At 37.5% G+C, this 72089-nt stretch overlaps 3 protein-coding genes across 11 annotated transcripts; 1 reads left to right on the top strand and 2 right to left on the bottom strand.

Annotated features, from left to right (window-relative positions):
• Window positions 1–130: 130 nt before the first annotated feature.
• On the bottom strand, window positions 131–15548 carry CYBRD1 (cytochrome b reductase 1). The gene is given in 7 exon segments (XM_075710667.1): window positions 131–4274; window positions 4475–4629; window positions 7271–7479; window positions 14775–15251; window positions 15283–15357; window positions 15360–15494; window positions 15497–15548. Coding segments are annotated over 7 exon segments (1404 nt in total). The 3' UTR covers window positions 131–3973.
• Window positions 15549–23301: 7753 nt separating this feature from the next.
• DCAF17 (DDB1 and CUL4 associated factor 17) lies at window positions 23302–40607 on the bottom strand. 3 transcript variants are annotated; one of them, XM_009489304.2, is made up of 14 exons: window positions 40443–40607; window positions 39107–39210; window positions 37662–37752; window positions 36590–36729; window positions 35736–35814; window positions 35468–35557; window positions 33186–33293; window positions 32550–32655; window positions 28857–28999; window positions 28555–28664; window positions 28045–28132; window positions 26372–26455; window positions 24767–24922; window positions 23302–23994 (listed from the first exon to the last, which is right to left on the bottom strand). In XM_009489304.2, exons 1-14 carry the CDS (start codon window positions 40605–40607, stop codon window positions 23806–23808), a joined length of 1653 nt encoding a protein of 550 aa, XP_009487579.2. In that variant the 3' UTR covers window positions 23302–23805. The 3 variants fall into 3 exon arrangements, with proteins under 3 accessions (XP_009487579.2, XP_075566321.1, XP_075566322.1); XM_075710206.1 differs by having other exon boundaries at window positions 35468–35553; window positions 35732–35814; window positions 40443–40484; XM_075710207.1 differs by lacking the exon at window positions 33186–33293 and having other exon boundaries at window positions 35468–35553; window positions 35732–35814; window positions 40443–40484.
• A 346-nt stretch (window positions 40608–40953) lies between these two features.
• Window positions 40954–71431, top strand: METTL8 (methyltransferase 8, tRNA N3-cytidine). Of its 7 annotated transcripts, XM_075710291.1 has the most exons (12): window positions 40954–40974; window positions 41651–41740; window positions 48617–48772; window positions 53129–53220; window positions 57949–58340; window positions 58933–58982; window positions 61609–61672; window positions 62004–62143; window positions 64969–65075; window positions 65177–65242; window positions 66413–66639; window positions 69645–69723. In XM_075710291.1, exons 2-11 carry the CDS (start codon window positions 41736–41738, stop codon window positions 66601–66603), a joined length of 1263 nt encoding a protein of 420 aa, XP_075566406.1. In that variant the 5' UTR covers window positions 40954–40974; window positions 41651–41735; the 3' UTR covers window positions 66604–66639; window positions 69645–69723. The 7 variants fall into 7 exon arrangements, with proteins under 7 accessions (XP_075566406.1, XP_075566407.1, XP_009485004.2 ...); XM_075710292.1 differs by lacking the exons at window positions 40954–40974; window positions 66413–66639; window positions 69645–69723 and adding an exon at window positions 71313–71431 and having other exon boundaries at window positions 41574–41740; XM_009486729.2 differs by lacking the exons at window positions 40954–40974; window positions 69645–69723 and having other exon boundaries at window positions 41574–41740; window positions 66413–66640.
• Window positions 71432–72089: the final 658 nt, after the last annotated feature.

Raw genomic sequence — 72089 nt, 5'->3', positions numbered from 1 at the left:
AATCATAAGAACAATTTGATCTTTTGCCAAATTTAGAAAGTTGCATTTTAGTACCATAATATAAATTTGTACTCAGTGGTATCATAAGCTTGAAAAATCATTTTTATTAACATACAAAAAAGAAGGAAAATAGACATTGTAATTAAACATTTGCTTTCATCTACAAGTAAGTACCGCGAGTAACAAAACAATAAAATAAATCTTTAAGTTCTTGTGAACAGTTAGAGGAAGGAATTTTCTGAAATAGAAGCAAAAGGAAGAGTCTTCTGAAATAGAAAATATTTGGCAATATCTTTTAGTCTCTCAATAAAATATCCGTGTAAACAAGTAATCCATATTTACAATATCATATGCAATCTTTTGGTTACATGTAGTAAGAAGTGTACATGTAATTACTGTACATTCAATTTTAAAATCTAATTTGCATTTCTCAGTTTCATTAGTATTGGAAAAAACACTGTTCTGCTTCTGTGCGCAGTACTGCATGACAGCATGTAAATACATTAAAAAAATACTTTTTTTCAGGCATCTTAAAAAAATAGCACTTTTAATGTTAGGTTTTGTAACTTCCTATGTTTTTATAGGAATCCAAATTTGGAATGTAAGCTCTACAATCATGTCCCTATGAAAACAACAATGTAGATTATTTCCAAAAATTCTGATAAAAAAGCTACAGTTCTACCTTCCATTTCTATCTTTGAAAATATACCTTTTTATTTCCCGTGTTGCAGCTATTACACATAAATACAGGTAAGAAAAGTTGCATGAAAGGAAAGTTAATAAAAGGCCACTTTGAGAAGCAGCTTTAGGAATATGTTTTGTTCCAGAGAAAATTACTGTCCAAAGTCCTATGTATTTTTATTTAGCACTTGAACTAACCTCATACGTTGCAAGGACCTTTTTAATCAGTTTAGAACAGAAGCCAAATGTCTGTATCATGTTGAGTCTGTTTTAAATTGCACACACCAAGGTTAAGCAAGGTTTAGGAGCTCACAGCTACTGCATCTCACAGGGACCTTCCAAAGACCAAAGCAGCCAGAAGCCCACAATTCATACCCATGAGATATCACTGATTATGAAAATTTCCCAGAATGGAATCTTCCAGCTCCCACTGAGTTTATACTATCACATTTAACCTCAAAGTTGAAAACCAAAAACATAGTCTGGCAGACTACCCTCAAAACATTGCTAATCCTTGATTTTCAATTAGTTTTATATCATCAGAATAGAGAAGTAGAGAAATGCCACCATTCTTTTTCAAGTATCATTACTCTTGAACAGTACATGGAATAAAATGGAAAACAGAAGGTGTACTAGTTACTATAGCTTAACTTTAACAGCATATAGAACCATTCACCTAAAAGCTGTTGATTTCCATACATCCAAGTCAGTGTTGTAACAAAAGAAATAACAGATTTTGTGGGTTTTTTTCCAAATATACTGTACAGTTAGAGTTTCTTCCAGAACAATCCTTAGACAAGCGACTACCTTCCACACAAAGACACGCTTTTATTAGATGACTTAGTACTATGCAAGGATTGAATGAGCTGATTTTCACAGGTGGATGAGACACTGTAACAGGCCAATACCTACCAACTTGAAATGCTGTTGCCTGTGTGAGTGCAGTAGAGAAAGCTAGCATAGTAAATTACTAGAACAGTTGAGTTCATTTATTCACTTCACCTGTTATACTTCAAAAGTGTTAATAGAGCATCTCTCACAAAGACTAAACATGCATCCACCAGTACATCCACCTGTACATCCACCATACATCCACCTGTAAGATGCTTACGGATTCCACCAAAAAAGCAGACTTGTTGAGCAGAATGTAACAAGATCTGAAGACAGCACAGTTTAGTGTTCTCCAGAAGCTACTAAGAATTCCTCTTCCTACTTCATGTTCAATATATAAATTTGTAATACGATGCATAACATAATCACGTCATGTCAGTTGAACACTAATGTAAAACAAGTGCTCGTTTTTCTCGCAGAAAGCTGTTATCGGTACCATTGGGATTTTATACTGAAGCTGTGCGGAACAATTTTAAAGAAGACAGATAATTCTGTGGAACTCGAAAACGAGGGAAAAAGCTGCCCAATCCATTGCACACACTGCTACTAGAGGAGTGCTCACACAATAGGATAGTATTCCTTCTGTCATACCTGAATTCTACACTAAGGCATTTAAAAGCAGGTATTTTCTCAAATTAAACAATACAGCAATGCTAGGTGGGCCTCAGTCATCCACAAACCTATGTAAGTGAAAACATAGAACTCTGGGATGCAGTCCTTGAATACCAAATGGTACAGCAGAAAAGTTTTCCAAATAATTTATTATGCTAGCTTTCTATACTGCATTCACCAAATAATTAAATGTTATTACAAATCAAATAATAGGAACTGAGGTGCTTCTTGTCAGAGAAGATCCAAAATAACTCGTGACCAAAATTGTACTAACACAACACCGAACTACAAAAATTGCATATTTGCTGAAGTTTAATGTGTTTAAACATCTTAAAAAGCTGAAGTAGATAAAAATGTATGTAGTCTTTAAAAAAACAGGAAATTATATGCTGTCTGAAACTAGCTATATGGCAACACAAACAGTGGTAAATTTGGACTTGTAGTGGGCTCTGCAGCTTTTACAAGAGTTTATAATAGAAAGGCTCATAATGTTGGACATGTGTAATCAAAATAATCTTCTATAATTACTCTTCTATAGTAGTAAAAAATGTATGTATTGTTTATATCTGTGAAAATAATGAATGAGCATAATACATTAATACTCCGATTACTAGAAAGAGCTATAAAAGTGCCAGTAGAGACTCAAACTGCATTATTTAACACTTTAATTTCAAATTAAAAAGTCATAGAGTTTATATAGTGCGTTTATAGGCTAAAGTATGTCTTCATGCCCATGACAATAATGATTCTGACACCAGTGTGGAGATACCAAAAATGGCTTTCAGTGAACGGGTAGTGTTTTAATGAAATCAGCAAAGCTCAGCTGTTTCTTGGAGGAAGCATTTCTCACTTCAAGCTCCTTTCTTCTGTGAGACTGCTAGCAGTCTTCTCTGGTTTCTAACCTCCTAATTTCTAGTCTAGTGCCATAAATCAATAGAACCGTGCAATCAAATACAGATAGTAAAATGCTGCCTTCTGGGATAAAAGGAAGACTTGGTTTAAGTGATGCGTATTCTTCTAAGTGTGTATCCATAGCTTTCCAAATAAGACGACAAATTCTGTTGGATATCTTACAGTATCCTTAGATTTCAGTAATGACCGCACATAATCCAAAGCCAAATGTTGTCTACATACAATATATTTGGTAGACTTGGTTAAAAAATCAACAGATACGTTCTGATTAAAAAAAAAAAAGTTTTTAAAGGAAACATAACATTTAATGAAGATTTTAGGCAAACTTTCATTTCTTTTTTTGAATTCAAAATTTTAGTCTGAACATGTTTATGGTGCAACTCTGCAAAGTGCTGAATGACCTCAAATCCCATAGATCTTAGCAGCTGGTGAGGGGGTTAATCAGGCCTTTAAAAAAGTGAACATCCAGAAAAATTATGTGTGACCAACTAAATTCTGCTCTCTGGTAAACTTCATGACTCTGATTCATAACCTGCAAAATCACTCAGAGCAAAATTTAGTCTGAATGTTGTTAACTTTTCATGTCTATAAGAGATATAAGCATTAAATTAAGAAGTGATAACATTTTCCAATTATGTGATTTTCCCATTATGTGATGTCATTCGCACTCTCATTTCTTAAATGAGGACTGAGCATGAACCAATATAATATGTTTGGGACTTACTGGAATTTAAATTCATATGCAGAAAACTTGAGTATCTTTGAGCAAGCCATACTGAAAATAAAACCCCAGCCTATTTATATATCAATATAACTACATTGGAAGGAACTGGGGTGGGTTGGCAGTATAATAGTACTTTTATTCTGTGTATTTTCTTTACATAGTTGATCGTTGGCCTGCTTCATCAAGTTTGAGGTTTTGTTTTCTGGCTGCTTCACTATTGATCCTCAGATCAGATTTATCTGCATTACTGCCATCTGTCATTGTGGATTCCGCTTCTGTGCCTTCAGGAGTCCCTCCAATGGGCCGCAGAACTTTAGCATTCTCTTCTGGGGGGCGCTTCCAATGGGCCCTGCTTGCCATCCACAAAATAAGTGCACCAAATATGACAAGCAAAAGACCAAGACAGTTGACAAAAGTTGCCTCTGGCGGGGATGCACTATATGCAGGATTTTTCCTTTGGAAGGGGAAAAAAAAAAAGTCAGTTGTTTTAAAGACAATCCAGGTCTGAAAACAGCAGTGTCCTTCTAGGTAGGAGGTCTTTTTAAAACAAAACAAAACAAAACTGTCCCAATACTAGATGGTTATTATTCTGTGCAAATGGAAGTACAGTTTGCAATAAATAACCTTAATAAACAAGTGAAAAAAAATACTTACAATGAAAATATAAGCTTTTCTGTGATTCCCATGAGAGCTGTTGCAATCACTGTTGCAAAGATGGTAAGACCCGAATAAACATGTATTGGCATGAGAGCTGCTCGGAGAGGAACTGGAGCAAAAGGGAGCAGAAAGACAGCGAAACCCAAGAAAAGCTAAACACAAAACAGATTCATAGTTAAAGCTGTATGGGAAACAAGCTGCACTTCTCAAGCAGAATAAAAATCATCATAAAAATTCAATTTTGAGATGTCTTCAGGTACAAATTTGAAAACAGTTGTCATTTTTATTTGGGAATGTGTTTATCTTCAAAACCAAAGCAATTATTCTGGATTAGCACCTGGGAAGCAGACATGAAATATTTTATAAACAAGCCCACCTAACATCAGTGCCCAAACTTACTGGTAATGCTAAAACTGCAACCAAATTAAGTACTGGAAACACAAGTTTTCAGTGTCACTAATTCAGTAATATATTAAAGGTGTGAGTAGCTACATTTTTACAGTCTCTTCAAGTACTCTACTTCTGTTTACACATAGATGAAGATCAGAAGGCAGTCTAACCTTCTGACTTGAGTGGACTAGATAATTTTACCTTGTTAGAGTTTTGGTTAAATTAAAGCACATGTCTTTAGAAGGGCAATGGTCTATATCTCAATATATCAATCAGTTGGCATTTACAGAGTGAAGATGTGTGTGGGTGGCGTGAAGTTATTCAGGGGACATAAGTCCTCCCAGTAGCACTAATTTTGTGATGGACGATAACCCATCATATCACATGGTTTCAGTCACAGCTTTGCCCAGTCATACTGAGGTTGCATCTCTTCTTTAGTTTGTTCTACCGTTACTCACTCCTGCTGCTAAATCAGAAATAGTGCATGAATTTGTATTTCATCTTGCTTTAACTTCCAGTCTTAGTCCTTGTTTCGTCTTTCCATGCTGTATTAAAAAGCCTGGTATTTTCTCCCTGGGAAGCTTTTTAATACACCGTAATCAAGTCATCTCTTAATCTTCTTTAGATCTGCTAAACAGTTGGAGCTTTTTAAATCTTTCACTGGAAGATAGTTTTTCCAGCTCTCAAATTACTTTTCCAGATTCTTTTTTTTTTTTTTACATTTAAAAAAATTTATTCCATAATATTTCATATTAGTTTCACCAATGCCATATATGGAGGTTAAGATAATCTCCTATTAGAGAATTTACTTTTCCTGTTGTCACAGCATTGTGAGACCTGATTTTGAGCTTCATGTCGTCTTTCAGCATTTCTTTCCAGAATCATTGCTTTCCAAGAGACAGCCTCCATTTTGCATTTCTGCCCTATTCTTAAATTTATGTCCTTGTCCTATATTGTATTAACACACATTTGCCTTAAGTACAATATACTTACACTATTGTTCCTGTAGGTTTAGTATTATGTGAGCATCTCCCCTCAATAACTTTTCAATTCTGAGATTAACATACCATTTCTGGCAAATGCCAAGTGTCTTCTCTATTAACAGAGATACTACTTTATGACTATTTTTTAACAATAGTGCTCAATCACTTAACAAACATGTCTCTCTGACTGGACACTTATATCCCAGTTTGGAGGAACTAACACCACAGTTCTATTGATGAGACAGGCAAGGCATTAAGTGCCATTGATCATGTTTATAGTAGCAAAATGAAAAGTAGAATTAGGATGTTATTCACAATTCTTTATCTTAACCATTAGAAAAACTGCTGATACTTGGTATAGGGGCAACACAGATTTCCCTGAAATAACTGCATTATTAAGACAAGGAAAATCTTAACACTGTTCTTTCTTATTCATTAGCTGTTGTTCAACTATAAAGAATACACCCAACAATGCTGCAATACACTTTCCTTTTTCTAAGTGTTAAAAACACTGTTTCAACTCTATTTCCTGTACCTCCTAGCCTGAGCAGTGAAGGATAAAAGTCCAGAACCCAAATCCCTCATCTGGGGATTTTCTGTGCTTAATCACCAGATAATTAAGTCTTATTGCTTTCTTTTTAGCGTTTTGGCAAAAAAAAAATTAAGAATCACAATTTGAAGGAACAAAATAAATTTCCATAGTGTAATAACACAATATAGGGAATTCAGAATGTATATGCAGAAACCACATCTGTATGTGTACACTACGTGTCAGGTATCCCTGCTCTTCTATGCCAAATGCAAAACATACTAAGTTAGCTCATTTTAGATTATGGTAGCTCTAATTCTCTGCCAATAGGAGCAGTTAAAAGCATGCACATGAATATTTATCAAAGTTTTGCTGATTCAGGAAAACTAGTTAGCCAGTAGTAGCTTGTTCAGACGTCAGATCCTTTAGATCTGCACTGCTCCCTGCTGCACTTGTTCTGCTGATAAACAAAAGCCTTGAGGCCAAGAAGTGACTACTTAAAATTATGATAGCTGGAAAAAAAGAAAAACAATTACTTCATTTGAGACTTCCTTAATAAAAGCTTTAGCTGTATTTAAATATGCTGCCAACAAACCAAGTCAGTTGCTTTAACTTTAGTAGTTCATAGAGCTTAGAAACACCCTACTGTATAACTTAATAGTAAACAAACTGCCATTATCCCAGCAAATAAATAAAATATGCTTTAAAATACATTTTTCTTTGAAGTCACAAGTCCGGTATTTGCACGTTTACATGCCAATTTGCCAAATCACAGAATGTAAAACGGGTATCCCAGTAGTTAGAGTGTATTAGTGAGAGCATATTGTGCCTGAATTACTCAACACATTCTTCAAATTTACAGCCTGTTTATAAATACAGTTAGATTCTGACCTGGAGAGAATAAAATATAACAGCAGCCAGCCCAATCCAGCTGTGCAGACTGTACATGTTAGGAATGTTCCTGGCATTGTGGTATTCAAACACGGCTACCATAGAAACAATTGCAAGAATCATAGCTATGGTATTTAATCCAGCATGTATGAACTTCATTAGGAGTTTGCTGCACTTCCAGGTCCAGGGCAACCTGTACACAATAATAGCTGAAGAAAGAACAGAAACAAGATTTTATGCTTTATAGGATAACTTCTCTCAGATTCTAATAATCATGCATAATTCACATAGTTCCATTATATATTACAGGAAAATCCAATCTTTAATCCCCTAAAAAAGGCTATTAAAAGGCTTTTTCTCCTACGCATAGCATAGCATATTCCAAATATACAGCTGAGGCTTAAAGGTAGCTGTTAGGGAGATTTCTTCCTAATTTTAAAACAACTTCAGCGTGTTTCAAAAACAGAACAGTAAACAACCTGGTGCCATCTTTTCCTCGTTCCTTAAATTGATCTAACAGGGATTTTGATTTTTCTGCTACTAGTCAGATTGGAGGAATAGGGCCCAATTCTTATACCCAGAAGACCACCTATTGCAAAAGCGTGTAAGATTATTTTTTAGTATTTATTCTCTTTGCCAACTTTGGCTAATGCTATTCGCTAATTGTGTAGATATTTATATGACTATCTATTGCATTGATATTAATAGGACTACTTGAAATGGGAGAATGCTACTCATCATAAGGGAATCACAACCTGACTCTTAAGAGACAGAAGGATTTGGCAACTACAACTCTTCCAACACTGTTAGATGAATGTAAGGGGGTTTTGCCTATATTTGCATTAATAACTCTAGCAGACAGTATTTTGCTCAGTGTGAACATAACAACGATTTCTAGTGATCTAACTCCAGATGGTCCATAAGAATAACTTAGCCTAGAGCTGGTTCTTGCCACGGTCTTTCCTCAAGGTCCCCACTGCTCCTTCCCTGCCACAACTGTCCCCTGCCTGTTCTATGACCCAGGTGCTTTCCACAAGGGACACACAGAGGCCAGATTAGATCACTGACGCCCCAGTACATCTGATTACAAACTAGGTAGTAATTCTGGATGTGTGACAGCACATAAAAGTATATTCAGATAACAGGGGACAAATACTATGAGGACACCTGATCACTTGACCAATAAAGGCTAATGCCCACATCCATAATGTCTTGCCTGAATAAAAAGACTGAGCTCCATTCACCTGATTCATCACATCCTCACTTAAGATTTCTGCTTATGAAATTACATTCAAATCTTTATATATAATTAGCTATACTAAAACAAAAGAGTAAGAATATATGCAGGTTTTTAAAAAAGTTCCTGTTCCAAACATTAAGAAATAGATGTGCACCAGGGGGAAAAAAAAGATAAGTATTACCTGATAAATGCAAAGATTAAGAACTTACTTAAGTAATTCTCATGTGCCTTACTCATTACTCCTCCATTACCCTAGCTTTTTATGCAAAAAGCATAGGTTATGAAAAATAAATAGGATATTCATTCTGTATGTTGTGATGAATAATAATAAATGACAAATTAATTTCAAAGTTCTGTTTACACATTTTTTGTTTACTTGGATGCATGCCAGGAAATACAGTACTGTACTAAATAATTCACAAAGAAAACACTGTTCACAAGTGAAATTTCCAGACTACGATCAAATTTTAAATCAATGTATGCTTTTACCTATTCTGTGAAAATATAATACTGGAATGAAAGTGTCCATTAGGATATTTAAAGATACACAGCACTTAGATAGTTCTCAACTTTCTACTTTTAAAAGGTAACACTAGTAAATCCTACAAAATCAGGAAGATAGAAGCCTTGTTTTTAAGACAGTTTGACAGTAATCAATCTATATGACATAGGTATGATTCAGCACACCAAGCTTATGATCATCCTCCAGCAGTTCCCCAAAAGTTATATGATAGTCTATCTCATTAATGTTGACATAATTGCCTGCATCAGACTATTATTAATTAACTTAGTACAAATGATTATGATTTCTAATTTTGTAAAGCAGGTATGCCAAAAGGCCCCAAACAAGCCTCAACATCCCATAAGGATATTCCCAGTAAATTCTCCTTGCTCCATCTTACAATATGGCCCACACTATTGTCAGTTATTTATTCCACGTGCAGCAGGGTACTGGACTCTATATGTCTTGAAGTAAACTTGATGTGCATAGGTCCTGGTCTCAGTTGTCAGTCTTTGATCTCAGAGGGTCAAGTCCAGGCTAAAATTTTTGTATAACATTTTCCTTTGGTGCATGAGATGCTGTCATCTAGTTGATTTAACTTCCCAAATCACTGTCAAACTCCCTAGTCACTTGTCCACATAGTCTCAGATCTCCATCTGGGCCATGAATTTTCTGGGCTGTTTCCCATAAACAGTATCATGGAAAAGCAGGGAGTGCAGACTAATGGCTTGGACACTTTTTAACAATACCATGCATTAGATGTTACATGCCACAGCCCAGGACATATGCATGATAGTACTATTTGGTTTAATCCTCTTTCCGTGAGGGCTGTGTGTGAAGTTATACATTGCAACTTGAGCAGATCTGACCATTTATCACTGTGAAAAGACACAGTCCCATTTCCCCATCACCACTTTTGTTCCACTTCTGTGTGCTTCCTCCTGCCTTTGTCTTAATTGGTGCTTTTCTGACCAGCAGGAGGAAGCAAGACAATCTGGTGAACAAAGCGGAGAGGAGGAGGAGGAAGATTCTGCTTTCAGTGGTGTAAGCTCTTAAAAACTGACTCAGACATGATGTGCAATTTCATCTCAAAATTAAAATAGCCTGGGTTAAAAGCACACACACAATTGCAGCATTTTTAGCGATGACATGCTAAAGCAGTCCCGTGAACAACTTTCTCTAGGTACAGCATCTCCACTACTTTTAAGAGATTGCACAGTCTAGGCATCCTTAGACACAGCTTCTTCACTCAGATCTCACTCCTGTTTTGAGCTCTGATTTTAAAGCACGTCACATAGGGCAGAGCGATCCTGCAATATCTTGTATGTGGCATGGGACACCTGTTCTTTGCCTAACGTACAAAGCACAATTCTAGAGTTAAGCCCCCTAGTATTTCTGACTGGCACGTGCTGCACATGCTGTAGGGAGGTGTCATGGATTGCTCATGAGATGCCTTGCACCTTAGAAGGCACACAGCGTGGTTCTGTGAGTGCACTGGGGGTGCACTGCACAGCACCTCACAGCTGCCAGAAAGGAATGTTCCTCTTCACTCCTGTTTCCTCTTCTGCTCCTTCTTGGCTGATCCTGTTGCTTACCTTCAACAAGTTCTGAATGCCCACCAGATTCTTTGGGAACCACTTTAACACAGAATGGACAGGTTCCCATCTATGATTTCAAAGGGACTCAAACTAAGCTCATCAAGAGAGCTGCCTCTTCACAAGTTGCCTGTGATGAGATCCTTACAGCTCAGCAGTCATTTGCCCTTCCAATTCTTGAGAATTCTGCAGCCCATTGGATGTTAGAAACTCCAGCAATTAGCTATTTTTCCTTTGAACAGATGTTTTGTTATGTTTGAGGCAGAGGTAATCATGTTTGTCAGGTAACTTGGAGCAAGCCTTATCTTTAGATGTGATTTCAAGATGAAAGACTATGCTTACATTAAAATAGATTTGCACTCCTTCTCCTTGCTCTTGCACATTGTCCACCATCTCCCTTCTCCCATCTATGGCACTTCTGAGACCCTTTGTGCAGACAATTCAACTTTCTGTTCTGGAAAAAACTGTACTTGTGGTGGGCATTAGTTTTCTGCTAGCTGAGTTAATTCGGTTTAAGGGTCTGACAAGGGCCAGAGCTGGTACAAACAAACCAGTAGGAAGATGAAGTCTGAGTCAAGGAGAAAGCTGAAAGGGAGAAGTGGAGGAAAAAAGTAGGACTATTTCAGCCACAGTGAGCTGTTAAATTGCCTCACCCACCTAGGTAATGCATCCATACAGACTAAATTTAATTAACTCTGTAACGCCACATGGTAATGCGGCAGACCAGGATTTTTCCTTCTCTTTTCTCTGTAAGAACCCTTAAGTAACATTCCTGTTGTATTCCTTTATTAATATACTGCTGATGTTAGGCTTCATCCTCATGTTTTCAGCCTGTTCGAAATACAAGTTATATGATATTTATAAATCATATATGATGAGGAATATTAATTGTGCAAGCATCTTCCAAGCTTTATAGTGTCAACCTACAACTTTATTGTATAGAGTTTACATGTGACTCATAAGCAGCAGAAGACTGATCTGAGGATGGGAGACAAAGACTACCCCACCCTCCTTGTTCTGACTCACTCTTTATTCAATCTTCCACAAACCCAAAAACCACCATGCTGCTCCTCAGTCTGCAACAGAGATTGTCACATCTCTCTAGAAAAAAAATATTCTTTCATTAGGTGAGTAATGGGAAATCCTCAAAAATCATTTATTCTACATAGTATTTTGATGTGTTTCTTAATTAGCCCTTTGGGGGAGAACCAAACATTATCATTTGCAGGCCAAACACAAACTAGCATGCAAATACTCCTCTGGAGCATGCCCTGTGTCTACAGTCATTGTTCAAAATTTCCACATGTAAAATACGACAGAATTCCTTCCTTACTTATTTAACCCATTCTATCACACTATGTATCTATTCCTTCAAGCCCTTCTTAAAACGCACTTTTTCCTCATACTTTTTTCCTACCTTATTCTTTTAAAAAATGTTGCTGTACTAGTATGCACACAGACTTTCATTGCCTCTGTTTTTCCCACTTTAAGTCTAGAAAATCATCTGGACAATTACTGCGCACTGACAGTGTTTTGTCAGGTATCATTTACCTATAGGTGCGGATCCACAAATAGTAAGTATTAACACATCTACAGCTTTGTCATTTGATTGACAAGATACATACAACACTTTCATCAAGGTACATCTACTTCCCAACATGCACATTATTATAGTCATCCCTCCTACCTCCTATAGACCAACAATTCAACATTTCTATCCTTTGCATAGACTTTAATGAACTCAAGAAACAGTTGATTTGGTTATTATTTCAAATCCTCCACACAAATTTAACCAAGATATTTATTAGCTATTCCTTTCTACTTTTAACTACTTAAAGACTTTTTTCTTGTATGTGTGCAAAGAGGTATCCTATTCCCCAGTCTCATCCAAATTACTTTGAATTCAGTGGCAGACTTCTGTCAGCCAAATTTGAATCAGATGCACAGTGGTATCTTATTGGTTGATATTTAACCTGATTTACTACAATACTCTTTCAGTCTCCGACTTTGCTTTTCTTGTTATATAATAGGGTTTCCTCCCCTAATAATGCTCTATTAACAATGAATTCCTTGTATATGGGTTTTTTTTTTTTTGAGCTACGGTAAACTTCCATTTACTTTACATATATCCTTACCTACACAAGGCTTGAGGCAACATCCTTACTCTGTGACACAGGGACAAACTGAGTTTCAGAGGAAAAGGAAAATGCATAGAAAAATGCTGCAGAAAACCTCCCCCTATTGTCTTCAAAAAGTCTATGCTTACATAAAATACAGTAGGTTGATCACAGTAAGTAGTATAGATCTTAGTGAAGTCAACAGGTGTTTCTCATTGCTTATCTATAGCCTGAAATTACACTTCCCATGACCTATTGAGCAGTATTATGTAAAACAACTTCAAAATACTGTTTATTGCTCAATAGTATTGAGCTCAATTTGTAACTTGAAGCCACAAAGCTGAGAACGCACCCCACTGCCATTGAAAAAATGAAATTTGCAGTGTATGTTCAAATCACAACATTCCCTTCATAGCCAGAACTAGACAGCCACCCACTCCCCCTGCATCTTCCAGCCTCTGACTGGCTGGGCTCTTGCTGAAGAGCGAGCGAGCATGCACACATGTGATGCAAACAACATGTTCCACTGGAATGAATGTCCGGATGTGCTGGACAAGTTTTCTGGCTGAATGAATGCAATGTATCATTCAGCAGTGAAGCAAATGTAAATAAGGTTATTAAAAATGAAACTCTAAGTTTGTCTAGACAAAATTCTAGTTTGTCTTCTATTGCAAAGAAAAAATACTTCTGCCTACATTTATACTGTATGTCTCCAGAGGTGCTTCATTACTTAAGAACAGTAAAATCTTCCCCATTCTCTCCCCCCAAAAGTCCATGGTAAAACTGTAAGACAATTTCCACTGTTCTCTGCAGTATTTATTTGCCCTTCTTGGAGATGTTACTAATGTTTCACTTAGTTCTTTTCATGTTGAAACTAGCAAGAATTTTGTCAATGACTTTATAAAAATTACTGTTGGAAGCCATTATCTGTGTCAAATTTCCCCATTAGTTTTAATGCCATTAGCATAAATTGACATTCCCAAATGTCAGGATTTTTAAGGTACAGTCCAATGCCCTTATTTTTGCAATATTCAGCTCTAGTTTAAAAATATTTACAGGCTAGATAAGCCCCTCTGTGGTGCTCTATCATTATCTGCTTTTCTACTGAGAGCCTTGTATTTTTCTTTCCTAAATGGATACCGTTTATCAACTATAGTGTGTCTAATTTAGTTGTCCTCTTAGAAGTAGCCAATTACACTAAGAGTAAAAACACAGTTCAAACTCCAGTATTCCTGTTGGCCTCAAGGAACAACCCTTGCACTTAAGACCTGACATACTAATCGTGTGGAATGGAAAAAAAGATATGTTGTAAGTGTAATGGGAAACATTTGAAAGTCAGTCCAAAGCTGAACCCTATGCAATCAAAAGTTCATATGCTCTATAAACCCCCCACCACCACAGCCACAGCATCATAATCATTGTGTGTTATTTAGGCAACAGAATTAAGAATGAATTAAAAAGATTTATTTTACACAATAATTTATGCAAGGTCTGGGCTGATGAAGTGCATTTTAATGATGCTTATGGTGCTCATTTTCTCTGGCACAAACGCTGTTCCTGGATGGAGCTTCAGTGGTACTGAACTTTCCTTTCTGCTCTTGGGACACGGCAGAGAGCCAAAAGAGAGGGAGCCAAAAGAGAGAAACTTTCCTAGGGCAGCATTTCTGGCATTTCGGTTCCCAACTGGCATAAATTCAGACCGACTACGAAAAAACACCTCGCAAGCGTTACTCAAAGTGCAAGGCAATCCCAGGCCAGGGTAAACAAGTGCTTGGAGGAGAAAAAAAAAAAAAAAAAAAAAAAAAGATATATGGCAGTTTCGGCTTATTACAAGGGAGTCTTTGTCCCTTCTCGGGGAGCGCTGGCTTTCCTAACCCGCCCCGGCCGCGCACCGCTGCGCTCCCGCTGTCGCCCGCGGGCCGCCCCGGCCCCGCTCCGTCCCGCTCCGTCCCCACGCAGCCCCGCTCCCCGCCGCCCCGGCCCCACGCAGCCCCGCTCCGCCCCGCTCCGGCCCCTCCGTGCCAGCCCCGGGCCCGGGCCGCCGACGCACCGATGCCCTGGATGAAGACGAAGCCCGTGACGATGAGGACGGGGTGCCAGTTGAACTCCCGCGGGCTCCCGTCCCAGCTCAGCCCTTCGCGGTAGTGGAAGACCCAGACGAGGGAGAAGATGACCGACACGAAGCCGACCAGCAGCGCCGACACCAGCAGCGCCAAGAAGCGCCCGTAGTCCTCCATCTTCCGAGCCCGGTGCGCGGCAGCCAGCGCCGCGAAGGAGGGGCCGGCCGGGCGGGGTCGGGACGGGCCGGAGCGGGGGCCGGGGCCGGGGCCGGGGCCGGGGCCGGGGCCGGGGCAGGGCCGGCCGAGCGGCGGGCGGTGCCGGCCCGCAGGACGCTGCCCGCCCGGCGGGGACGCCGCGCCGCAGGGGCGGGAGCAGGCCCGCTCTGCCTCCCCGCGCCCCTCCGCCCTGCCCGGCGTCGGGCCAGCGTCCCTCGGCGGGCTCAGCGCTGCTTTTTCACGGGGAGGGTGTTGCCTTTTTGTGTTTTTGTTTTTTTTTTTTTTTTTTTTTCTTTAAAGCGGTTTGTACACGCTTGCCGAGGGTTGCGTTCCCTCGCGTTGAGAACTGCGCCGTAGCAAAGCGGTTCTTGCTGAGCCCGTGCCCGGGCAGGGCGCCGGCCCCGGCGCCCCCCGCTCCCCCGGCCAGGGAGCACGGGGCTTGGTGGTTGCGGGTTTTGGGCACGGCGTTGCAGTGGAGGGTGGTGGGTGCGGTCAGGAGGGCGGCAGGAATTGACAGACGTGCCTTAAGGATAAGGCAACGCTGCCATCAGAACTTAACAGATAAAGCTGGAACGCTGCTGCGATGGAGAGGCGGAGGGCGTACAGAAAACGCAGAGTAGCAGCACGCTTAAAGACGCTGGTGGGCTGTACTTGGAGCCCGCTTGCTGTCAGGATCATCCCTTTACTCCCCACTGGATTCACTGGGTGCTCTAAATGTAAACCGGATACTGACCGGCTTCCTATATGGACTCCGGCCTAAGTACGCAGGAGGATTTGGGCACTGTTGCGTTGAGCAGCGTCAAATACACATCAAATGTCCACTCGCTAAGAAAGGGAGCGCACAAACCTTAAGACAATTCCAACAGGTACGGAAAGGCCCACTGCAGGGAAGTTAGAGAGGAAAGCAGAAGAAAACAGAATTGCAAAAGAGCAACAGGCGGCGCTAGCCAAAAATAGAACTTGATAATTAGACCAGTTTTGTCAAATCATGTATTCACTTGCTTTTTTCCTTTGCTGTAGAACATTCAGCTGGCTCTGAAGCCCGTTAAATGTAGTAGGAGGATATGCCCAAACATATATTCCACACTACTTTTCTGGTATTTGATTAGCTTACTTTTGAAATATATATAGTGTCAATATACATATGAATTAGAAATTCATTAACTGATTGAGAGAAAAAAATGCTATTCACCCTGGTTAGTCTTTGAGCCGTCTGACATCTCATACTCAAATTGAGGCTTAAAAAATGAAACAGTTTTGTGGAACTTAAAATAGTTTCAGTACAGTATCTGCCAATTCAAACCCAGTACTTACTAAAGTATTGGAAACATCTACATAGAGATGTGAAGACCAAGCCAGATTGGAGTGGGATGCAAATATATTTCTTCATTATTCTCTGTAATCTCCTAAAAATAGATGTTGGGCTCTGACATTTTAACAAAAAGCTTGACTTGAGCATCACTTGTATAATGATGTTTAGCTTTAATTTGCCTGGATTTGGCGTGACCTGCTCTCAGGATTTAAGTGGTTGCTCATCCTAGTCACAATGGTAACTAGAACATCGATATTGTTAAGTTTCGCAAGTCACAGCATCAAAGAGAAGTGAAGGTCTGAGCCCTGAGTCTTCTGATGAATGTACTCATGCATGAACTTCCAAGGATGCCAGATTGTCATTAGCTCATGAGGCAAGCAGGTCATCTCAATATTATGTTCATAAAAATTTTACTAAGTTTTCTGTGGATTGCTTAAATAGAGTGAATCTTTCTATTCTTTACTTGCAAACCAGCATATAATAAAACCATAAATCTGCCTCCTTAAGCACAAAAAATGCCATGTGGCTTAAACAGCATAGTATTTATACATGATCAATTTGGGGGTATTTTTACCTCTTAAAAATATCTTTTTTCTCTACTTCTCTGGAATCCTTTACTCGTTGTCTTTTAAACAATCAAATAATACCTGTTACATTTTTAAAAATTTAGTGCTTAGTTAAAGAATATCGTAAAACCTTCAGCTTTATCTTGAAATGTTACAGAACACAAAGCATCAGTTTCATAGTGTTTGTCAGTTCCGTACAGGGACTTGCAAAATTATTACATGTGATTCCAAAAAAAGGATTCATAGGCCCCGAAATGTGTCCATTCTTTCCAGTTATATGAGCTGGTCTAATAAAATGTCTTTTGTCTCCGTAAAGCCTACAAACTAACATAAAATAAATAATTATTTTAATCTACCTTCTGTGAACCTAAATCTCCAAATTGCAAAATGCTTCCAGGTTCCACTGATTTCAACAAGCTTTGATTACACCCAGTCACCCCAACAGTCCCATATAGGAACCTTCTGCGCAAGTGGATTTTACGTATGCCTAAAACTATATATCCCAGAAGACCTTTGTGAATTCCCGTAGCTCGAACTGGTGTACCCTTTCAAAGCAGCCAATAACAAGAGCAAACACAGAATTTTATTGAACTGGAAAATGAAGCCCAGTTTTGCCAGCTAACTGTGAACAAATTGTTTTTAAAATAGAATTGAAGAATCATGAAAGCTTACAGAGTGTTAAATAAACCGACCCTAACAAAGTGCAAAATAAATTGTTAGACAAACGTACTTCATGGAAAATCTGTAATGCGGAAGAGATTTCACAGAGCACAATTAATAACTCCTGCCTGTATTTCGCCTTGTTTACTGTTCTTCCACCTCTTCTTGCCCACGTGATACAGAAGTTGGGTTGGTATAGAATCAGAACAGACAGCTACGACGTCCGAGGGGACTGCATGTTTACATGGGGGTGGGAACTCAACATCCTACCGCTGATTGCTGCGGGCTGAACCACTCATTTGGTAATCTGGAACATAAACCCCCACTGGCGTAAAGATGAAACCGGGCTTTCAAGTCTCTTGGATGAATGAACACCTGCTTTTGTTAGCGGATAGGTGCCACAGCAGTTCGTAATCTCTAGATTTGCCGGAGCCTCCGTGTCCTAGAGCTCAGTGATGTTCTTCCAGTACAGCACCACCTCTGCCAGTGTGTGCTCCCTCTCGGCAGCCCTGCGGGACGTCACCTACTGTGCGCTTCTTTCTTTGGGTTGCTGCGTTGTCAGATGTAGGACGACTGTGACTTCCGACCTGGAAGAACCTACAGAGTAGGCAGGCAAAATAAGACCTACAAAACAGACAAATATTCACAGATTATTTTGAAGAGGCAGCGATGGACTCCTGACCGTATTACATGGCTACTTGGCAGCTGCTGTCATGTTGCGATACCATTCATACCTTTTGAGAGCAGCAGCCTAGACATAAATGTACATGAATGCTTATCTAAGCGACAGACCATGTTACCACAGATCATTATTTTGTCTTTTTAATGTAACTTCTTAAATATCAGAAGTGTTTCTAATTTCCAGTGACTGGTAACTGACTTGTCAGAGCTGTAGTTGGAATGAGGTTAGAGTCTCTTTTACCACTTCCAACTTTATCTCTGTTTTTCCATGCTGAACAAGTCATTGAAGATCCAAGCCTTAGAACAGGACATTCCAGACGAGTTACAGTGTCCCTCAAAGCATTTGGATGAGTTTTTCTGAAGCCTGATGGCTGTTCATCTTGTAAACAAACCAAACTCATGAGAGAGTCCAGCCAGGTTTGTCCTGGCAACTGACTCTTGTCGAAGCTTTAGAAATATCCCCTCAGAAGTTATCTTACCAGGAGTAATAGGGACAAATGAGTTTAAGTAATTACTGTTTGAACAGAACAAACAAACCAGAATGATCCTTTTACTCTTTTTGGCACTGAGTTCCATGTCTAAGCAGCAGAACCATTTGACCTTTGCTATTGAGAGCATCACTAATTTATCTTTGCAAAAATTGTGACTATTGAATGGGGGGCCCTTCCTAGAAATTATCTTTACTTACTCTCCACCCTGGAGAGAGCTTTTACTGAGACAGAATAAGGCACATAGTGCAGCTTTTGTCCAAAATTCTGTACTGGTTATAGGCCAGTCATTATTACCTGTGCAATGAAACCCTTTATTGTGCTTCAATCCGTAGACATTTTGCTTCTGTGAGTTGTAAAATATTTTCCTAATAATTTAAAGTCTTTTGTAAAAATTTTTGAAAATTGTGGAACCATGGGGCAGTAGCTGGAACTGCCAAAGGAAGATTATAAAATTTTACTGCTTGCACTTTTTATTTGACTTGCATTTTCTCGTTTTCTTCCCCACTGCTCAGCAGCCTTGTTAGTGAAAATGTACTCAATGACAGGAGAAAGACAGAATGTGCTCTCTTTTTATGCTCAAAGCAAATCTTATCAAGAGAAGCCAGTTCTTCCTACCTTTTCAGTCCCTAGGCACTGACTGGGAAATTCCTCCTACATTTATCAAACACAAATAAAGATAGGGGTAGCGCTTCTGGGATCCCATTTTTAATTCTCTGTCCAGATAGCTGATCACTGAGACGTCATGGTGAAGCAGAAAAAGAAAAGTTATTTTGTTGAAGTGCTGGAAGTATGCTGCTTTGGTCCACAAAACAAATGTTTATAAGGCAGTTATAAAATCAAGCCAGCTTCCAGGCAGTAGAAAGAAGAGGCAGTGTCATTATGAAGGGCTAAAACAGGAAGAGCATGGTTGTCAGCAGTTGGGAGTTTCCTAGATCAGTAAAGCAGAAATAAATACTAAAGTTATAGCTGTGTAAATGCCAAGTCTAGCAACCAGAAAGCTTCAAGTGGTCCTCTCTGAAAATAGAAGATTGTGAAATAGCTGCAAAACAAAGATGTTCTCTTACTATCTCTGACATTAATTTTAAATACTGGAATACTTGTTTCCTTCTTTTAGTGCTCATAACCTGTTCAGTCTGCATATCAGGAGAGACACCTGGAATTCATGTTGATACACAGAAACTTTCTTCAAGTATGAATAGGGCTAGTTGACAATTACTATACTATTCATCCATTCTTCAAAAGTAACATTTTTGCAGGAAGTGTTTGAACTCTTTGTTTTAGCAGGGACTAATTAAATTTCTCCAGTTCATGGAGATAAAGAAAAGGTTCAGAAAAGGTTCAGATACGCTATGCAATTTTTATTAGTGAGACATTGCTACATACATATCAGATTAATTCACACACCTTCCAGAAAAAAAGTTCTTTAAAGGTTTTGTAGTGGGGACTGTAGCAATACTTGGCAGTTATGAAAGAATTCAGTGACTGTTCTAGAAATTCTTTGTGGTTCAGCCTTAGAAAACCACATTTTGACTACTTTTTCCCCTTTTTCGCTCATATCATTTAGGTTTTGTACATTCTGGCAGCAGCTTGTATCAAACAACCTTAGGTGAAACCCGACATGAATTCAGTAGTCCATGACCTTTTTACTTTTACTAGAGCAACGTTTTCCCTTTTGCAGGCAGAGTGCCCAGAGACTTTGCTTGAAGCAGCTAACAGCAGATCCTCACAACTGTTCTTTAAGAAAACACCCAATCTACATGCCGCCCTGTATCGGTGTCCTTTCTAGCAGGTATTCCTAATAGCAGTCTTTATCATAACTGGGAAGCAAATTAATTTGTTTATTAGCTCTTCCATCATGTGGGATAGCTGTGACAGTTCCATAAGGAAAAAAAGTTTCTTGCTGGTGAGTTTTTGGCAGTCTTCAGTTACTGTTAAGTAATATAAATGGTATTTTTCCTCAATAACAAGAGGAAAATAAAAGACAAATGAGAATAAAATGAGCAGGAAACTGTGCTGTTAAAGTAATGGGACATAGAATAAAGAAACATTTCTCCACACTGAAAATGCAGAGTTTGGGTGAAGTTACCTAATTGGCAACGTTGGCAAAAGTGGCTAAGATCCCTTCAGTTCTATGTTTGAAATACACATTTGAGAATCTTTACTCATGTTAACAGTTCATATATATAACGTATATTCTTTTTACCTTGGGCATCTAGTGCTAGTGAAAATAGTGGAAGCATGAGCTTTTCAGCTTCAATCTTTTAAAGTATGCACTTGGTCCAGTTACTTGAGACTGCATTTGATCTAATTGAGGCTTTATCTGCAGACTCTGGAAGCCATGGTGTGAGTGATAAGCACCCCCTGAAATACACAGGAAGGGAACTCAGAGTTTCACAATAAGAGTTCTTTAGCCCAATTTTTGTAAAACAGAAAGCTATCAGTAAATGAATTTCCTGATCATGGAGCAGTTAGCTACTGCCTATGAAGAGTGAAGAGTATTTTTGTCTTCTGTATTTTATTCATCTTAATTTCTGAATTTATAAATGGGAAATAAACTACATTTGAAGAAGTTACTTTGTTTTTTCAAAGCAATTTTGTTTCTCTTTTCTTGTACTAGTGTCACACTTTAGTGCTTTCAGAGATAATTATGCTGGGCATGTGCACAAGAATATTTTTTCCTCCGTAATGGCAACCACATGAGTATCCTCAGAATTTCTCCACTTTACAAATACTGTTATTCTTTAGTATACTGAATTATTCAGATTGTGTAAGAGATTTCCAAATACCTAATTTACATTTTGAGAAAGAGAGAGGCAAGTACTCTAGAATAATCATAAATGGACATCAAACTGTAGGTCTACAGGTCAGATCCAATGCCTTTATTCAAATTTGATATCAATTTGATGCTTCACAATAGTACAGCCTTGCCAGCAACAGTTACCCCAAAATGCTCACATATAAAATCTCCTGGCAAAGTAAAGTACTGCCTTTTTCTGGTGGATGGATTTTGTTTCAAAATTTAACTTGGAAAAAAAAAGCTGTTGATTCACGTGGGCTGCCACCAAGCATGCGGGTATTTGTGTTTGGTTCAGATACAGGGTTATTTTTAACAATGTAAAAAACCACTGGTTTGTGGTCAGGATTTTCCTCCCAAACAGAAGTTTATTTTTAGAATTTTCTGGGGCTCTGCATAGGTACAGGAGGCAACACTGCTGTTCACAGCCTGAAAAGTGCAACTCATAAGCATTTAGTGATTCTGCTTCTCTGGTGTGTCCCAGCCCGTTCATAAGGAGAGTTGTGAATACAGTCATAGAAGTGTTCAGGGCTAGTCATTCAGGATTCTCCATTCTTAAATAACTTTCAAGGTGGTTTAAATTAAACAGAAACATCTCATCTATTTCTGCATGAAAATATCTATGTGTGACCTTCCAGGATGGAACATCTGCCCTTATCTGTAGTGCAGCAACACACTATGTATTTTGAGTGATAGAATTTCTTACATGAAGCCCATAATCTTCTTCATTGAAGTCTGGGCTACCTTTTGGTCATTACGAATTGCTGCATTTTTCAAAAGATGGATACTGGTGTGAAATTGTTGATTTAGCAGAATGTAACTGCAAAAGTCTGCAATAACTTACAGTCACTGGAAAGCATAGCAAACTTGATGAGCAGTACTTGCACTATTTAATAAACAATGAAGCTTAAATGTCTTGCTCTGGGAGGAACTGCTTTAATAATTCAAACAGAAGTGAGCATAAAATATCAATATCTGCTTAAGAGTTGGATCTTCTGCCTAAGGGTATAAATTCATATTAGTTTTTACCCTCATATCTTATATAGTTACTTGTATAGTAGCAGACAATTGACAGGTGCTCTTTCCTGGATACTAAGTGAAAACTTACTAGGGTGGAAGTAGAGTATTGCTGCTGCTCCTTATTTCTACTGTTGTTTCATTACCTTCTTAGATCTCCTTTTTGTGTTGTTTTTTTCTTTCCACAATTGTATTTCACTTTTCTTTTGCATTACACTTTTTATAAAAACTTACAGTAGATAATTTTTATAATTCTTGTAGAGCTGTTCACTGTTGCATCAGCTAGAATGATCCACACTTCATTAGTAAAGCTTGCAATGAAAAGAAATATTTGCGTTTAGAATTGCCACGCTCATGATAACAGCAGTGGTAGTGAGAAATCAGATGTTGGTCAACCCTCCAAGAGCTACTCTCCTGAGCCCATCTTTGGCTTACATTTGGAAACATGGTTTATCACCATGAAGCCTCCAGCCCATGTTTTGTTGTTGTGGGTGTTTTTTAATTTAAAATGAAAGCTTGCATTCCGCAGAATCTGAATATACCACATGGAACTCCCATGCATCAGACAGGCTGCACACAGTGAGCCAAGTGAGCATCTCGTAGCTTTGACTTGGACTGAACTCCTGACCCTTGACACAGGGAGAACCAGAGAATTGCTTGGGGTTTTATATATATAAAAATATATAAATAAAAAAATACAAATAAAGATATATTCAAAAAAGGCAGTAAAAGTTCATAATTTATTAATACTTCTCTTTAAACCAAACCAAACAGAACCAGAAAACCTGAGTGATTTTATTTTTCACACAAAACCAACAGAAGAATTTTGTGTAAGTGGTTTGATGGTAACTCCGACATTTTCATACTACATACAAAATGTATCCTGTACAATTTTACATACTTTGTTTAAGTAACAGTCTGTATTAAAGTTACATAGGTAAAACTACATAAGACAGACCACAGCACATGGTAGATGATCAGTAGGTCTACATCTTTCTCCTTGATGTCCAGTATTTCAATCCAATTGCTGAAGAGAAGCAATAAATGATTCTATGATTCTAAATGCTGCATCTAGCACTAATGATGAACTGGTGAATACATGAAAAGTCATTACGGACTACAGACAAGTGTACAATGTTACAGAGAAAAAAGAAATAAAACCTAATGTAGTAGTACAAAATGTTAAGATGAAATACTGCCTGAAAAACAGTACTTTACTAATTCATATGTATGAAGTCCTTAAATAACATCCAAATTGAAGTCTCTGTAGTTGTTGTCTGTGTCTTAAATATATTCAAAAATTCTCCCTCCTTTTTTACAAAACACTCTTTCTGTTTTTTCATGGCTTGAACATTCATCATCTTTTGCAGTATCACACACCATTTGGTAAACGTAACAACTGAACCTCCTGTTAGGCTTCTGTTCTATATGTAATACAAGGTCTTTGTCAAAGTAAACTTCATGACTGTAAGTCTGAAATGAGAAAAAAAAATTCTGATTGCAGTCTCTGTTTCCACGACTTGCTAATACCCATACCATTTTCTGTGGGGAACAAAAAATATTCAACATTGGTGACCTCCATGATCAGACAGAAATTTTGCGTGGATACACAGACTGTTCTTCCAGATAAAGGACAGTATTTTAAAACTTTCAGAGGTTTCCCACATGCCTATTTTAGGAATCTAAGTGCAATTCAGAGCATCTGATTTAAGATCCTAAGTTGCCTATGCAGTTAATGATAAAAGAGGTGCCAAAGGTGCTGAATATTTCAGATCATCTAAGTTGGATGTCCACCTGAACTCGGACTGTATGAACAGCCCATTCCATCTCTCCAAATATACACACAGTGAGGTCCATGCTTAATTCTGTGCATGAGTAGTTCAAGTTAAGCTAGTGAGACTATTTACAAGTTGTAAAGTTAAGCTGATGTAACTAGCCAGAGGGTGAGTATTCAAGTTGATAAATACTTCAGAAATACCTAAGGACAATCTCTCCCCCAGCCAAAAAACCGAACTAATCAACCCACAAAAATATCTTAATTCCATATCATGGAGGTTTTCAGATAAATTAACTGCTGTCTGATGGAATACTTAAGATTTTTGAGTTGCAATTATTATTTTGTACAAATCTCATCCACAGCACTTGGCAACACTATTTATATACCTGCTTCAAATCTGAACAAAAATGGTAGGTAAATGGGTATGGGGAAGCGTCAGTGTAAACAAAAGACAGGAATTCTCCTCACCACATCCCAGGACTCCAGTAATGGAACACTCTTAAGTAGAATCCCATGTTCATTACAATGAAAGTCAAGGTGAGCTTTTCCGTCAGCTCCTATTTGAGTAACCGCCACAGTGGATAACAAATCCAATTCATCTTCATAGTCCACAATTTTGAATGTCTTAGGAAAAGCAAAACCTCAAGTTTACAAATCAAACATAAAGTCACATTCCCCTCTACCTAAATTGCATAGCTCTTTTTCTTTCAGGTGAAAGTAGAATTGGAAAAATTGTAGTTCTTAAGTCTTCTGGTCTGATAAAGAAAACTTTGCCAGCCTAATACCCAACGGGCATCTTTCCCAACACAAGTTGTCCCATGTATTTCAGCAAAATTCCTTAAGACAGGAGAGAAGAAAGTTATGTTCTGAACAATCCTAATGTGCAAGTAGATGTCTTTTATATAAATGATACAGGAAATAGAAAAAAGTACTTTTAAGTGGCAGAAGAAACATATTTATAACTCCATGCCCTCTCTTGAAGCAGACATGTTAAGAGACCGTATAGCTTAAAATCATTACTAGTTTTGAGGGGACGGGTATATTGGGGTAATTCCATTCACATGAACACCTGGATATTCTGTTCAGAGCTCTCTCTCGCTCCACAGAGTATGTGACAGTGAAGAACTGAGAGCAAAAGGTGGAGATTGTGAACTGCCTTAATTGCCTCTTTCTCACTGTCATGAACCTGGTAACATACTCTTGAAATTCAAGCCAGTCTTTTTCTTCCATAATGGAAAAGTATCTACTGGAATCACAAATAAAGCAGGAAAAAAAAAATAGTGTGCAGACTCTGATTTTTATTATTTAAAAAAAAAAAAGTGGATAGAAATTAACTGCAGACCTTAAGGGTTATTATATCGGACTGTCCTGTATTTTTACCATAGTAAAATCTATTTTCTCAGAAAAAGGAATAGAAATGACTGCCAGAAACTGATGAGTTTTAACTGTTGTGCTTATGTCAATTACAGCTCCAGCTCTACATAGAGCTAGAAAATATTCTCCATAACCTCTTGAAGACTCAACTCTCTCAAGTGTTTCCACTCTCAAGAAGCAGTTACTTGAAGTGTTAAAATACCTTATCCTGCAATCTAATCAAAGTAATTGGGAGAGAAAAATAGTTTATTTATAGAGATACTGTATGAAAGACTAGAGGAACCTAAAGCAGAGGAAAAAAGAAATATGTTTCTTTCATTTCATAATATGCTTTATAAGAAATGTTTAAAGGAGATGTTTGAATGGAGAGAAGAGTAATGGTTCGTAACATTAACATCTCATTTCTGTGCCACTGAAGTCACAGAGTTATGACAGTATCATGGGGTGTAAGATCAGTTCTTAAAAGAAAAAGACTATCCAAAGCACAAATGTCAACCAAGGAGAAAAGACAACAGACAGAGAGAGGAAATGAAGTAATTAGAAGTTAAGAAGACAAAGACAGTCACAGAAGAAGAATAAAGAACTCAAAGATTAACATAGCTAATGGTTACAGCCACTGCACCTGGAATAAGAACAACTTCTAGCTCGCTAAACATCTTAAATAATCCATGAACTGCTCTTACTCACTACATCAGTTACCTCTTGTTCCGGGTCGTCATCCAGCAAGTTAAAACGCTTTTTCACCACTCGACCAGAAGCTGTTACGGTAACAGCATTGTTCACCTTTGGAGAAAAAGAAAAAAGTGGCTCTAGACTTTGGCGCATTTTAGTTTCTTCCTATCTAGTTAACAATTTATCTATTTCATGTCTTTTGCTTTCTGACCTTGTTTTAATCTCTCAGATCTTGTTTTACTCATTAGCTATGCACGGCCCTAGTGCTGCTATCTCTTCTTTATGATGGTTCATGAACTCGGTCACTTTAGTTGAGATATTACTGATGTTTACTTGTATTCAGAGGTTCCCAGTCCTGTAGAGGTGGCAAAGGTTCTCAGCTACCATAATTTTTAGAACAGAAGTGACTGGAGCCAAGATGCTGGAATGAGAATTAAGACAGCTAAGTCACCACCAATTTGTTTCTTAAACTCTTACTTCCAGAAGATGGGGAAAGTAGCATCTTAAACCACCACGGTTGCTTCCACTGGGCATCATTAACACCAGAAACATTCAAAACTGGGGTATCAGTGTCTTAATGGAAGTCAAAAGGAAAAGACACAGCGCAGACAGGATTAGACTCATATTTCTTTGCTTTTATTGCAACAGAAGTTATCTAAACAAATCCTAAAAAAAAAAAATGTATGGCAAGTCATTAGATGACAAAGCTTATTCTTTCTGAATTCAATGGAAGTTTTATTCCTGAGTTAGTGTAGATTTTTAATACACAAACTTTTCTTCTGCAGAAGCTTCAAAATTAGTATCACTGATTTCCAGGGACTTTATGGTATTCATAAACTATAAAAACTTGCTTTTATGTAAGACATAACTTTGCATGCTGAAGCAAAATGACAGTTCCAGGCACTGCCAAAAAATTTTCTTCATGAGTGTGCTCTTTAAACTTTTTGACATTTAGATTGTCTTTGTGATTTTCTATCACAAAAGACTTCATGAAACAACCAAGGTTATTTAACAGCTCATTTCTACCAGAAGGCTCAGATCATCCCCTCGCCACTTCGTTCTAACTTTCTGCACTCTTCTGACCCACTGATGATTCAGTTCTGTTCTGTTCTAGCTCCAGTTCAGCTCACCAAGAAAGCAGAAGAGTACTCACCTTTTCTGCTGGGTTATTATTCTGTTATTTTAGTGCACCGATTTGGCTCAACAAGGGTTAGACAAATGTTAAACCTGTCACAAGGGAGTGACAGATGTGCATGGCCAGGAAAAGAAACAGACTTTTGGAAGCACTGTATTGTCTTCGTTGTCTTATGAAGACTTACCCCTAAGTTACAAGAGATTTGAAACATTTCTAGCATTTGTATGATCAACTTAACTGAGCACCAGAGATGCACACAATTATCACTTGGTGGCACCTTCTTTTGAAGGAAATCTGTCACCATCTTTTAACTATGTTTTATATCAGTGATACGTGGTTATACTGTACGCCATAAAGAATGCTGAAAACTAAAGAAAAAACTGAAGATTTCAGAAAGCTATCCTGAAAGTGTTACTGTTTTCAAAATTTGTTTCATACAGCTTAAAGTCTAATGAAGACACGGCATGTCTTTCAATAAACTTTGAATTAAGCGCATAAAACACATACACAAAACCCCTGTGTATTGCTCAAAATCACACACTGTGATCTTGGACACTAAACTCACAGAGTTTTCTCTGTTGGCCACAATCGTAAAATCTTCTGCGATCTCCATTTGATCTGTATTATTTTTAACTTCCTTAAGCTTCAAGACTCTACAAAACAAACAGAAATTACGAAGTCAGTCATGTAATTCTAATCCACCTACTACAACACTTCTATATTTGTAATTTATATATTTGTAATTTAAAAAAAATCAGGTATGTTAAAACATCAGAAATAACTGAAATGGAAATAAATTATTTCTGTAATTTATATGTATCAGTGAAATTTTAACACAGTGGTCCCTGAGCATTTTTCATATCAAAATCTAGTGTTGCCTGCCAGTGCCCACATTCATCACATTGAAATTTGCAATAGTTTCTACCAGAACTTCTGATTCTGACAAATTAATAAATTTTACAGTTTCTAGGGCTTGATGAGTGTTTTGACCTGCAAACTGTCAAACTACTGAACTTATGCAGTTATGCAGCTTTTCCTCTAATGAAAATAAGATTTGAGACAAAAAGGCTCATACTTTATCAAATTTGGTCCCACGTGGATTATTCTACCTGACATATCTGGATGGAAATATATCCAATCAGGTTCCAGTGAACAGCATTTCATATCCTGTATGCCATTTTTTGCCTGAAGACGGAAGGGAAAGCTTAGAATGTTAGTATTTTGAAAGTCTCACAGAGCTAATTAAAGAGGAAATGCCTGTGAGAGCACCACACTGGAAAACAAGGATATTGTTACCTCAAGCACTATTCAGAAGAAGAGATTAAGACAAACGTGATACACATTCATTTCAGAGAAGCTGCTATCTGAATATATTACCAAAGCATTGTCTTTCAGAGAACAAATGTGGAAGACTCCTTTATGCTTTTTCTTGTTAGGTGTGATGATATAATGCCAAGGGTAACCTCCAATTTGAAATGCATTCTCCAGAGAAGATGCTTCAAATAGCAAAGGTGGTGTATCTGCAAATATTCAGTAATGTTACACCATTAGTAACAGAACAATCATAATTCCACTGATCCTTACAATTCTAAATTCCAATAAAACTATTAATTTTTCAGAACTTTTGAAGACTGGTGGAAATACGTTGGCTGTGATCTTTTTTCTAGCACCAGCTATGCCACCTCACCTAGCATCCAGGCACACATCTGCAATTCCCTGTGTAAGGTTACTGCCTTCTCGAATCTTCATGCTGAACTGCTCTTCTGATACCTTTGACTTACTTAATTCCAAATGAGCTGGATAAGCAAAGACGTAGCAAACAATTAAAATTAATCCAGCTCATCTGAATGACAGAGGACGTACATATGAATAGATCAAAGAACATACCAAAAGGGTCACTATTCTCTTGGGAAAAATCGTGATAGATAGCTGGAAACAGGCTAACAGCAGCGATCTCAAATAACAGAGTTAAATGCAGAAAGACACCTGAATCTGAATATTCCTTCTCCTTTTGCGTAATACAACAAAATAGTGTGGACCACAATGAATGCAGTCTGTAGCTGAGTTCATAAAAATCAATAAAAATCTAGGAATTTTTGTAATTAATGGCAAAAGGTATCTAGTTTTCTCTTCAGTTCAGTTGGGATAAATTATACAGATGTAATACGCCATTCTTACAAGCCTTCTATGTACTAAATGAGAGAAGCATCTTTGAAAGAAAGGGACTGCATGGAGCTTTACAACTTCTACCAACTAGCTAAGCAAAAGCAATTTCTACAGCTGCTATAATCAATTTTAGACTGAAGATCAGCTCTTTCTAACAGTACAGAAAAGTGCTGGGAAAAAAACCTGACAAAACGTGGAGAAAATCTGAAATTACCAGGGGCATTTAAACAGGCAGAATATAAAAACCTAAGCTGAATTACTGTGAGGAGAGCAAAGTTCTTATCTGGACTTGTGTCCCAAAGCTCTCATCCAAATTTTGGCTGTTCTTGTCCTGCTTAGTCTAGATAATTATCTAGATCCTAGCCAATGGTGTTAAGATGTCACATGACATCAGAAATTACGTTTACATAGTGCTTCTCTCTTTGTCCTTCATTCATGTTTCCAAGAACATAGCCATTTAGATTGAAAGGAATTAGTTCACTGCCCATGGAAATGAAGTCTCTCCTAAGCTGGAAAGTGTCTGCCTTCCTTGTCTTTTGGACTAACACATAGGAAGTGGGAGATTCTGTGCAAGGTATAACAAAGTATAGGTTATAAAAACTGAGGCACCTGCTGAAAATGTACAGAATGTTGCAGATGGAGGCATAAGCAGAGGACCTACTGATATTAAAATGTCAGAAAATGAAAAATGAGTCAAGAAAATTTGTTAACATTTTACCCTATCAACTTTTTCTTTTTAAATAAAGCACATCTAGCAAGGCCCCTCAAAAATTCTGGTAGATGGACTAAATGATAGATTTAAATGCATTTCAATAATGTATCAATCACAAGTGGTACAGGCTGCTGATAAAATATGCCTTTTTATGTTCATTTGGCAAAGATTTGCAAGACCATAACCACTTAAATCACCCTGATAGCATGACTCTGCTGCCTCAACTCCCTCCTTCCTGCTATGTGTCACTTGCTCTTGCTGCTCAACACCTCCTGTTCCCATTGGTTCTAAGTCCTTTCCCTAGCATTGCCAGTTTTCAATCTCCAGTTGAGCTTCTTTGTTCACTTCCTTAAAACTCTCCAGCCTCATCTAAACATAAAGCCATAAAATTGTTCCTGGCAGCACTAACAAGTATTTGTTCTAAATGTAAAAAGAATCTGAGCAAAATATCTTCCTCTCTGTTTTTTAATGAAATTACTGTATCCTCTAATAATAAATCAAACTGCAGTTTTAAGTTCTGGACCTTTCAGAAACTGACACAATGGAGATTTATAGGTACCTTTTCCATTCCTTCCACTGTGACCAAAATCAAATTCCTTACCAGTCAATAGCTATAAATTATGTGGTAGGTACATGGTAGCCTGTAAGTTTTGATCTCTATACACTTCCTCCTGGGTACCTAACACACCATAAAAACAGCACCGTAATAACTGCAATCCCTTCAGGCAATTTCTGTAGGGAGGCTAGGACTAAATAAGCAGGAAAATTACACATAGTTAAATTATAGTAAACACAAGCTTAAACTCTGAAACCGTTAAAATCTTGCTCACTGAAGCATTACATCACATTGAACAGCCAGTCGGCCATCTCATTCTTAAAAGAAAACAGCTCAAAAACCACAGGAATGCAACTATCTGCAAAGAGCAGCCATGGCAAATGTCTGTCATGTGTTCAAAACTTCCTAACCACAAATTCTTGAATGCGATTCAAGATCAAAAATGTTTTCTCCAGTACAATGGTTTTAAATCTCAAAACTAAAAACTACAGTGATCTGTAAGACATGAGAACAAATCTGGTATAGGCTTCATATTAAAGCTCCCACAGCATGTTTTCCACAGGGCCCCTAACATTAAATTGTGGTTTTGCAGACTGAGAGAGGAAAATGAGGAGAAATTTCCCTTTGCAGAACCTGAGACATGAATTATAGCAGCCTATCACTTTGTTTGATAAAACATTGCACTATAACTGAAAGCCTTCACTATGTAAGTCTGTATTGTATCTTTGTGTATTTCCTCAGGTTTATGTAAATCTAGTTTGGTTTGCCTGTTATTGTCTGATATTGTTTGTGAACATAAAGATCAAAAGCATTTTTTATATGGACAGTCACCTGTAAAAACCATTTAATAAACATTCAAAATTAAAGAAATAAAAGCATGCATTATTTGATATCGGTGAAACCTACTATTTTTTTTTTTTGAAATGCCTCAAATGTGAACTGACAAGAATGTACTTTTAAAGTAAAAAAAACAGTTTCGAAGAAAGTCTCAGGCTTTGGCCATTCATTAAGATTCTTAGCACCAAATTCTAATCTCAAATGCACCAACAGAAATGACTGTTTGGTTTCAGAGGAATTAAAGTCATTACATAAAGCAGAACATAAGTTAATGATTTGAGGCACAAGAATTGCTTTTAATAGATAATTTGTTCTCTCCTCAGGAATTAATTTTATTGAAACTGGCTCATTTCTGACAACTGAAGAATTATCAAAATGCAGCTCAGACAAATTGTATTCTGTCTCCCTAAATTCCCTCTGCAAGTTAGATTAAACGTTCTCACATCTTTTGCTTACATACCGTATACTGTTTCTGGGTGTTTCTAACAGCTGTCCTAGCCCTTCCTCTTTCCAAAGAGCAGCTGTGTCTCAGAAATAAGGAAGGGGTTTCCACTTCATGCATTGCTTATGAAGTTTTTCAAAGAGCTTAGTTGCTATACTGGTTTTCTAGGTAAGTCCTATGTAATTAATTCTTGTAATTAGAAGTAAAACAAAGCACATTTATACTATAACATAAGCCCAGAAATACAGCTACAGCACAATATGAGTACAGTAATTTTAATGTTTTTTCTTGGTGAGAATTAAGTCATAATTAATCCATAAAAGCCACGAGCCAAGATAATAAAAAGATCATAAATACCTGTTATTTTAATGTTACATGGAAGACCAAATGGATACTTTCCTACAACTCCCACCTGACCATTCCAGTTGAATTCACGTCCCAAATCAAATGGCTGTTCCATGAACTAAAACAACACAGAACAATTTAGCTTTACTGATGCATATTTACTTGCCGTTTAGTTTTACCGCTCTGTTACTACTGCATTCTTTATCTTGTTAGATACTGCTTGAAGTCCTATTTTTTAATTAAAGTTTGATTTTTGATTGGAAGAATATATAAACTCAAAAGTCTCACTGCAGTTCTGTTTCAGATCAAAAAGTCTTCTGTGCCCATCACTTTCTAGCCTTAACACTCATCTATAGCTACAGACTAGGTGGGTAAAGAGCACACCCTGGTCTAGCATTTACATAGCTCCTCTCTGTATGCGCTTGAGTGCCTGTCTGACCCTGTATCTCCTATGTTTTGCCACCTGTAACTGGTGTGGGTAGATTTTCTGACAGTGTACCCATTTGCATCTTCCAACTGTAAACAGATTTAGGCAAGAACTCTATCCTTTGACACAGTCTCCATGTACCTATGTGGCATTACATGAATATTTATGATTTGTTGCCCCAAAATAGCATGGACTGTATGAAAAATTTCACATTTCATTACCTGTTCAGAGATGGCCTGGAAGTTATAGAGCCTGACCAGACCCATGCTATACATTACAATCAGGATTCCATTAGAAACAGCAACATCTGTCACACTATTACCAAATATCTGGAAAAAAAAACAAGAAAAATATTCTGTTGGGGAAGAAATAATTGAGACACAATGCAAAATACTGACATTATGTCCTTAATTTTGCAATTGCTTTTTTTTCTGACCAAACCCTATGATCATTGTTTTAGTTGATCAAGTTTTCTGTAACTCATCTGCTCTGCTGAGTTTCTGTGATACTTTACATTGCAGTAACACCTGAGGTTAGATTAGTCATGTTCTGCAAGGAGATTCATTCTCTATTCAATTCTCAGTATATCTTCATGTCATGCTACCCAGCTACTATAATACATGAATAGATTATATTACCCAGCATCCCACAGGAATGCTAGCAAAGCTAACAACTCAATCTAAAAGTACTGATTTCAGATCTGTTCCTTCTTCATCACCAGGGTAAAATACTAGTCTAATCATAGCTCTATGACCGTGTACAGCTGTACTAAAACTACATTATCCAGCTGTCACAGAGTACAGGATCCTCTCTGAATCCAAATTAGACACATACGTGAGAAGCTGACTTACCCCTTTTAACCATTATGCAGTATTCATTTGTGCCACTGCTTAACACATCTCCACTGAGAAAAACCCAACAAACTAATTCTTAGTATTTAATGAATAACAACACATGAAGATTTTTGTTTTTTTTTTTTTTTAATAGAGATGCTTGGGAATGTAGTTATCATTTCTTTAATCTGAATCACTATGTGAAAAAGCAATTAAAAAAAGGTTAAAACAGGCTTAAAAACAATTTAAAAAAAAAAACAAAACCCAAAAGCTGTACTTCTAAATCTTAACACTATCAATGATCTTGTGACCAGTTTGGTCCCAAAAGATACATTCACTCCTGAGACCCTGCCTTTTATTTAGTCTTATGGCTCTTTCTCAATACGTTTGTTAGCTTAGGTCACAGTGTCTTCCAGACCCAAACTCTAATAGTCTTCCAACCCTAAACTCTCCTTTCTATCCTTGAGACCTTAGCTAGTCTGAACTCAGAATTTGTTGTGGTGTACCATCTCAGTAAAGCTGATGCATTAGGTACATTCTGCAGTCTTGAACAGTAACCCTAATCCTAGCTCTAATCTAACAGTTAGATTCCACTGATCTGTATCAGGTTTGGCATTGCCTTCACTGGTTGCTTCCTCTGCTGGGTGTATTCTCAAATCCCCAATTCTGCCCTGACGTTATTCCTAGCTGTAACAATTACTCTGATGAGTACTCAGTACAGGCTCAACTGAAGAAGTACTCTTCTAGATGTTTTGACTACTATGACCATGACGAATCTGGCATGCTATTCTTAACCAGATTGAGAATACCTTTGATACTGGTAACAACTGTTTTTTCCAGTCCTAAATACTAATTTTGAACAGAACAATACAACAGTGCCCCTAAACTTTCACAGGCCCAAAGGAAAATGTTCAACTCCACTCCTTCATTTGCCAGTCCAATCTCAATTACAGCCTCAACCCAACCCAGCACCAGCTAAAACCCACTACCAGCTCTGGACCCCAAAGGAGACTGTAGCTCACAGAGCTTTGAGGACAGAGTTTGCGTGTTTGTACTGTTCCATTTATAAGTCGTATCCAGAGCTCTCCTGACTTAGACGTGTTTTTTGACCAGAACAGTAAAGCTTGCCATCTGGCCTGAGGTTTCCTAACATATATGCTCTTACTTACAGGTCACAAAATTACCTCAGAAAGGTTGTTTGCTCTTGACTGATAAAGCAAGACTTGTATTTATATTTTGCCATTCAATATCAATGATAATACAAGTTTGAAACATTTGTAACTGCATATAGAATTCACAGACTACTCCTAGGAGTGGATCAGAAGCATATCTATCTTTCTTTAAAGAGGTGAGAAGAAGTCTACAAACACTTTAGGATTCCCTAATTCTTATGATTGCTGTAAGTAAAGGCTAAAGTCCTTCTGCATGTCAAAGAGTAACCCAATAGCACAATGCATTTGTATTTTCTCTTCTGGTCATTCGAATTAAGAATCCTCCCCCCAATGCCCCTATCATCAGACACAAGAACAACATTACTGCTAATTAATGTTTCAGGGCACTATGCTTTTATAAGCTGTAAGTATGACTTCTGAAATTCTGGGACAATTGCCTAAACCATGCCTGTCATACAACTACAGTACAGATCATGATTAATAGAGGAATTAACTTACCTTTTTGTTTATTTCTAGCATTCCAATGAATGAAAGAGGCAAAACTTGGAATACAGCAAGATAGAACAATACAGACTGTTGGATACCTGCCTGAGAAGGAATAACAATACTGAATATAGTTATTATACTTGAGGCATTTATTAACAGTAGGACATCTTTATCTTCTACCATAATAACAAAGCATATTGTCTCCATCTCTACCCTTGTAATTTTTTTTTGATCGATTTTGTAAAATTATAAGAATGACAGATTTTTTCAACAAACTTGCCTGTCGTGCTGCTGCAGGGAGCTTATTCTGAGCTGACTTTACAACCATTACCTCTTGAGGAGTATCCCAGCTCAGATACCTATTTGTGACAAGAAAGGCCTCTCAATAATTTAAAAATAATTTAATAATACATACATTATTTCACATAAAATATAATCTACTATAACTAGGCAGATCCTTATGTCCAGGCAAACTGTTCAGTATCTGATTCAGGGGAGGTGCCCGAGATGTTTGCTGTTTGCAACAACGCAAAACCCATGGAACTAGGAATGGCTTATTCCATACAGGATTGTGAAAAAAATTCTGCAAGTATGAACATTCACTATCTTAATTTTTCTCCTTCCCTTCACAAATCACTGCTTTCTTATCTTTCAGGCTAAAGGAAATAATTTCTTCTGAGAACTAAAAAAAAGATGCCGTTTACCAGAAGCAGAAGTGCTGCTCTGCTTTTAAAGAGCAAAATGGCTACCCTATGGAGAATAATGCTTGCAAGTTAAAAATGACTTAAACTTTAAACATATTTTTTTTACATTTTATAAAGTTTGTTTTACAGCTCTTAAAGGTCCTCTCCCAGTATGTTGCTGCTGCAATATTAAAGGCTGTAAAATTGTCAGAGAAAAGCCAATAGTAGCCTAGTTTTTGTGGCTTTTGTGGAACTTGAAACCAAATTTGAGACCATAATACTTAAGCTGCTGAAATTCTTCTATAGAAAACAGCATGCAGGAACAGGTAATATGCTAAGACTAACAAACCTGAAGTCAGCCATAGGATAGTACTAAAATAAACTTGATTCCCTTTCTCCAGAATAGTGCCAATGATTGTTAATTATATAAAGCCTAGTCAATGCTTAATACCTGAATTTGCAACAGGAACCAGCAAGGTATATTTTTTCCAGTATTTCTCCACTATCAGCAGAGAGACGTAGAAGCCAGTTCTGCACTGTCAAGACTATTAGGGAAGGTTTATAGTCTGATGGACTTGGTAGCATTTCCCCCTACATAACAAAAGGTTATCAGAAAAAAAGTTTGTACCAGAAGGCTACATAACATTTTGACACAGTAACAAGAAAACAAAAGTTAATACACATTCCTCAAAAACTAAAGGTGGAAAGCTGCCTGCTAATCACATCAGGATCTCTAAGCTCATGTCTGCTAAATACTCAGCTGACTATCACATAAATAATCTGTTGTCACACTTTTTGCAAGGCAGTTACCTTTTCTAGAAAAGACACCTTTTAAAACTTCTTTGCCTTGCACAAATGAAGTATAACTGCTTATCGATCTAATTGATACCAGTCTTATAGAGACAATTGTTTATGTATTGCAGAATAAGACATTCAGTGGTAACTCAACAGTAACTGCTAAGAATGGTATTCACACTGTTTTATTTTTAGTCACCTCAAGGACGGGGCTAATACTCTTAAGCTCTATGGACACTGGATGAGAGAAAAATTCTGCAAGGAGGAGGGAAATTATATAAACTATTAGCTAGAAACAGCATAACAGCTTTTGGGCAGAGTTGCTTTAATGGGTCTTCAGTTTATCTGCTTTTTTTTAATGCCAACAGATCTGGTAAAAACTAAAACTCCCACCTACTGCCCTTGCTAATTAAAAAATTAAACAGAATTTATGTTGTAAGGAATTAGAGTTAGCTGCACATGCATAAAGGCACTGTTTTTAAAATCTTCCACGAAAGCTCACAAAAAAACTTTTGAATGTGCTATTGAGAAATTCAGAGAAGTATACCTCTAAACATTCAGTCAAAATAAATAAGCACATTCTATGATTGCAAACCTTAAATGACCTAACTCCATGAAAACACTGAGAAAATAGTTCACAGGGAAAGAACGCTCTATTCTAAATATGTTTCACTGAAAGATATTAATTTAGTTTTGCACGACAAGGCTCTATTAAAAAGTAATCTTACCAGTGGGCATTCCAATAATAAAGCATCTTCTATTTTTTCTGACTTAGAACACTTTGGCTTTTGATAAAGTATTCTTGGCTCTTGTGCAATGCTGGAGGAAAATGATTGCTAATCATTAGTCTACTTTATAAACTACTTTCTATCAACAAATCATTTCATACAGTTTTACAAATCCGGCCTTCTCTTTAGGCAGGTCAGAAATCTAAACATCTTATTTTTACTTTGTAAATATAACCTGAAATTGCTCTCAAAATAAGGCCTAATAAACAACAGTTAGTATAAAGTAATATTTAAAAGCTAACCTTCTCTATATTTTGTGGTTTGGTGTTGTGGGTTTTTTTGTTTGTTTTGTTCTGTTTTTAAATAACAAACTTAGTAACATTCTTACTTGAGTGATATACATTAAAAAGAAAGCATATTCCAGAAACTAATGATCATCCTGGAATCTTCCCCTCAAGCTCTTCCAGTGTTGCCCTTTCATACTACAAAGGCGTGGCATCATGCACAGGTATTTAAAAAAAAAACCCTACTACTAGAATAAAAACTTCCCAGTGTGCAGTTTTCCCCTCAGGGAAAGGATGAGACAAAGATAAACCTGAAAGATGCTAGACAGGTTAACCCAGTACTGGAAAGCATTCCGACAATGTATGAATAAAACACAGCTAAATAGATTGAGATCTCTGCTGTAAGTGACAGATTAACTTAATCTCAGCGGTTTTACACTGACAGAGTAATTTGTCTTTTATGTATCATATGACACTGTCTCAAAACTGTTCTGACCGCAACTTTACTCAGCAACGCAGTTCTCCAAATCTCTGCTACCTCCCTCACAAGAGGGATGAGCAAGGACAAGGCCTGGTGTACGCAGGACTTCCCGTCCCCTACCCTGCCCTGTGCTGCCTCCCAAGCTGTGCCTCTGCAGCTGATCATGGAACAGGAGGGTACATCAGATCAGACAACTGATCTGCAAAATACATTAACAAAAACCAGCAAGTACTCTGCACACTGTACTTTTACATGAACAGTAATTTACTTCTTTAATGCAGAATTTATAGACATAGTACCAAGCTTGTTACATAGGCTGATTTTGTGACACATTCTTTAACACACCGTTACTAGATCACAAAGTCCTACCGTTCATTTGGCTTTTTAGTGCAGAATTATAAAGTGCTGATAATCTTCCACTCCTGTTAAGAGTCCTCTGAAAGCTGAAGTTATACTACACCGCTAAGATCACTTTCCTTCACCAAAGCAGGTGTCACATTAAGACACAACTCCATCTGAGTGTAATTTAAGAAAGATTTATGCACCTGGTTATTTTTTCTTCATAAGTAAATTCCACTCAATTCACAGGGGCTATTTGGATGAGTAAAGTTAGCAACATGTCTAAAACAGAAGCACAGTGTTCAAACTACAGTTTGAACTTTTAATTGTAAATTTATTACCTGCTAATACAGCACTGGTAATTGTCTAAGTAAATTCTTCCCCTCTCATATGCAATAGGAGATGCAGAATGAGTTGTCCAAACATTCTTGAATTTAGTACTTTCCTGAAACAGAGAGTGGTTGTAACAGTGATGGCTTTTGTTACAAACCCTGCTTTTGGAAAACATTTTATTTGGCTCCTGCAGTTTAATAACTTACTTTAATTGAACCTTTGCTGTTGAATACATAAAGAAAAATCTTTTTTTTTTTAACAACAAATTAAAATACCTTTTTTAGGGAAATTTTGTCATAATGGCAACTTTTAAAATCAAGGACAAAACTCCCCAGAGTGTAAATATGCACATAACTCTTTTATATGTAATTAATTGAATTTACTGAATATCTGACTCCATTCTGCTGTTGGTGTTTTGTGTGAAAGGTAGAAAAATGTGTTTACAGTTATTTGCAAAAAGTGCGTGAAATGTTAATGGGATAAACTGTTCACATAAAGTTTCTTGTGGGCATTAGAGACATCAGGAGCTCTATACCATTAACAAATGTTCTAGTCTCACACACACACAAAAAAAGTATTTGTGTAAGTCAGATGTACTCATTTTTATCTCAATAAACCTTGCATGCCCATTGATCTAGTTGCTCAAATGGACACTTTAGCTGACTTCCAATAATATATTTTCAATATAACACAATTGCCAATTCACTTCCACATATTCACTTTCAATGCATTGGGAGGGCACATGGGAGCGGTAATTGTTCTGATAAAAAAATAAATCAAGTTCAATTTAGTCTGTAATTGGTTTAATTCCTATTTTTTCTGTAACATAAATTTCACTGACACATTAAGGGTATGTTTACATGAAGACATCTGCTGATTATCTTATCTTGTTGTGAGAACTTAATTCAAATTTAACACTGATGTTCCCTAAAAGGCTATGAATTTAATATTGGAATTAAATATTAAGCCATCTTAGGAGAAGAAATAAGTGATATAAAAGTTAACTACAAGTCTATTTCTAACGTGACTATTAGATTTATAGAATCATAGTATCGTTTAGGTTGGAAAAGACCTTGAAGATCATCCAGTCCAACCACGAACCTAACTGCTTCTGCTGTTTCTCACGGCATAGTCCTCTCTACATTTCTAGGTCTGAGCCTCATGAAATAAATTTAACCATTTCCTACTCTCTTTAGCAAAATTGCAGCTTTTTTCTCCCCACACTTGTTAGTCAGTGACCAGGGACTTCTCAAACAGCTGGGTTGAGGGCCGACGCTCAGACCACCCCGGCTGAAAGGCAGTACACGCAGGGGCTCAGCCAGCGCCGGCAAGCATCGCTGTTACCTGGCACATTATCTTTCTCAGGAGTCCCAGGTTTTTTCTGTGGGCGACACCAGCATCTCTGGCATAAAAGCCGTGGGCCCTGCGGGCGAGGAGGCGGCAGACGTTGCGAGCCCCGGGCGCCCGGGAGGCGGCCCTCCTCCCGCCGGCGGCCACCTGCGGGCACATTCCCGGGCCGCGGGGCCGCCTCGCCTTTCTCCCCCGCTTCTAGGGAGCAGCGGGGCGAGCAGCCTTGCAGGGCCCGGGCCGGATTTCCCTCACCCCCCGCCCTGCCCGGCGAGAGGTGAAGCGAAGCTGGAGAAGGCCCGCCCAGGCCCCTGCCCGCTGACTCCCGGGAGGCGCACACCGAGGCCTTGCGGCGGGGTCCCGCCGCGGCCGCACCCCCCCGGGGCGGGGCCGGGGCCCGCAGGCGCTCAGCCGGCCGGATGCGCACCGCGTCCCCCCCGCCACCACGGAGCCGGGATCCCGCAAACGCGAGGCGACGGCAACCCGCCGCCCCCGCCGCCGCCGCCGCCTTCCCCCCGCGTCCCGCCGGGTACTGTAGTTTTCACGGGCGGAATTCCGCCCGCACTTCATCTCCCGTCGTGCCCCGCGGCGCGGCCGCACTTCATCTCCCGTCGTGCCCCGCGGCAGCCCGCTCTCCTCGCTCAGGCGCTGCCGCCGCCCGGGGCGGGCGCTGCGGCCCCGTGGGTGCCCCCAGCCAGCAGGCGGGAGCGGGGTCCTTTCCCCCGTACGGGGGTGCTGCGGAGTGGCCGCTGGCGAAACGGCGGGGCGGGCTGTGCGCGCAGGTCGGTGAGAGCTGCCGGCAGCGGCCGCCCTCCCGCCGATAGTGGCGGAGCCGCTCCCGCTCCGGGACCTCTGCCCCAGGCCGCGCTGCGCTGCGGCTGCCGTACCCTGCGCTGAAGGGACTGAAGTAAACGCAGTGCGCGTCGGCTTGCGGGGCGTGTAAACGGAAGCGTTTTACCCGGTGTCCTTTTTAAATAAAGGCAGGAAAGTTTTGTTAGCGGTAGTCGAGTTCAGGAAAAGTGGGAACTTAACCTCCTGTATTTTCATTTGTTCCTGTAGAGCCCCCCGGAGCCGGGCGGCGGGGCGGGGCGCGGCAGGGCTCCCGCGGGGCGGGAAGGATCTATTTAATAGAAGGATCTATTTAAAACTCCAGGGTCAAGAGCAACTTCTTGAGATGTGTGACACTTCATTTTTATATTTTTTAGAGCTACGTCCCCAAAGTTGTCACTATCATCAACAGCTGCTTGCCAGCAGAGCCACTGAAGTCTGTGGAAAAGGCCAGGCGCCCAAATGGGGTAATGTGGAAGTTGCTGATCTTTTTCTGTGTTCCCTGTCTGTTCTTCAGGATCTACCAGTGTAACCTTTAATCTTCGCTGATACTGTAACAAAAGACTGATTCGTGCGATTTTCTGGTGCTTTGCAGTTATTTGGATGAAATGAGCTAACCACACAAATAGGGTGGTTGCAGTTGCTCCTCCGAAGAGCGGGTTAGGACAGTGTGCTCTGCATGAATCTGCAATGTTGTCCGTGACTTCAGAGCTGACAGGGCAGGTTGCACCTACGCAAAGTCCATGTGGACATCCACAGTCTTTGCAGGGATGTAAATGATCGAGGTTCTTTAGCGTAAATTATAGATAGTAGTAAAATTCGTGTTGCTCTATCTCTGTTCTCAGCATCTTTAATAAAAGAAAAACATGGTTTGTGTTGAGACAAATCATCTTTTGTTAGGCAATACAGTTACATGTTCACTATTTTGTAGAAAATGGCATTAAAAACCAATTTAAGTGATTGAAAGGTATATTTGGAGACTTAGACTTATATTCACTGTGCATGTATATGTGTACATAAAGTCAACACAGCTTTTTTTTCCTCCTTTTTTTTTTTTCTTCTTTCTATGTAAGCACCAGCCAGCAGAGGGTGCACAGGTTAACTAGGAAGCCTTATTTCTGAGCTGTGTTTACCATTGATGGCTTCCTCTTGATGTTAAACTTGTGAATAGATTAATTTAGTCAGTTTCGTGTTGTATTCTGCTGTATAAATAACAGGAAAAGACATGAATTACCTCATGGAAAAAGGGAAAAAATAGCGGGGGAGGGAAGTAAAGGATTGCACAGAATACTTACGTATTTAAATCCCATCTCCTACAAACACTCATTGATATGTGGGGAGACAACTTGTCTGTAAACTTAAACAAATGTACAAGTATTTACAGGATTGTAGCCTAAAGAATTATTTGTGAATTTGCCTCTTTACGTTATGCAAAATTTAAGAAATTTGTGCTAAGAGTGACTGGTATCTTCTTAATTTCTATTATTCAAGTTATTTTAGTCAATAATATTTATAATTACACTGTTTCTGAGTGTGCCTTTAGTAGGTGTTACAAACAGGGAACAGCAGAACAATTAACACTGAAAATGTTATTATAAATAGAATCACTACAAAAGTAGAAATTCCATTCCAAGAATGATTCTAGGATATCAAAATACAGTTTTAGCTTCAGTTGGAATGAAAGTATTCTTCACAAGTTGAAGTATTTTGAATTCAGTTAAAATACTTTATTGAAGCTTCGTTTTAAAGGCAAAACAGTATTTGATAGTGAAGTCAGAACTTCTCCATTATAAATTGAAATGATGCAGTTTCAACTTGTCCTGATCAAAACAAAATCTTTCAACATTCCAAAAAATAATAAAAATGTTTGAATATATTAAAGCGTTAGCAGAATTGCTACATTTCTTTAAAATACTGTGATTTTCTTGAATCAGCATTTTTTGACGAGCTTTTTCAGAATGTTTTATCACCTGCCTTTGCAAGTGAAAAAAAGAAATAGGAGGCCAGGTTTGGTTTAGGATAGAGCAAATTACATTAGTCACCTGTAGCAACTGAACTCCACGTTTTATCCATACAAATAATTAAAATAAAATGCTTTTGTTAGTTATTTCATGTTCACATTAGTTGATTAAAGATTCAGGAAATAAAATACATCTATATTTCTAAGGTAACTGTTTCTTCCTTGTTGGCCATTCATGTCTCTTTGATCTTGCAGTTGCCATTATTTTATCTTTAGTTGCATTTTTTCAAACTGTCTTCATTAGCTTAAAAACATATTAACTGGTGTAGTTGATTCCCTCCCTACTGAAGAGAAAGCTTTCTTTGCTTCCACTGTCTTCCGAGATCAATAGATGCATATGTCAACAAGAATTAATGTTGCAGTTCAGAGTCTCAACTGAAGAACATTTTCCCTTTTTTATAGGAATGGTATGATTGCTTCTTAAAAAATAAAAGAACAAAAATACAATTATAAAACCTGTAGTTTTATAAGATATTGCAAAAATGGTTTATATATCAGAATAATTCCAACAGGAGTATCAAGATGGAAAATAGTGGCTGAGAAACAATTCTCAATTAATACAAAATTAGGAAATTAAATAATAATATTTTTTTTAACTCTCAAGGACTTTTAGTTCTCTGCTTGTCCCTAATAGCTCTTTGTCTGCTTTCTTACTTTTCAAAGTGGTTATATAGTACCTACATACATTATTTTATCCCAAATAACGTACCTTCAAGTTCTGTTGCTGATCTCCTGGGTGTATGGTGATTCAAGTAAATGTTTTCAGTAAATGAGCAGTTTTATCTCTCTCCCTCCCTCTACCATTGTATAAACTATTTCCTCTTTGCTCAACTTTTTAACAGGCTACCTGGCAGGTAGTATAAGAACAGGCTCTTCTTACTCAACAGTTCTGTACATGTAGTTAAAATCATAGAATCGTTTAGGTTGGAAAAGACCTTTAAGATCATCAAGTCCAACCATTAACCTAGCACTACCAAGTCCACCACTAAACCAATTAAGGGTAGAGTAATAATTAATTTCATGTTTCCTGGCTTGGTGGCTGGATTATTTTTTAATGAAAGTAAAACTAGAATAGAATCACTAAGGCTGGAAAGGACCTCTAAGATCATCGTCAGTCCAACCATCAACCCAACACCTCCATGCCCACTAAACCATGTTCCAGAGTGCCACGTCTACACATTTTTTGAACACCTCCGGGGATGGTGACTCCACCACCCTCTCTGGGCAGCCTGTTCCAGTGCTTGACCACAGTCATATCTGGTGGGGTTTATTTGTTTGTTTTTATCGGCTCTTGCTTTTTAACCAATGTTAACTGTTGTCTCTACAGGAGTCAGAATAAATCAAAATAATTTTTTGTTTTGTTTTTCTTTTACCCTTGGTAGTCAGTACTCTGCAGTAGTTTTACTGAAGTTGCTGTGTGCCCACAGGGATGTCTGCATCATTGCTGGTGATGATGCATGAGAAGGAAAAACAGTTGAGGGTTTTAGATCTGCTGAGTTTGAAAAGTTGTGAAATATCCTATTGTTTCAAATGGGCACAATTTTTTTTAAGTGTATCATTGAGAGACTAATCATGAAGCCCCAAGAGAGCATGTTTAGTCACTCGGTAGAATAGAATAGCATTAAGCATTCACTTAATGAATGAGTCTGGTTGACAGTAAAGTGCCCCCCCATCCCCCCCGCCCGATTTGACATATTAAGAAATATTAATGTTTGTATTTTAAAAATAGCCACTGGTAATTCATAGTTATACCTTCTGTGTTACCATTATCTTGAAGAATTTTTCACTTTGTGTCCATGATTGCCACTTGCATGTGTTTTGTGTAAGGTGTTCTGAGTTTTGGTAGTGTTTGATGGTGGTGAAACAGATGAACTACACTTTACAGGAGAGCATTGGGGATTAATTGCCAAATGTTGTGTAGATAAACTTCTAGGTGCCAAGCAGAAATAATTGTATGAAGTTCATCGTTTCCAGAATACGTTTCTCTCTAGAAGTGTAACATAAGCTGCACCTACTCTTCCTAATATAGACTATTTTTTTTTCTTTATAACAGAAACTCTACAAGTAGGCTTAGTGACTGGAGATGGAAGAAGTTGTTAGCTTTGTAGTTGGAGATCAGTCAAATGTCAAAATGTTTTTATCCAATAAGTTCATTGAACTAGGTTCTTGGATGAAAATGACAGTTTTTTCTGGTTCTGGGTTTTTTTTTTTCCCCTCTGACATCTCTTTCAGAACTGATACTTCTTAAGGATTTTACTCATCAATGAAGTGGTTTACATATGTTTGGGTGTGTAATTCACTATTTAAAAACCAAGATTAGAACAGTTCTCCTGTATCTTTAGTTTTTCCTTCGTGGATGTGACTGCTCAGAGGTTCTAATGCCAACATCAGTTAGAAATGTATTATTTCAGGTCTAGCTGGCAGTTGATGTGTGTACCACCTTCTGCATATCTACCTTCAAAAAGCTGTACTAGAAGTGCTGTGTTAGATTGTTTGGGGAGGGGAGGAGTTTTAAGGCTCTTTTCTTACAGTTTCTCAACTAAACTGAGGACCTGATCCATATTTGTAACTACAAAATTCTAAAGGCTAAATGGCAGTGGTCCACAGGGAAAAAAGTCTTCCATGTTGCTTTTCAGTGTGGTTACCAAGTGCGTTGTTTCTTTAAATTTTTTTTCTGAAAAACAGTTATGCTGCCATAAAATATAGGCATTTTGGATGTAATTCAGTTTCATGATAATATCCTTAGAGATAAAGGTTGAATTGCTTTGATTAATAATCAAACTTAAAGCCTTCCTGACCGTGGCTCTGAACAAGTAAATAACTCCTAATTCTTTCAGACAAGAACATTTCTTGCTGTCATGGCTTCAGGGTACGATCATCTTATCTGACAAAGAGAAAGGGTGTTTGCCTGTTTCATTAACAAAATCAATTAGAGAAACAACCGAGCAATGACTTGCTTCTGAAAATGTAATTTAGGCTTCCAAGTCATTTAGATGCTTTTTGAACTTTTAGTAGCCAGATTGCCCATTAATCTCATGATCTATGGATCACTCTAAGTCTCAGGGATATACACAGATGTCTCCAAGGAGTTCCTTCACATTTAACACTGGATGCAACAGTAAACTTAACTTCTCCACCTACCCCACTCTTCCTGCATTTTCTTGATGTTTCAGAATTTATCAGCTAAAATTGTGCAATTATCACTCAAAGGATCACATTCTCATAAAAAGAGTTGCATCTCTGGATTTTACTGATGCAAGATCATCTTAGTCATCTGACTATAATTCCCATCTGTGCATCTTTTCATGTTCTTACTGAGATATTTAGAAAGCCAAGAAAAATTATGTGGCTAGGCTAGCAGCTGAATCATTGTATTTTATGTTGAATATCAGTGCTGGCACAGGAAATGCAAGATACTAACTCAGGTCTTTTTGAATGATTGAAGGAGGAAGAGGATTTGTAAACAGTTTGCAATGTAATCATGGAATCTTTATCCAGGCATTTCTATAATTTAATAATAATAATAATTTTAGATCAGGTTGTGGTTTGGGGTTTTAGGGGATTTTCTGTTTGTTTTTGTTTTCAAGAACATTGCCTTTATGTAAATTACACATTTTGCAGAAATCGTCCTGGTGTCTTCATTTTCATGTCTCATCATTATTATTTCATAATATCCCTTATATGTTAATAATTATGCATTACGTTATGAAAAATGCATACATATTTTAAAAAACAAAGCATGAACAGTTTGTAGTAATTAAAGTATAAGCTGGAATTGTTTTAGTTGCTGAGCCACATTTAAAAAAAAAAAAAGCCATAATAAAGTCGTTAACATTAGAAGAGGTTTTAATTTTTTAAGAGGACTAAATGTTACATTTTCACTGTATGGTGATGCCCATATCCTGGTAACATTGCAGTCCCAGCAGCCAAAATTTATCAGTGTTTTTATTTGGCATTGACAGCCAAAAGGCAAACTCCATTTTATTTAATCTTTGACAAATAAAAATAAATTTTTTCCTCCTTTTTTTTTCCTGTAGGCTTAAAATGAATAAACAATGCTCTTTTTAAAGTGTGACTCATTCAAAAGTAACCCTTAAATGGGGAATTGTTCATTTAATTGAAGTGATTCCTTTGCCAGGCTTTGTACTGATGTGTACAAATTAATCTTTTTTTATTCATAGTACAAGACTTGTGATCAAATAGTACTATTTTCCTCAAGATAAAATCTTCATATTGTAACCAATTTGCACAGAATATCTTCTAATAATGTCTTGTGCCAGTTCTTTTGTAACTATGTTTTGTATTTCCAGTGCATTAAATTTGTATATGTGGTTTATACAGAAGAAGCGCTCAAAAAAAAAAAAAAAAAAAAAAAAAGGGCAGGAAAAAATAGGACTAAATAATTTTTTAAGTCGTGCAGAGCACTTGACGGAAAAAAGAACAAAAGCACATCAGGGTAAAAGTTGTAGGAGGGGTATTTCGTTTTACTCATCTCCTAGAAAGCCTACATTAACGAGAATATGCAAAAAAAAAAAAAACCAAAAAAAACCCCCAACCCCAACAAGACAAAATGCTGGTACTAGCTACACATACTTGTTATCTTTCATTATTAATACTGTATGAAGAGATTCCAAGTAAAATAAAATACAGCAATATAAGACAGAATTATACATGTAATAGAAAAATCTCAAGCACTTCATAATTTGCATGAATAGAAATTTAACATTTTAAACCATTTGTTTCAAAGAGGGCATTAAACTGGGATCAGGAGAATACATGGCAGAAATTTTGGAAGGCTTTCTGGTGCATAATGTTTACACTTAAAAAAAAAAAATCTTTCATTTCCTATCTAAAAGCGTAAAACCACAGTCACAGTTCTAGAGTGAAATCTTTTGAAGATTGTTACCCAGTGAGTGGGGTGAAAAATGTCAATCTCAATGACAGTATGTACCCACTAGAACAAGTGGTTTCTTTACTGATCACTTCTTGCTTGTCTTGTTAAAGGTACAGTGTCAAACTTGGTTTATTGTTTTACTGTGTATTTCTTTTTTTTTTTCCCCCCTGCCCGATAGGACTTTGAAATGATACCAAATAATTTATCTTTCAACTGGTTTCGTTCCAGTAGCTACTTCGGGATTATTTGGGCTTTCAGCACACTGAAGGGATGTTGCTATTTTCTAAAAAGTATTTAAATTGATATCATAGTAAAAGATTATTACTAAAGCTGATATTGGTGTTTGATTATTTCACCAGTTTCCTCATGTAAGTGACATAAACAATTAAGTTACAGCAAAACTGTAATTTGAGTTAATTGTGTTTTCAGGTCTCTGAACAAAATGAATTTCATTACAAGGCTTTCTGCTTTATGTCTGAGGAAAAGCAAGATGCAACAGAGGCACCAAAGTAGTAGACGACCAGCTGTTCCACTTGGGTCACGGATTTTAACTGATCCTTCTAAGGTTTTTGAGCATAACATGTGGTGAGATGTTTCTTCAAGGCTGATTTTCATGTTTTTTGTATATTATTTACTATGTTGAATAATGGTATGTGTGTATATATATAAAAATGGACTGCCAGAATAGACATGTAAAGGTAGTGCTAGAGAAAACTTGAGATTGTCACAAGTAACCTGACAGTTACAAGTTCTCGGTGACTTGCATAAAAAAACTGCTCAGCAAATAGTTATGGAATGAAAGGCAAAATATTGTTATAGATCAGTAATGAATTAGGAGACAGAAAGTGTAGAGGTAAGATATTCCATGTTATTTATAATGGCAGAAAGTTACTAGGTACAGTAAGGTTGCATACTGTATTAGTGCTGTATTCTAAAATTGACACCATTTTGAAAGGAACATGTAAATTACTTGTATTCTTCTAAAGGTGTGCTGAAGATGTTACAGATAGTTCAGCAGAGATTTCCATCCAGTGCACAATTGTCAAGAAAAGTAAATTGAATCTTAACATAAGTAGGCAATATAATAGCAGAGAAAACATTAACATGTAAATGTTAACAAGAATAAGAATTGCCCTGATTTGCATCAGTACATCTCCATCTCTAAAAGGTATTTTTATGATTAATGGGTGCTCAGAAAAGAGTGAGAACACTAGTCAATGCAGTGAGAGAACTTGAGATTGAAAAGGCTAGGATTTTTGACCACGGAATGGAGATGAATACAAAACAGTAAGTGATACAGGAAGTGTTAGAAGGATAGAAGAATATCTACACCTATATAGAAAGTAAAAGAATATCTACCTAAGATATTTGGAAGACTTTGAATTCTTATTCCTATAGTTCATAATTTAAGGAATATTTGATGAAAAGTGGAGAATTCAGAAGCTATACAAGAAATTATTTTCTACATAATTTTAAAATATATTTTTGAATTCTGCCACACACCATTTTTGAGAGCAAGGATTTAGCAAAATTAGAAAAGGGACTGGTTGTGGCTTATGATAACCAATGGGTAACATAACATAGGAGTAACAGATGTCAAGTTTCAGGGCTTAAGCTTGCTTCATAAGAGTAATCTGCAGTTCTTATACCTTCCTCAGAGGTGTCCCCTGCTGGCAACTGTCAGAGTAGTTACTGGACAAGCTTTTGTTCTGAAATGAAGTTTCCAACTTGCTGGGTTTTTTAAAAAAATATTATTCTTTTTGGTAGTCCATTTTATTTGTTAACTGGTCCATTTTACTTTTGAATCTAAATTATTTCAAAAGTTTCTCTAATAAAATTCTGATTAATAAAAAGGTCTTAAGAGAAGAATATGACACAGAAGATTGTCTTCTGGTTAATAAACTAATACCTTCATTACTCTTTTTAGTCTCTAAATTTGGGCTTAACTCATGAGGTAAGATATGCAACTAGATCTGTCACCTGTTACTGTTTTCTAAATTAGATGTCCCCAAGCCATGGTCCCCAACACATACCATCTTAAGGCCAAATTTGGAGTTATCTGTACTTCTGTTAAGTTACTTGGTCAGGGAAGCTGGAAACTGGCTGGTTATTGTGTTAAAAGAGTCTAAAGTTTATCTCCATGTTTCATAAATCTATATGCAGTGTGGCTCTTAAGCATCTTCCAGACTCAGTACCTCCTGCTAGGTGGAAAAATCCTTTACTTGTGTGAATGCTGATTCAAATGTAGGCTATATAGTCAAGGTAGGAAAAGATTTTAAGAAAAAGGCCACCCTTTTTCTGTAACATTGTACCTTGACGAAACTCAGTTTTGTTTCATTTTTTAATTTCCTTCTAAATAACTGATCATGTGTAGCTCCAGTTTTTCTCGCTAGCGTTCATCGGTGACAGTCTAATACAGAGTTATCAAACTGTGATGCAGGTGGTTGGGATGGATTGTGAAGATGGGATTGAAAGCATCAGGGTTGTTCAGAAAGTGGATCTGCAGATGAATCCACATAGCTCAGAGGGGAAAACAGGTGAAACTGAGTTAGAGCAGAGGTTGCATGGAAGTTGCAAAGGTCTTGATAAATCAAGAACCTGGCTATGAAGTGGGGGGAGGTCCTTGGATCTGAAGCTCGCTGAATCAGCAGGGTTCTCACTAGGGAGATAAGGATGAGTGGTGGTTAAGCTAAATAGATCGTGCAGGGTGAGCATAAGAGATTCATCTTCCCTAGCATTGATGTATGAGGATTTATGTCCTTTTGTTTTCTGCTCATCATCTTTGGTACTTCATAAAGTGGCATCCTTCTTTTTGCCTGTGTGAATTGGCAGGGAGCCAAGAGCTGCTACCATTGCTGCTAGGAATACTAAGCAAATTAAATTTGGGAACTAATGCTTTAGATATTTGCTGTGGTGCTTTTCTGTCACTTTGAGAGAGAAGTAATGAATGATGCTAAACATTGGAGAAAAAAATGTCTGCTTCTATTCAGGTTAGTAATTGGCATAGTTTTCACATGTTAGTTTTCAGAGATAATTAAACCCTGTGTTAGCAAACAAGTTAATGGAAAAGGGCTAAGTTGAATAAGCTGAACTAAAAGTAGCATTGCATGATCTCATGTCAGGCCTACTCGTGTTAACAGTTCCTGGTGTGGTTAAAATGGATAGCTTCCTTTGCTGGTGTCAATATTCAGCTTAAAACACTTCTGTATTTAAACACTTCCGTGCTTAGAATTCTTCTGTATTCTGTGTTCCTGCCAGCTTCTATTGCTGAAGGAGCTGCCCAATTTGAAGCATCCAAACTATGTAAATAATTTGCAAATTTTGATCAAGAAGTGCTGCTGCAGTCCTGTTGTTTGGGGTCTTCCATATAGAAGTTTAGAAGAAAGAGCCATTTTTCAGCTTTATGAATTTCCAAGGAGGGACAAAAAGAAAAAAAGTTGTTGATGAAGATGGAGGACTTTAGGCACCTATAGTATTGTGTGTAGAGTCCTTAAGGGCTCCGACAGACACACAATGATGGATTAAAATTGATCAGAAGGGCTGACTGTGTATTATTGCCATCTGAATAGTCCTTGGCTTCAGCTTGCTAGAATAGGCAAGGTCAAAAATGGTGATAGCAGTGAGGGAAGCAAGTCTTTCCAAGAGGATGGCTGCCTAGTAATGCTTCGGTCATTCAGTTTTATTCTACTACAGCATGTCTGTCAGAGCCTTGAACACTTGCACAGGAACATTCGGTATACGAACAAATACAGGAAGGGGAGAGGCAACCTGCTGAGGACAATAATGAGAAATATTTCAGTAGAGATGCGGAAATCAAGTCTGAGGCAAGCAGACAAATACATACCAGTTAGTCTCCCACAATTAACAAAAGAGGAACAGTGAAGGTCTAAGAATTAAATTACCTATATGTCACCAGGCATGAAACAGGAAGATGCTTGTTAGCTTTTAGAGACAAGCAACTCTTTTCAAGTTGGCACCTTGTTCCTTTTCCCATAGTAACCAATGGAATTTTACTCATAGCCTTTCAGTTAATTGATTTCTGTAGGATTAGGATCAATAGATTACTTGAATTATATTATCTAATTTAATTTGATTTCTAAAACTGTTCAGACTGGATGATTTGGAGGGACAGCTGATTTGCTTTTAAATGCTGCCAGCAGCACATTTTTGGCCCCTCCCCATTGTGGCCTGATCCAAACAGAATCTACAGGGAAGGCAGTTTAGTCATCAGGGTCAGATCTGGGCTTGGTTTTGTGACCATTTAATGGATTAATGTAACATTTAGTGAAGCACTTTACACAAATATAGATAGCATAGACTCTGGAACCATTGCAGCACTGCTTTCTTTTCTTAGGAATGTCTCCATTTTTTTTTTTTTTTTTTTAAAAATGTCCTGTCTGTATTCCCCAAATAAGTAAAATCCTGTTCATCAATTCCACCTGTTCCACTTGAATAGGTGGATTGTGCTCCCTGTTTCAGGAACAACGGATTCCTTTGCTAAATGGCCTTTGTTCCTCATCATAAACATGAGTAATGTGAGAAGTTTCTTGCATCAGAGTGTGTGTTGATAGGTCTATTATTATATCTAGCTAAACACAATTCTAATGGGACACTCAAAATACATTCTTATAAACGCACTCAATTTACAAGATATATGTTAATCCTGTTGTTAAGAAAAAAAAATGCGTACTACTTCAGCCTCTTTGCAGTTGGAAGATTTTTCTTAATCACTTGAGTTTTACCTAACTAGTAATTAATTTTTATCTATCATACACTGAAACTTAGTTTTTAACTGTCAGTCTTCTTGTGGTCATTTGCTTGCACTCAAACAGAAAATGTATTTGAGACAGTGTAGCTAATTTGTGACTGTTTTCCCTGGGAAAAAAGATTATGGAAAATAATTTATTATTTAAAGGCTGGTTCTTCAACTGCCTTTTTCAGGGACCACATGCAGTGGTCACAAGAAGAAGAGGAGAATGCCAAGGAAAAAGTGGCAGAGAACTCACTTGTGAAAGTCCAATGGGAAGACCAAGGTAAAAAATTCATAATGGCTAAAAAAAATCCTATTTTAATACTATTTATTAAAGCATTTAAAGATGCTTTAAAATCCAGGAGAACTCTTTTTATTTCTACATTGTCTTGTCTAAATTTGTTGGTTGGCTTTTTTTTTTTTCCTCCTTTGTTGCCTCAAAAGATTGTCTCAAAGCGTGTTTTTCTAGCAATTCAGTTACTTATTTGAGCAACTTTGCATTTGGGTTGGGCAATAGGTTCTATGTAAAACAAGTACATCACTATGGTGCAGTTCCAAGTTCTGTCTCCTTTTGCAGTTCTTCAGTATAAAACTCCTACTACACAGGACTGTTACTTCATCAAAGGGAATGAATTTGCAGCTGGCTGGGGTGCTGGGGATGAAAGTTCCCATGTACAGTATTCAAATACTTTTTAATGATTTGTGGACTGTTTAGAGAACTAGCGTTTGTACATTGCACCATATTTCAGTTAAGTGCCATGAAAGTTGCACTGGTCCCAGCTGGTCCCAGCTTTCTGCCTTGGTTAGGCTGAGCTGGGAGTGCTTCAGGAAGCAGTGTGTTCACTTTGTGTGGAAGGTGTTCCAATACATCATGCAGAGTCTGCTCTGTAAATGATTAAGGAATTTCGTGCCTCTCTTCAGAAGGGAAACTTAATATGTTCTGTGTTTCTGAAGAATGATAGCTCAAGGTTCAAACTGGCAAACTAAACCCTAGACTAAACTCTAGGATAGTTACGTATGCTAAAGCTGGAGTATCAACTTGATAGTAACATAGAAGACTGGATTCTTAATTTGTTCCTTTGTTAGAAAGAGATTCTGAAAACAATTACTTGGATGTCCTGGGCCTCAGTTTACTTAGCATGTCTTGAACCTGTCAAATTAGATAGTGTCATTATGATCCTGTGCTCAGTTTCATTGATGTAACTAGGGCACATGTTGGAGTTTATTTGAATTACCCATGAATATGTTTTGGACTGTGTGTCCTTCATCACTTTGAATGCTCTGGGATTGTCATCCTGCCCTTTTCTGTTACCGCTCGCATTCTTTATCTAAATACAGGAGTACAATGTTTGTTTTTCAAAAATGACATCTAATATTTTAATTCGGTTGAAAAAGAGCTCATAATTGAAAAGTAAGCTGTGTAACCATACGGCTCATGGAACCTTTCATTTTTCATCTACAATCAGTTAGAACTTAGTTTGCGCTGGTGAGAAATGGAATAATCAGGCATTTGCCTATTGCCAAGAAATACAAGAATCCAAGGACATTTCCTATGAATGCCCCTCTGTTTAGAACTTGAATAGGTGAGCATTGCTGATAGTGTTCCTTCAGAAAGCTTCAGCTTCATTCTGCAAGTAGAAGTACATTTTGGCCTATTTGTGTAAACAATGAACTAGACCAAAGCTAATGAGCAGGTTATTTTGGGGCCTTGGAAACTACAGTAAGGGGGAAAAGACAAGACCGATTTCAACACTACTATTACATCACTAAAACAGAATAGTTCTGGTGAGCCTCATTAAAACAAGAGAAGTTAAACTGAATGTACTCATGGTACTACCTTTAGGAATTTGATTTACTTATTAGCACGTCCAGTTTCTTCTCAGGCATGCCTGCTAGTGTTGAAAGATTCTGTTAAGGAGAAAAATCAATTGACTAAGGGATTTTTTTTGTCTCAAAGTTATGCGTTTATTAGTTTTGTCATTTTTACATGCTTTGGAAAATTTAGTAGTCAGACTACTTAAATATACAAAATGAAACAAAAAATTGATAATAATACTGCATGCATGGTTATTACGTAGTGGTGCTGGAGTGACCAGTGAAAGAATGGAAAGTAAAGTGTTCTTTCACTTGAACCTATGTAATACCATACTAATACAATTTGAAAGGCTGACTTAGCAATTGCTTTCCTTCAATTCTGAAATCTGGAAAACTTCATAGGAATTTAAGTACAAGGGCTCTGAGCAGACTTGTAGAAAAGTAGTGACTATGACAAGGGGTGATAATGATTTAAGAACCTTTTGAGTAGAAAGTGTGTATTTTATACTGAAGCTGAGCCGTCTATGAATGTGCGACTTACACTATTGAAATCTGGTATATATGACCTCAATCAACTCTGCACTTAACATTATAAAACAAGTCTGTACAATTACTCTGCATGGCTGGGTCTTGCCCTTTAATAATACAATTGGATATATTAAATGTTAAATTTTAAAAATTATGCAGATTTCTAGGACAAGGCATTCTGCCACCTCCTTGCCACTTCCCACTGCCTGTCTGTGCCTCTAATGATAATTCTCAGCCTTGTTTATCTCTCGAAAGCTGTAGCAATTTAGGAAATAGTATGTTAAGATTTGAATGAGAGTAGTAGGAGAAATGCACCATATATTTACTCTGTGCATTTATATTAAAAGAATTAATGGGTCAGTGTAAGTGAGTAGGGACAAAACAAAAAAGGCGACACATTACATAATGTACACTTAGCAAGAGATGTCAAGGGTAACAAACAATTCTGTAAATGTGTTGGGAATGAGGGGAAAAAACAAGAAAAAGATTTGGTTTGGTACTTAGGAGGGATGAGGAAGGGAAAACCATCAACAAAAGAGACATTGAAAAAGCTGTAATTCTTATCTTTTTATCAGCCTTCCTTTGAAAGGGTTAGCTGCAGTCCAGTGGCTAGCACTATTAGTGCTAGCGAGAAGGAGGAAAGATCTTGTTCTCATACTGAGAAAGAACAGATTACAAAGTACATCAACAGAGTACATGGATGACTGGGAAAGCAGAAAAGAGAATATTTACTTTTTTAAAAAGGGAGGTGGGAAAAGAGAAGAGTCAGACAATTAGTTTCAATTCCTGGAAAAATACTGGACGAGATAATCCAGAGCTTGCAGACACTGGGTTTGGAAGAACAAAGGAGATGAATACTGGCCAACAAGTATTTTTCAAGAATAAATCACATAAAATCAAGCCAATTTCCTTCTTGGAGAAGGTTACAAGCTCTGGGGATAAGGAAAAAACAGCAGACGTCCTGAAATTTATCCTTAGTCAGGCTTCTGACTTGCTTTACTTGACATTTTCATAAGCAAGTTAGGCAAGCGAGAGCTAATGAAACTGCTTTTGGGTGAATGAATGCCTAGAGAGATCCCTTCAGAATGGAAGACTGTGCTGGGCAGAGAAGTGTTTTGTTCTGTGTCCAGTTCTGCTTGGTATTTTCATTAGTGACCTCAGGAAATGGGAGACTTGCAGATGATATTAAGTGAAGAGATGTTTCAAGTATGGTGAAGGATGGGATTAGGATTCAGAAAGATCTGGACAAACGGTGGAAAAAAGGGATCTGAAAGATATAAATTGGCTAAAAATAAATGCAGAATAATTCCTTGAAAAAAATACTAGGTTCTGGAACAATTGGCTAGGTAGTCATTTTGCAGAAGATCTGAGGGTTGTGGTGAATCACTAGCTGAATCAGCAGTGTCATGCTGTTGCAAAATGGCCAGCTGGGAGTTAGAAACAGGATTAGAGCCCGTAAGCCTTGTAAAATATTCCTTTTGTTCTGCGTTGATAATGCCTTTACCAGAATACAGCACCAAAAAGTAGTAAATCAATTGGAGAGAATCTAGAGAAGAAAAATTAAAATGATCAGAAGTCTAAAGATCATGACTTCTGTGGAAAAAAAGAAGAGTTAGGTTTAGACAGTCTAGAAGAGCAATTGTTTATGAGAGACATAGTAAAAGACTTCAAATAAGTAAATAGGTGTTGCAAAGAGAAGTGACTAATCTTTGCTTTATCTGCTTGGTTAATGGGACAAGAATTACTGGACTTAAATTGCAATGAGGAAATTTCAGGTTAGGTAGTGGAAAAGGTTTCTAACTGTGCAGATGGTGAAGGACTGTAATATATTACTGAAGAAAGTTGTCAAACCTATATGAAAGGTGGTATTTTAAGAACAAGTTGGACAAATTTCTGTGGAGAAGGGGTGTGAATTCCCTGACTGGGTGAAATCCCTTCCAGTCCCATTCTTTGACATTCTAACATTTAGTTAGAATGTTTTGTGAATTAGAAGTTAACACAAAGAGTTAACACAGAGTCTATTGTAAGACTGTCTGAAGTGTTTTGAAAGTAAGAAAGCCAGTATGTTGCTTCTGACTGTATTGTTATTTTCTGTCAAAACCGCATTGTTGAATGGTTAAGAGTGAATTACTGTCTACTGGCTATGCAGTAGCATTTATCATTCCAGTTCACAGTACTGGATTTCTAATTGATTTTTTTTTTTGAGAGAGATGACTAGCTACCAACAGATTTGCAGTTAGTTGTTCACAGAGTTTCATAAATCATGAAATTAATTTCAGTTTAGTATTTCTTAAACAGGAAAAACATGGAGAACATTTAATTGGAAAGATACATTGCTTTTATAATTTGAGACATGAAACCTTGTCTGAGAGACTTATTTTAGTGATGCTGTTCTATTATGTCACTGCATTTAAAAAAAAAAAAAAAAGATGATGCAGAAAGCCTGTCTGCCCCATCCTAAGTGATAAAATCTAATTAAACCCATGCGGGAGTTATTTTGAGCACAGTAAGGTAAGACCCAAAATCCATATGTTTTTATTTAAATGTGTACAATGTGGGAAACTAGGGATTTTTAAACTGTAAATTTGGGGTCCAAATTCCATGTTGCTTTACAGTATTTTGTAGCTAAGCTCATATTCACAAAGTTTTTGTTTTGTTTTAATTTCAGATAAATATGAGAGAAAAGCCAGTAAATATTGGAATGAATTTTACAAGACTCATAAAAATAACTTTTTCAAGGATCGCAATTGGCTCTTTCTAGAGTTTCCAGAAATTCTTCCAGAAAAAAGGAGAGAAGAGTTGAAACCAGAAGAAAGATCTTCAGAACACACAAAAATAAATAGTACCAACAGTTTTTCACACAAAAATGAAATGTTTGAGGAAGGTGAAAAATATTGGAAGAAAAATTATGGAGGTGGTTCTACTTCTGTACAAGGATATGTATATAATAAAAACCAAGCAAAATATCTTACTAACAATCCTCATGGTAAAAACTGTGGAGAAGAACTTGGCAGGCTAGAATCCTTCCCTGGTAGTGATGCCACTTACAGAATATTAGAGGTAATGCACTGCAAATGTTCTATCCATCATATAGAACTCCACTTAATTGCTCAAAAGCCTGATAAAGACACTTAGTAAGTATCAGGAAAGTAAACATTTGAATGTAGTACATCAAATTCTATTTATAGCAGAAACTTTCAGAGAAACCTAGGATCTGGGCTTTTTTCTCCCTTTAAAGTTTCTCCCAAATCAGAATTTAGGGCTAGATTGTCAGATTCCATTTTCACTGGAAGTTGGGTTTCTAATTTCCTGAGGAAAGTTATGTCTTAAAGTGCTTTGTTTTTAAAGTGCTCTGTCTTAAAGTGCAAGTACTTGATGCATTCTTGCCAAATGGTGAAATTGGACAAGAAAATTGCATTTTCCTATGCAGTTTAAGAGATGGGTTCTCTCTTAACTTTAGAAAGACATTGAGAAGAAACATGATCATAGAAGTGATTTGAGAATTGTGGTATGAGCCGTTTATACCTTTTCTGTCCAACATACCTTCAAGTCTAACGGATCCTACCTACCAATTAATTTAAGACAAAAGTAAAACAATACGAGGTTTTATTTGCTCATTTATTTTAACTTTTTGTTTCTTGTCTGATTTTAGGTTGGTTGTGGTGCTGGAAACAGTGTCTTTCCTATTTTGAAAGTTCTATGGTATGTAGTGCTGGATTTTCAAATAGGAAAGTTCTATTCTCATCTTCTTCATTTTCTTCAAATGTTGGTGCTAGACCAGTGCTGCAGGAAGTGTTGAGTGGACTGTTTTACAGCTCTGAAAGTCTTACTGCTTGCAGACCACAGATAATGCCATCAGTACAAGATACTCCTCCTACTGGTCAACCCTAGTCTTGGGCAGACCATATTTGCTGACAAGGTTTGTCTTCAGGTGCATTCAGACTGATTTCTTGTAGTTAATCTCAGGCAGGTGAAATATTCTCTTGTTTTGTATGTCACCATAAAACTACCAGATATCTCTTCAAAAGGTCAGAATCGGAGACAGTAGATAATGGCATGTGACATACTGGTAAGAAGTTGTATTATTTCTGAATTTGGCTGGTACGCTTTGTCATATTGCTTCAGAGTTTAGTGTCAAGGAGGACACAAGTCCTGTATTGCATTACTTAATTCCTTGGAACATCTTAATCCACTTTGCTTCCGGTTTTAGCAAAAGCTGTCACAACAGCATGTCCTCTCTTCCACGTAGGCAGGAAGGTTTTATTGGAAAGGTTGAGTATGTATCAAGGGTTGAAAGAGATTTCTTTGTATTCATGCCTCCAAGAGCCTGAGTACGGCACAGTTTGTTATTCTATAAATGAATTCTGATTGCTAGCATCACCACTATACAAAAATACTCAATTTTGCAGATGTGGAAACAGAGAGCAGGAGGAATCGAGTGATGCACCAGGGTCATGCATGAAACCTATTAGTGTAAGCAGTGCATCTTCATCCCACAACAAATGCTTTGCTTTAGACAGCCCATAATGAAAGGGGAGCCCTGTTTCATATGAGAAGTTTAGAAAGCAATGCTATATAGGGAAAAGATATCAGGTGGCTGTATTAAAAACGATGAGCCAAACTTTTGTGTTTTCCTCACAGGAGGCATTAGTCATCGGTTGGCATTTCTGATAATTAAGAATCTACTCGTTAGGTATTTTTCCCTGAGATCGCTATTCTTATGCATATCCTTCAGTCAATCACATTGGTTGGTACATTTGAACAACTCACACTTTGTCTTGTATATGACCTGATGGAAACATCTCTTATCTCTTAGCAGGCCTGGCTTTATAGCACAGTTGGTTTTACTCTGACTTTAATAATATAATAATTGCCTTTTGTATGCATATAAAAAGAAGCCAGTGTCAAGTATGAATGTACCCTGACTACAAAAAAAATTTCCACTTAGGTTTGTAATGTAACTTTTAAACCGCTTCCCCCTGCCCCCCTTGAAATTTAAGTTACTGCTTTTTAATACAGTGCATCATGAAATCACCATCCAGATCAAGACGTGTCTTTAAGTTGACTTTCCACATAGCTCCTATTCTGCTCTAAAAACATTGAAATAATGTCCTAACAAGTCAATTAGGTCATCATCTTAACCTTGACCAGCCGGGTTAGCTCAGTTGGTTAGAACATGGTGCTAATAATGCCAAGTTCACAGGTTCAATCCCTGCTTACTGCAGCGGGGTTGGGCTCGATGATCTCTCAAGGTCCCTTCCAACCCAAAGCATTCTATGATTCTATACTTTCTGCAAACTTTCTTTCCCAAGGGGCTGGCTGGGTCCAAAGCCTGGCTGCTTGTCCTTGTCCATGATAAATATCTAAATTCATCAACTGTTACGGTGGGCACAGAGCTGATAAAAGTTTTGCTCAGCAACAAGGACTATATTTTGTTCCACAAGGGTTCTCCTGTTGAGCACTCAGAGACAGGTCACTAACTCAGCTGTGTATAGTGTAAGATCTTACAGGCACTGCCAGAGTTTATTGATTTCCTTTCTAAAGAAACCATCTGTCCAAAATCTCAAATAATTTTTAAGAGAGATAATCGATCATGAGTTGACCATGAGGTCATCCCTCAGTAGGTTTTGAGGGGCTTGCTCAGTTTCTCTTAAATGAATTTTTTGGAGGTGAAAAAAATTTCTCCCTAGAGTTACTAGTATCTGATGAATGGTATGAGGAAATTTGCAGCTGGCTTAGTCTTGGATGGGAAGGGAAGGCAAAACAGTGCTACAGGAAATTCTTATTCTTCTTGGCTCCCAACACAAAGGGGATAATGGAGGGAAGCAACCAATACTGCTTAATCTAATCAAAAGCACGGCAAGGTGGCACATGGGAACCCAAACCTCTACAGAACTGTGGATGACTTTTGCAACACCCCACCCCTGCCCAAATCGTATTGCTAATTAAACTGCATACCTGGGCTAATACAGTCCTGTTGTAAGAAAATGTGACCTATTAATGTGCATTTATGTAATATAACACCACGACATTGTCATCAATCCTGACAGCCCTCTGTGACCTTCTTTCTTTTCCTTTTCACTTCCTCTCTGACAAGGCTATAATTCTCCTTTTTATACTAACTGCCTGTTGGTATTCTTATGAATTTGTCTGCCCTATTGGTTCATTACAATCTGTGTGGCTTTCCATGTGCTAGGCATCAATAAGGCATGCTTGATTGAACCTGTGGAGAACCCCAAAGGGCCCTCTGTAGTTCCATGAACACTGATGTAGACTTTAATCTTCTACAATAATAATTTTTTAACTGATGTTGGTTTTGTTTTCCTAGCAATATACCTGGAACCTTTCTATACTGTTGTGATTTTGCTTCAGGAGCAGTGGAGCTGGTAAAGGTAATTCATATGCTTGCTTTAGAGTACCTTATAAGCCTGTAATTCAGGAGGCTGCCAGGAAGCCGTCTTCATGAAAAAGAATGTGATGGCTTTGACAACTTTTAACTGAAGTTTTCAATATTCCAAAGAACAAAGTCTTACTCTATGCAGAGAGGAATGAATATGATCAGTGAGCTTGCTTCTCAGCTTGAGTAAGATACCAGACAGAATAGGCTTTTATATGAGATGTTTTACAATGCTGAATAATTGAAGAAAAAAGTTTCTTGAGTCACAGTAAACGTATTAACTACTACTGTTCTCTCTATGCCTCTTTTCATCTTTTTCCTGACAGTCACATTCGTCCTACAATTCAACCTGGTGTTCTGCCTTTGTTCATGATGTGTGTGATGCTGCTTTACCCTATCCTTTTCCAGATGAGATCCTGGATGTCATTCTCCTTGTCTTTGTGCTCTCTACTATTCATCCTGACAGGTAAATGAAGACTAAAGGGGAAAGCAAATGGGTTAAATCTCTTTTATCACTGGAGTTTTTCAAGAATAGCAAAAGAAGATGATGAATCTTTAATTTATTATTTAGTAAGCTACAATATATATAAACCAAGGTATTTTAAATGCTGTTTCCCATTTTCAGGCTTCAAGAGAAAAGCTGGTCAGGCTAATTCATTAGTGAGCCTCCTGTCTCCATCAAAATACAAGGGGTATATTGTAACTAAATACATCCCTATTATAAGTGACAGTGATTCAAGAAAATTACAAATTAAAAAAAAACAGACCGCTGTTCTTCTGGAACGAAAATTATTTTTAGTGATCAAAACCAACATTGATGATTTAACAACTTCCAGTATGTTGATAAAGACTTAGGTTGCTGGTTTAGCCAAACACAAATGCTTACACGCAGACCTTTAAAACCAAAATTCATCCAGAATTTTGTAACTTGTTTGGATTAAGAAAACTTGATCTAATTTTCATGCCTAGTGTTATGTTGAGTGCTGTTAGCCTTGTTAATAATGCCTCTCAGTGTTTAGTAAACCAAACTTTATGACTGTTAAGGCTGGCTGATTGTGAAAATGCCCCTTTTTTAATGGGAAAAATGCAAAAGAGGGCATGTAAGTTAAACTCCTTGACTCTGCCTTTAACTAGATCACATGAAGGGAAATACATGCTGTATGTGTGGTAATATATTTATTACTTTAAGAATGTCATTAAAATGGGCTTGGCAAACAGAACCGTATTTGCTTAAGTCTGAGAACTGTTTCCCGGCCTAAGTTATTAATGATTAGCTTTACAGAAAAGTCTTTCCCATATAGGATATTGCTCCTTCCTGTTTGTTCAGAGATGAGCTCATGAGTCATGCAAAGTCTGGGTCCAGATTTCAAAAAAAATTCAAGCAGTAGATTTCAGATCTCTGTAACTGTGGTGATGCTGCCAGGAAGAAAGTGGACAATAGAGACACATTCATTCAACCGCTTTGCCTGTAGAAGCAGTAATCAGATGTTCTGTCAGAATTTCTGTGGATCTCTTCCTATCAGTCATTTGAGAATGTGATTGTCTTTTTTTTTTTTTTTTTTTAATCTTCCCATGTCAGCACCTAAAGGCTGACATGGATGTTTTTGTGTGTATGTGTATACACACATAAAGACTTATGTGTAATTATCTGTGTTGTAAGACCCACTTTCCAAAGATTTGTTACTCATTACTGTCATCTTGTAGAATTAAAATGACTGCATAAAGGCAAATGTAATCCAGATTCATCTTGCTCAATATAGATTTTTTTTTGGAAACTTTCGAAGTGGGAAATGAAAAAGAAAACAAAGAGAATGATGATGAAGAACTTATGTACTTTGAAGAACTGGAAAATATCACGAGAGGGACACATTTGTATTTGGCACAATTGTTACTTAGTGATTTCTCTTCAGGCTGTTTAGTTTTTGATAATTGCTACTCTTGTACCCCATTTTTAACACACTTCAATTCTGCTAGAAGGCCCCTCTAAAAGTTGGCTGCAGATTTGAAAGGTAGTAAACTTTCTTCAAGCTATACAATTAACGTGGTCTAGTCCTACGGGATGAGATTTTTCAAAGCACTTTCACTTTTTGTGCATGTACATTTTTTTTCTATGTGCACAAAACTTATGTTTATGTAGGCAAAGTCTGTAATTGTGTGCACAGCTACCTGTCTTGAGCAGTCTCTTATTCTTAGGTGGTGCTGTCTTTTCTGTCTGTGGCAGCACACTTGGTTGCCTGTGTTGAGCATGAGCAGAGGGGACAATTTTTAAAGCACTTGGCTTCCTCTAAGGCAATTCCATGCTTAAAAAGTGCATGCTGCTTTTTGTTCTTGTTTGTTTGGAGATAGTATATTATTTTCTGCTGAACTACCTCCTAATTCTGTCCCTTAAAAATCAAGGTAAGATGCATGCACTGCTGTTGCATAAGGACCAAATTGCATTAGTGCTTGAGTTCTGACATTCCTGGGGCAAGGGGGTAAGGCCACCTTGAGAGACAGGGATGGTGTAAGGATGTTGTCTTGGTACACAGTAATGGTATGATGATTTGTATAGTTAAGTAGGACTTACTCTCTTTAGTGAGAATGAAGATGCTCTGGTCTAGTGCAGGGGAAAGAGTACTGTGCATGGTGCTTACGCCTATCATACATACAGCAGGCTGGTGTAATCTTGATAAGGAAGAGCTGATGCTAGATACCACCAAGATTCAAAAACTTGTCAGCATTTTGCAGGGTGCAGACTTTCCTCCTCTAACTAGCAGTATCTGCAGATGGAGTTCTGCCAGATTCCTCTCCTGAGGTACTACTCAGATTCTTCTTTCTATCCTCAGCCACTAGGTGTGGAGATACTGATTTTGTGTGTATGATCAGTACGTCCATAAAGAAATAATGTCAGTTTTTGTCTGTCTTCCTGGCCCTTGATTTTGCTACGTACAGCAAGAAAGTTCAGTCTAGCTCACCAATGCACAAAGCTAACTGTTCATTCATTGTTTGTCACATATCTGCCTGACCCATATACTCAAAAACTGTGTTTTAATCCATCCTTGAGATTCTGTTGAAGTGAAGGAAAGGGGCTCCTTTTCTCTCTCCAATTTGTATTCTCTTACAGTTCCTTTTAAATTTTTGGCTTAGAGCCTTTTTCATAGAGTTCTTCCTGTTCACTAGTGCCTGGCCTTTTTATAGTAAATATAGACACATCTTCTCTCTGTAGTTTTGGGAAATCTGTGTATATTCTAAGCACCTAGAAAAAAACCGTTATGTTTGCAAATTTCACCAGTATCCCATCTATTTTCTAAGGATGCAAGGGGTTGTAAATAGGTTGGCTAAGCTACTGAAACCTGGAGGAATGTTGTTATTTCGAGACTATGGAAGATACGATACAGCTCAGCTTCGTTTTAAAAAAGGTAATTCCTGAATGCTTTTGTAGTTTGCTGTTCATTTTAACTCTTTTGGGGAAAAAAAAAAAAAGGTGACGTCCTTTTTCATTACTGCTCTACTTTCTTAGGTCATTGCTTATCAGAAAATTTTTATGTACGAGGAGATGGAACCAGAGTATATTTCTTTACTAAAGGTATGAAATGGTATAGTTTTATAGAAAGGGTTGAGTGCCTCTCAAGATGATTTGGGTTATAAAAGCTCATCTTACAACAGAAATTTAAAGAAGATTTTATTGGGGGGGTGGGGTGGGGTGGGTTGTTTTGGTTTTTTTTTTTCCTAAATTCTCTGCTTTTACAAAGCCCAAAGCTAACTGTTTTAAGAAAATAATTCCCTTTATGTGTATGCTTGTTGCATCTGGGGCCCTGCAAGATTGCTTGCAGACATCACTGGAAATTTCTCTTTGTCTTAAGCATCTTGTGTCTAATGGTATGCTCAAATTCTGTTATTTAAGATGTACTTGATTTCTTTCTTAAAATTGAAATAAACATGCTTGGAAGGACAGTTGGTAGCAGTGCACTGAAATTTTGTTCTGCTGTGTTGGTGAATCTGAGCTGTGAGGCTGCTCTTTCTGCAGAAGCTAAACTTAAATTCCTGATTATGGATACTATTGCTCTTTGCCCGTCCACTCACTTGGTTCTCTTGGCAGTCAGCTTAGACTGGTATACTTGAGCCCAGCTACTGGAAATTGTAAAAGTGTACATCACAAAACTTTATTTTTTTTTCCTTTTTCCCCTGTGCAACCTAGATTGTAAGCAATAGAGACGGATCAGGATTTATCCCATAGAAGTGAGGAGGATCTGGGACATGTATGGGAAATCACTTGAATTCAAAGAGCCTTCTCAGTTTTTAAATGCCTTGTTTTGTGCTTACTCATGACAAAGAAGCTTAAAGTTTTCCAGTGGTGACTGACAAGAAGGAGCTAATGATGTTGGCATAAATGTGTGGATTGCCATTTGGCAGGTGAAATAGCTTTATCTCGATAATATGTGAACGGTGACCAAATGGCATGCATTTGTTTTCCTCAACTCTGGCATACTGAACCATCTGAAGAAAGGGGATCTATGAATGCCATGAGTAATAACCAATGTGGTTTGGGCCTCAACATAACATTTTTTTACTGTAATATAAATCGAGAGCTGTGAAAATGAATTTCTAACAAAAGACTTCTTACAGACAGTTTCCTTGATGTTTCAAATCACAAAACAGATTTAGTTCCATCTTTGGTTGAACTGCAGGTTGTTAATTACTACATTCTACAAATGTCTTTTTTTTAATTGCAATAATTCTTCATGTGAGAAAATAGGTGAGGTATGGAACATGTTCAACTTGGCTGGATTAACTGAAGTACAGAATTTAGTTGATCGGCGATTACAAGTAAACAGGAAGAAAAAAGTCAAAATGCAGCGAGTTTGGATACAAAGCAAGTTCCAAAAACCATTGCTGCTATCTCTGAATAATCCTGAAGAAACCACTGAAAAGCACCCTTATAGATAATTGTACCATGAACTCCAGAAACTGTAGCAAATTTGAGTACGTATGTTTCTTATAAATCTTGTGTTAGCCACTGAAAAGGAAAAATATATTGAACTGAAAACCTTTCCCTCATTTTTTTGTAAATGTATGTGTGTGAAAATGATCGGGGGGCGGGGGGGAGCATTTCTGACTTCTGCTTTATATGCAATAAAGGGATATGCATTAATCTATTAATAACTGTGACCAGGCACTATTTTACTTCCTTGAATATGAATAGTCAATAAGTATAAGCATGTATCTTGTTCCTATTGAAATTCACAATATGTAAAAAGTTTTAGACTGAAGCATAAATGTTTCAGAGATTTAGAGAAACTGAATATCTGTTCTCACTATCACTACAAGCTGTGCTATGTTAATTTCTGAGTCTTGTCTCTTTTAACCACTGTGTGTCTTGCAACTGTATTTCCTCTTTGAGGGGGAAATTTCTTGGTGCATAAATAACAAAGACAAAATCTCTTTCTGATTTGCATGTAAATTATCATTTCATACTAACTGCATGTGATGTGCATAGGTATCAGATTAGTCAGTGGTAGGCATCCTTCACTGTGACTGACTTATTCCTCTGAAGTCTCCACTTTCCATCTACATGCTCATCAGAAACATGCCAAACTCAAGTTTCTGTAACAGCTTAGTGACACGTTATATTTAAAGTGCCGTAGGTTGCAAACTGAACATCATGTAGAAAAGAATTACCAAAACGCCAAAACAGTGCTGAAACCAAATGGTTAACATTTGCCTGGATAAATAAAAGCATTATTTTTATGATACGTCAGATACGCTAGAGGGAGGAGCAAAAAGAGTAGTCCAGAGTACATTTTATTAAGATTGTTATGGGGTAATGTAATCACACTAAAATGGCGATCTACGTGGCAGCTGAGATATTTTTGTTGTTTACAGAGAGCGGTTGCTTTCTCAGGGCTTGAGTTTTAGAAAAAGACAAAATGTTTTTGTGTTGACCCTGTGGAGAGACAGTAAAAGGTCAGGACTACACTAGTACATCAAGTGCTTTTAAGAAGAAAACCAAAATGCAAACACCGTTTTCAGATGCAGAGTGTGATACTGATGCTGTTGAGCTAGTATTTAAAGATGCCAGTTCTGCTATTTAAATGTAACTTTTCAATGACTTAGCCACAAGGAGGAGAGGACAAGAAACAGGTGAATTAATGAAATAAATCTCTTACTTCAACAAGGATATGGAATGCATGTAATCTATAACATGCATGCAGTTTTGAGTGCCATTAATATACTGACATTCTCAAAGTCTCTTTTCTTGCTTTTGTTTTAGTCTGAAGGGTAAGCATGTCACAGCTGACAACCCATTTTTTTGCAAGTTGTTAGCTGCTAAGCTAAGTAGAACTGGTTGTCTTCTAGGAAAAAAAAAATACCTAAATTCAGATGCTAAGTATCTTCATCCCCTTTGACAAGATGTGGGACCTGCTTAATTTCCATAAACCCAGATCTGCTTCAAGAATGAGGTGCAATAAGGGGTCTTTGAAGGTAGGATCTGATCCTGCATTTCTGATGTCTTCTAAACTCCCATTAGAGTAAGATACTGTTTTATGAATTAAATGGCTTAGGAAGATTTGGTTAGCAATGCCATTATTGTAACCTGCAATAAAACTCTTGTGGTATAAATCAAAGGTTAAAACATAGCTGTGTTTCTTCAAGCCCTAAGTCTTAAGAGACTGTAGCATCTGCATGGGAAATGCAAATAAATATCTGCTTATATTTTAATTAAGTTGCTACCCTGTGCTATTAATCGTGACTTCTGAGTATGCATAGCTCTTAGTCTAGTACAAAGCATTTTCAGTTGTAGAATTTTCCAGGGGGTGATGGTGATAATAAGCTCTTGAGCGTCATGCAGTCTTATTCATGTGTGTGATGTAGATTTTCCATGTGTGGAGGCTAATAAAATGTTTGCTTTGGCTCTCACACTGATATGTTGATTCTGGCAAGATTTTAATATGCTATGTTGTTAGTTTAACAAAAATGTGAGATCAGAAGAAACCAAACCCTGAATTCTGGTAAGGCCTTGAGCAAAATTGGCTGTTTCTCTTCCACACCTTGCAGTGTAAGTATTGGCTGCCTCTTTTAGAATAATGGTGCCTGTTTTAGGAGTACTAAGATCAGCTACTATTTGTAAGTGTAGAATATCCACTGTAAAGTAAACTGTAACTAGTCTGAACAGTTGTAAGATTGATAGAAGGGGAAATAGACAAAGACATTATTCACGATTAAGAACTTTTGAATCTGAGTTGTATTTTGTCTTCGTGACATTTCAGTTTTCAAAAAGCTTAATCAAGGATATGTTTTTAAAATACTTTAAAATTATCTGTATTAGTTGTGAAAACTAATATTACAATATTGGTAAAAGAAAGGCGAGTAGAACTACTGAAATAAAAGAAAGAAAAGAGACACAGACAACTGTATAGGAAATGCAGTTTAAAATGGGTTATTGTTAATTAATTTCTGGGGGAAAGAAAAATTAGGGTATTGCAAACAAAGTGTGCCCAGTATAGAAAAAAGCTGTAAGCTTCACTTTTGAAATCTGAAGTTACTTCTTTAATCAGATATGTACCTGAAATCTCTGATTATATAAATTTATAGAAATACACATTATATAAATACTAAACATTTTAATTGTTAATTCCAAATTTTTTGGGGGGGTTCAGCATGATTTCCTATGCTGGTAAAGCAGACTTGTGAATGTATACAAATGGCAATTAGAGAAAAATAATCTTGTCAGAATTAAGCTTTGGCTTCATTGGCTTTGGCTTGCTTTATCAATAGTGTGTACTTTTTGCCCATCTCCACTGGTGGTAACATTACATTTATGTACAGGGATACATGAGAATGGTACTTACTGTTTTAGGCCTTGCTTAGTTTTTAAGCAAGTACAAGACAGCTATAAAGAAAGTGACCAACCTTTTTTCCTATGCTAATTCTGAAGTATGTAGTCAATAACAATTAACTCATATAAAAAATGTTGGGTTTTTTTCCAGCAAAACCAAGGCGGGTGCTTGTGCCATATCTACAAATCCACTGAATCTGAAGAGGACAACCAAAATGCAGGGCAGATGACGAGACAGCAGGAACTCCAATGACACTAGAGAAAAGTTCCTTGTATTGGAAACTACTGTTTCTGTTTTGTCTTTTGCTTGCCTTTTGCTTGTGACTCAGCTCATCTGCAGATTCTGCTGTTTAATAATGACTAAAAATTTGTAACAAACCATCCTGAAATTTGTATTAAACACCAGTGAAAATCACTTAACATAAATTTTGCTACTTCATTTTGATTTGTGGTGTGATCTTTATTCACTGCTCCGGTGTGCTCTTTGATCTGTTGACATATGCCTCATTTCCCCTTTTTCCTGTGCATAGTAGACAATTAAGCAGTTTCCACAGGAGCTATGTACACAAACATTTGCAGTAAAGTTTGCTGGCTGGGTTATTTCTAGGATCGAAGACTTCCTTCTGTACAGAACAGATTGCTTTTCCTTTTTCTGTGAATGCAATGAATTGTATAGATGCTAAATTAATATAGTGGTATTGGCTGTATTTTTAAATTATTTTAAGCCAAATATACCTTAGGGTATGCTGTTTGTAATGGCAGTGATAATAGACAGTTCATACAGAAACCATTTTTTCTTCACAGAGTGTCTTCATCATGGGTGGTTGAGCAACCTTGGAAATAAACCATATATACATATTATAAAAATATTAAACATTGCTATTGTTAATAATACAAGTCACTTTGCCTTTCAGTGTCTGTAAACTTCTCTCCACGTTTGGAAGAGAGATTTGTCATGAGGGGTTTTTTACATCAGTTATGTGGCAGTTGCCCTCCTCTTGAGAATCAGCCAGAAATTGGACAAGTCTAAGTCTGTTAAACGCAGTTACAGTTGGTATATAGTCAGTAAGAACTATAGGGGTTGCCATGGGCATCTTAGCAGGTTCTTTGTTGTACCTGCTGGTCCAGTCATATAGGTCATATAGGTATAACATATAGGTCACTGGGCTTTAAGCTGAGAAGGGGACTTCTCTGTCCAGTGACCATCCTCCACCCTTTGCTAGTACCGAGCAACTAAAAGAACTTGCCTGATTTGAAAGCAAGAGCCATACAGGCAGGAGGGGAGGAAGATGAAGATGCAGCTCAAAGGCACAAGAGGAGTGAATGTTTCCTCTAGGAACTGGGGTAAGAAGGAAGCTTGGATGGACTGACCAAGAAGAATGAGATGCAGAACTGAACAGGGAACTGAGGAACAGAACGCCATGGACACCATATAGGGAGAAGGTATATAACAGGAGACAATGTGGCAGGGTGAGGACATTGGGCCTAGAAACATATGAAATGAAATGGAGGAAGGAGGCAAGAGGAAAAAGGGGACTGATCTGTCCCAGAAATCAGGTGAAACCTGGGTAAACAAGAAATTAGGGTAAGGATTAGAGGTGGGAAGACCTATCTTCAAAGTGTTTTTCTCCCAAGTGGTACTGTATTTTCACATCTTAGCAGAATATTATAGGCTTTGTCTTTCATCCATATGTGCACAATGTATTTCCATTTATTACAAAGATGGAATGTTTCATTTGTTATAGTTTATATGTGCTACGCACATGTTTGCAACAGTGCAGGCAGGTTTATGATACACCTGCTTTTTCTTTTCCCTTAGGGAACAATGTTTTTACCTTCTTTCAAGTAGAACTCTATAGTGACAGAAGCTACACTCCTAACCTCCTGGGAGGCAAATACAAAAGAATAACAGAAGCGTCTGCATCATGATTGTGTTCAATCAAGGTAGGACAATTAAATTTACTCCATATGTTCTGATGTTGTCCCATTTAAATCAAGACCATATCTGCAGATTATCACCTTGAAGTGCCTCCCAACCTCAGTTTCTGTTATACTTGCATCTGTTCAGCAGAACTTAAATGAGTTTGTATAAACTAGAAATACAACTTAAGAGGAAAATAGCAGAATAATCTTTAGACTTTATCTGGGATTACAACAGTTTAGAGAATGAATATGTTTATTATTTTCAAACACTCTCATGGTTGCAGAGGATCACTCCTCCAAGAGGCTGAAAATTTAGGTTATTTCAGGTATAACATAAATCATCAAGAATATTAAACCTAATAGTTGTGTTACGAAGCTTTGTATACTTAATGTTAGCCAAAGGTATCTTGTCAATTGTTACTGTGAAAAAGGAGTTAGCAACAAGATAGTCCCATTTTCAGAGGATGTTTTATTGATCCGGTTACTACAGTTTTGACGGGAACATGAAAGATTAAGAAAGCAAGTGAATTAGTTTAATGATGGCTAAAACCCACTGATGACCTATACAATTTAATAAATGCTCAAAAAATAATCTGAGCATTCCTGTGTATTGATACTAAATGAACTGTTAAGTTCATTAAAAACACAGACTTTGTATATGCTACTAGTTGTA

This window comes from Pelecanus crispus, chromosome 5 (genome assembly GCF_030463565.1).
Source record: "Pelecanus crispus isolate bPelCri1 chromosome 5, bPelCri1.pri, whole genome shotgun sequence".
Taxonomy (NCBI): domain Eukaryota; kingdom Metazoa; phylum Chordata; class Aves; order Pelecaniformes; family Pelecanidae; genus Pelecanus; species Pelecanus crispus.
The sequence above is the reverse complement of the archived record's forward strand: the minus strand, read 5'-3'. Positions and strand labels throughout refer to the sequence as shown.

What these genes read in the sequence shown, in the direction of transcription:
- DCAF17 (XM_009489304.2), bottom strand. Translation starts at nt 40,607, where the DNA reads ATGTGCCCGCAGGTGGCCGCCGGCGGGAGGAGGGCCGCCTCCCGGGCG. An exon ending in TACCAGTGCTGTATTAGCAG is followed by an intron (nt 37,753 to 39,106) that starts GTAATAAATTTA and finishes ATTTTCCTCCAG; the next exon opens with CATTGCACAAGAGCCAAGAA. An exon ending in CTCTGAAAGACAATGCTTTG is followed by an intron (nt 28,665 to 28,856) that starts GTAATATATTCA and finishes TTCCGTCTTCAG; the next exon opens with GCAAAAAATGGCATACAGGA.
- METTL8 (XM_075710291.1), top strand. An exon ending in GTTTTTGAGCATAACATGTG is followed by an intron (nt 48,773 to 53,128) that starts GTGAGATGTTTC and finishes TGCCTTTTTCAG; the next exon opens with GGACCACATGCAGTGGTCAC. An exon ending in TCAGCTTCGTTTTAAAAAAG is followed by an intron (nt 65,076 to 65,176) that starts GTAATTCCTGAA and finishes CTACTTTCTTAG; the next exon opens with GTCATTGCTTATCAGAAAAT.